Consider the following 72089-nt stretch of genomic DNA (forward strand, 5'->3'; position numbering starts at 1 on the left):
CCGAATAGGCGATAAACCTGGACTAGAGACTTGTGCGGTTAGTCAGGTTGTGGTCTACACCCACGTCGGTTTTCGCTTGAAGTCTGCCGAGCACATGTCGTGTGCAGACGCTAAGTGGTGGAAACATGCGTGACGAAGTACACCCTTGCAGGGTATAAAACTATTTGAATAGCCGCGTCCGCGGTAAAGGACTTCTGGGTTGCCTATAACAGTTCATAGACAAGTGAAAGTGGATACTCTAAAACTCGCAAGATAAGTGTGAGTGCTATGGATGGCCTTCTCGTAGGGATATGGAGCGGATCCATAGTGGTGTATTGAATGGTGAATATGTGGACTCGTGTGCGCCACCTCAAAAGAATTGCTTGCAGTCGTAGTTCAGGTTAGCCAATGAGTCAAAGCTGGCTTGCTGCAGTTAAACTCCACCACCCCCTTATTGATATCGATGCATATGTAGATAGTTCTGATGTAAGTCTTGTTGGGTACATTTGTACTCACGTTTGCCTATTTTATGTTTGCAGAGAGACGTCAGTATCGCTAGTAGTTCTGTGTGGGCTTCGACGTTTAGCTTGATACCTCAGCTACGATCTTGTGCCCTCGGCAGGATCTGGTAGATAGTAAGGCTTCTCAGCCTTTTCCATTTGTAGATGTCTGTACTCAGACATGTTAATCTTTCGTATGTGTTTTGACTTGTATGCTCTGAATGTTGGGTCATGAGACCCATGTTTGTAATATCTCGCTCCTCAGAGCCTAATGAATAAATACTTGAGATGTAGAGTTATGTTGTGATGCCATGTTGTATTTACACATATCGAGCATATTGTGTGTATGATTGAAATGCTTGGTATGTGTGGGATCCGACAATCTAGTTGTTTATCCTTGGCAGCCTCTCTTATGGGGAAATGTAGTCTAGTGCTTCCATGAGCCATAGTAGTCTGCTACAGCCCGGTTCACCGGAGTCCTGTTAGCCCAGCACTACTGCTCAGGACACTTGACTTGCCGACATGTGTTTCACTTCGCTCCGGTATCTGTCCCTTCGGGGAAATGTCACGCGGTGACATCCAGAGTCCTGCCAAGCCTGCTACAGCCAGGGTTCCCGGAGTCCTGTTAGCCCAGTGCTACAACCCGGATTCACACGCTGCCGACCGACATGCTCGATGTGATTCATGTATGCTTGTCCCCATAGGTTAGTGCCGCTCTGGGTTCACGACTAGCCATATCGGCTCGGGTTCTCTGTCATATGGATGCTAGCAACACTATCATATACATGAGCCAAAAGGCGCAAACGGTCCCGGGCCATGGTATGGCGACACCCGTGGGAATACCGTGCGTGAGGCCACAAAGTGATATGAGGTGTTACCGGCTAGATCGATGTGACTTGGAATCGGGGTCCTGACAGGGTGCTAGAGGACTCAGGAGAGTCGTGACTCGTGAGGGTGCGTGTGTGTGAGAGAGAGGGGGGGCACGTATCAATGCAATGCATGTGTCCATAAATCATTATCTGACAAACGTTTGCCACAAGCCTTTTCCTGACGAACGCCGTAAGAACCGTTAGATCGGCATCCGATAGTGTCAGTTTTACCATGTCATTTAACAGAACAGCCACTCCTCCTACACACAAATCTTCCACATGAGTGTTAGCAACTGCCGTATGCTCCCTCCATTACAAAATGCAGTGCATATAGCTTTATTGAAAATTCGAACCTCGCAAACTTTTATCGAGTTTTCGTGTACCAAATTCCACATGTAGAATACCCTGTATATATCATTTCTTTCATCCTCGAGAGGTAACTATAATGATGGGGGAGGAGTCTACAAAGAAATACCATCGTATCACTTGCAGCAATTTCAACCATCCTTTGGTGTGGAGGAATATCATAGGAACTCTATATGATATGATTTTTATATGATTTTTTCCTTTAGAGCCAATCGGTTCATAGGAATAGATTCATATTCTCCACGTTTCAGAGGAAATAAACATGATATCATTTCTATAGCTTTAGAGCCACTTGGTTCATATGAATGGATTCCTATACTCCCATAATTTCAAAGGAAAATAAACATTAGCGTATATTCAATAGAAAAGTTCCTATGATATGCACCAAATTACATCTCTTTTCTAATCCCTCCTCATAGGAATTGAGATACATGTCATCTCTAGATTAAATAGAAAAGTTCCTATGATGTGAACCAAATGGCATCTCTTTTCCAATCCCTACTCATAGGAATTGAGAGACTCCATGTCATCTCTTTCCCTACAACTTGCATGTGTACATCTTCTATTCCTAAATAGCTAGTACAACCCACTAGTAGCTTTTTTCCAAGACATGCAACTATGGCACAAGAACTATATAGTGTGCGAATAACTTTGAAAGATGGTCGCTAGATTAAGCTAATCCGACAGTGCAGAAATGGCAAATCCGAGCACTACTGGCCGTTGGATATAACCAACATTCCACCAGATCTGCCACATGTACAATTTAGAAGACTCCATGGTTGAACAAAAGCATAATGCACAAACCTCAAAACACAAGCACTTCTCCTTTGTTCTAGAATCTTCCGTATCATAATTGATTTTTTTCTAAATGAATTGCCATTATTTGTTTTTTACTTTATGCTTTACAATGCACAACCTCTTAACATTTTTATAAAACTAATTGATTTTCAATGAGATGAACTATAAGAACTAAACGAACATCTACATCATGCATATATCACTCAAAGCTTTACATGCTATAGTGTGTATTTATTCATAATTTGGTTTCGAAATCTCATGCGTTCAATGAATGTGCACCTTACTAGTTTTGAGTAGAGTAGCAAATTTCACGCGGCCCCGGGTATATCAAAATGCAGGGCCCATGCATCATTGCCTTTCGGTCGAACCTACGTCCACAATTTTTTGTACGTACTATATCTCCACTGGTCCCCGAACCCAAAATGTTGTCTCGTTCCCCTAAAACCAAGTGGCCCACAAATATTTAAGGCGTCGCTCAAACTCAATCCCTATCCTGTTTACTACGACATGGCCCCGCAAGCCGTAGTAGTAATCCTACAAACCCTACCGCCACAGGAATCATCGGTTTTCTTCAAGAGGACGAAGGAGAAGTCGATTTCTAGTGGAGGCTGAGGGAGTCCTGGATTAGGGGGTCTCCGGACAGCCGGACTATATCCTTTGGCCAGACTGTTGGACCATGAAGATACGAGATTGAAGACTTCATCTCGTGTCCGGATGCGACTCTACTTGGCGTGGAAGGCAAGCTAGGCAATACGGATATGTATATCTCCTCCTTTGTAACCGACCTTATGTAACCCTAGCCCCCTCTGGTGTCTATATAAACCGGAGGGTCTTAGTCCGTGGGACAACATACAATCATACCATAGGCTAGCTTCTAGATTTTAGCCTCTCCGATCTCGTGGTAGATCAACTCTTGTACTACTCATATTATTAAGAATAATCAAGCAGGACGTAGGGTTTTACCTCCATCAAGAGGGCCCGAACCTAGGTAAAACATCGTGTCCCCTGCCTCCTGTTACCATCCGCCTTAGACGCACAGTTCGGGACCCCCTACCTGAGATCCGCCGGTTTTGACACCGACATTAGTGCTTTTATTGAGAGTTCCTTCGTGTCATCACCATTAGGATTGATGGCTCCTTTGATCATCGATAGCGACGCAGTCCAGGGTGAGACTTTTCTCCCCGGACAGATATTTGTATTTGGCGGCTTCACACTGTGGGCCAACTCGCTTGGCCATCTGTAGCAGATCGAGAGTTACGCCCCTGGCCACCAGGTCAGGTTTGGAAGCTTAAACTACACGGCCGACATCCGCGGAGCCTTGATCTTCGACGGATTCGGCCCCTGCCGAGTGCGCCGCACGGTCACAATGAGCATGATTTAGCTCTGCCATCGGACGGTGTTCAGGAGACCGCACCAGCAACCGCTCCGACCCTCAATTCGGAGCCAATTGCGCCATCCATGGACAGGTGGATAGACCTCGCCACGGAGGCCGTACTCTCAGCGGCGATCGAGCTGAGTATCGACCTTACCCTTCACGGGAGCCGTGACGCCGAACTACCGGATTCTTGCCCAGCCACGGACTCCGAACCGCCTGCGCCCGTGCCTCTCGAATCTGACTAGGCGCCGATCATGGAGTTCACCTCCGCGGATATCTTTCAGCACTCGCCTTTCGGCAACAAGCTGAAATCATTAAGGTCCCTCTCCCTGTCAGGAGAGTCCTAGCCGAACTATGTTCGGCAGGATTGGGATGCGGATGACGAAGAAATTCGCCGCCCACCCACCACCCACTTAGTAGCCACTGTCGACAATTTGACCGACATGCTCGACTTCGACTCCGAAGACATCGATGGTATGGACGACGATGCGGGAGACGAAGAGGAACCACTGCCCACAGGGCACTGGACAGCCACCTCATCATATGATATATACATGGTGGACACACCCAAAGAAGGCAATGGCGACAAGATAGGTGGAGGATGACCCCTCAAAGAAGCAACCCAAGCGCCGACGTCAGCGGCGCCGCTCTAAGTCTCGCCAAAGCAAAAGCAGTGATACCGGCACAGGAGATAATAGCACTCCGGACAGTGCCGAAGACGACAACAATCCCCTCCAGCAAGATTTAGAGCAGGAGGATGGAGAAGCCAGCCCTCCCAAGAGAATGGCAGATGGAGAGGCGGAGAATGATAATTACATGCCTCCCTCCGAAGACGAGGCAAACCTCGACGACGACAAATTTGTCGTGCCAGAGGATCCCGCCGAACAAGAGCACTTCAAGCGCGGGCTTATAGCCACGGCAAATAGCCTTAAGAAAAAGGAGCAGCAGCTTCAAGCTGATCAAGATTTGCTAGCTGACAGATGGACTGAAGCCCTTGAGGCCGAGGAATATGAACTCGAACGCCCCTCCAAGAGTTACCCAAAGCACAGGTTGCTACCCCGACTGGAGGAGGAAGCATTAAAACCTACATCTCCAGCATATGACGTGGCTGATCGGCCACCTCGTGGCCGTGATAGAGAGGCATTTCAGCCAAAAACTTAGCCCGCACCCCGACGACACTCGAATAAAAATGACAAGGCACAAGGAAACACGCTAGACCTATGAGATGTATTGGAGGACAAAGCAAAACACGCAAGATCGATTTACGGATCACGAGGGCGCCTCACTACGCAAGACGATAACCGTCACGCCGGATACAGTAAAAGTAAATCCGGCCGTGCCGAACAGAGCGGACAAGACTCATTCAAGCTGCGTCGCGACATAGCCCACTACAGAGGAGCCGCACACCCCATATGCTTCATAGACAAAGTAATGGATCACCAAATCCCCGAGGGTTTTCAACCCATAGATATTGAATCATATGACTGCACATCCACATGGCCCGCGGTGACGATCTACACACCGTCAAATACCTCCCACTCAAGCTCAAAGGACCAGCTCGGCATTGGCTCAACAGCCTGCCAGTAGAATCCATCAGCTATTGGGAAGATCTGGAAGCCGCATTCCTCGACAACTTCCAGGACACTTATGTGCGACCACAAGATGCCGGTGACTTGAGCCACATAATTCAGCAGCCAGAGGAATCGGCCAGGCAATTCTGGACACGGTTCCTGACAAAGAAAAATCAAATCGTCGACTGTCCGGCTGCAGAGGCCCTAGCAGCTTTTAAGCACAACATCCGCGATGAATGGCTCGCCCGGCACCTTGGCCAGGCAAAACCGAAATCTATGGCAGCCCTCACGACACTCATAACCCGCTTTTGCGCGGGAGAAGACAGCTCGCTGGCTCGTAGCAATAACATATCAAATAACCACGGTACCTCAGATACCAAGGACAACAATGGTAGGTCACGTCGCAACAAACATAAGCGTCGCGTCAACAGCGACAATACCAAAGATACGACAGTCAATGCCGGATTCAGAGGCTCTAAACCCGGTCAGCGGAAAAAGCCATTCAAAAGAAGCACTCCGGGCCCGTCCAGTTTGGACCGTATACTCGATCGCTCGTGCCAAATACATGGCACCCCCGACAAGGTAGCCAACCACACCAACATGGAATGTTGGGTGTTCAAGCTGGCCGGCAAGTTAAACACCAAAAACAAAGACAAGGGGCTACATAGCGATGACGAGGAAGAGCCCCGGTAGCCGAACACCGGAGGACAGAAGAGGTTCCCCCCACAAGTGCGGACGGTGAACATGATATACGCAACCCACATCCCAAGAGGGAGCGAAAGCATGCATTAAGGGACATATATGCGTTGGAGCCAGTTGCCCCAAAGTTCAACACATGGTCCTCCTGTCCGATCACCTTCGATCGCATGGACCACCCCACTAGTATCTGTCATGGCGGATTCACCGCACTGGTCCTGGAACCAATCATCGACGGATTTCACCTCACTCGAGTCCTTATGGACGGTGGCAGCAGCCTGAACCTACTTTATTAGGACATAGTGTGCAAAATGGGTATAGACCCCTCAAGGATCAAACCCAAAAAACGACATTTAAAGGCGTCATACCAGGTGTAGAGGCCCATTGCATAGGCTCAGTCACACTGGAAGTGGTCTTCGGATCCCCGGATAACTTCCGAAGCGAGGAGTTAATCTTCGATATAGTCCTGTTCCGTAGTGGCTATCATGCACTGCTCGAGCGAACCGCATTCGCGAGATTCAACGAAGTACCGCACTATGCATATCTCAAGCTCAAGATGCGAGGATCTCGAGGGGTCATCACAGTCAATGGAAACACAGAGCGCTCTCTCCGCACGGAGGAGCACACTGCAGCCCTCGCAGCAGAAGCGCAAAGCAGCCTCTTAAGGCAATCCACCAGTTCGGCGACTAACGACCCGAACACCCTCAAGCGCGCCCGGAGTAATCGGCAACAAGTCTGCCTGGCACGTTCCGAGCTTGCATAGCAATGCGGCCCCCACCCCAGTACCAGCCAAACAACGGAATCCGTGCCACGCGTACATAATTACGCATTGAAAATACCATGGGCACAGGTGGGGAGGGGGGCAATGACTACGACACGCCCCAAGACGCGGCTCAACCGCACTAGGGGCTTCCCGCTTTGTTATTTTTCTCTCTTTCAGGACTTTAATCTCTGGAAACCCCGTCCGGCAGTATGATTGCCGGACACACGATGCAACAACCAAGGAGGCAGAAAGCTACATCGCACCACGGAACTCCCAGGTGGTGTCTGACAACGAGTGAAATACCTGCTTTAAATACCATTCCTCAGCTTGCCCTTGGAGGGGACATGTCAAATAGTCCTACTTTTTGCTTATCGCACTACTTGTATCATTCTGCTTCGACACACCTTTTTGAATAAACAATGCATAGCACTAGACTATTACCTCATTCTCTATTCTTTCTTTATACATACATATATATATATATATATATATATATATATATATATGTTCATTTATGACATTCAGCACCCATGCACTATGGTACGGACAATACACCAGGGGCTTAAGCGTACCCCATAATACGGCGTGAGGAGTCCGAACACTTTCGACAGTGCGGCACATCGAACTTATATCATTATATGCATCTGCTCCGAATCATGTCTTGGGTCAATAGTAGGGTTTGCCCGGCTCCCATGTTTTGGTACCTTACGTTCCGCTATATCGGCTAAGGTAGCACTGGGAGAACTACTGCGATTGTGCCCCGGTTCATCTGGGCTAAGCACCTTAGTAGAGAAAGCTAAAACTGACTGTCATGATAAGGCGAGAGCTGGTCGCTATTCGAGAGGTCTCTTGTCCCTAAGACTTATGCTGCTTAGAGCGAGGAGTCGGCTTTGTCCGGCTTAAGGCGTGTATAGCACCCCGAATTTGGCCTTTCGAATACTAGGGGCTTCGCCAAAATTTAAAATTGTAGACCTCTATGGCTAAGTGAGAGTGATAAAGCATTATAGTCCGATTGCCTTGTTCGTTGCGCTGAGCACCTCCCTCGAAGGACCCAACAATGGGAACAAGAGTGCTCAGATTCATCCCGAACACCCCAGCACTCGTGGGATGGGGGCAGAAGCCGATTACTAGCTATCTCTCAGATTTAATAAACAGCTGCACAGTAGGTAATATTTTAAATTCAAACAAGCATTGCATAGTGCATATGAACAAGTTTTCATAATACAGGATCACACAAGCGAGTTCATTCAAATATTACATCCTTCGCACACTCGTCCGCCACAAGACAGGCACCCTTCAGGACACCCTCATAATACATCTCAGGGTGGCGATGCTCCTTGCCCTGCAGCGGCCCCTCCTTCACCAGCTTCTCGGCGTCCATCTCGGCCCAGTGCACCTTCACACGGGCAAAGGCCCGGCGTGCACCTTCGATGCAGACGGACCGCTTGATGACCTCCAGCCATGGGCAGGCATCCACAAGCCGCCTCACCAGGACGAAGTAGCTGTTGCGAAGGGAGTCGCCAGGCCACATCCGGACTATAAAGCCCCTCATGGCCTGTTCGGCCGCCTTGTGCAGCTCGACCAGTTGCTTCAGCTGGTCGCTCATAGGCATCAGGTGTTCGGTCCCAGTATACTGAGACCAGAACAACTTTCCGTCGAGCTTCCCTCCTCGGCCTGGTAATACTTCGCGGCATCCGACACGCTGTAGGGCAAATCTGTGAATGCTCCTGGAGAGCTCCGGACTCGGGTAAGTAACAAGTAATTTACTTTCACATGCTTGCTTTGCATATTGAATGCCTTACCCGCCGCTATCTTTCTCATCGCCTCAATTTCCTGGAGGGTCTTTTGGGCTTCGGTCTTGGCATGCTTGGTGCTCTCGAGGGCCGTGGCAAGCTCGGACTCTCGCGTCTTCGAGTCAAGCTCCAAAGTCTCGTGTTTCTTCACGAGAGCCTGGAGTTCTTGCTGCACCTCGCCCACCCGTGACTCTTGTCTCTCCCGCTCGGTGCACTCCTTGGCCGCTTTGTTTTCGGCCTCGGACAACACTTGTGTCAGGGTTGCCACTTCGGTCATGGCCCCTGGCACATTCATGATGATCCTGTCAGTTCGCAACCACATTTTCTTTTTTATATAGACAAGTTATTACTTACCCTTGTTCTCCTCGAGCTGCCTCTTGCAAGGCCGAGCTCTTTCTCAGACCGCTCGAAGTCCTGCTTCAGTGCGGCGACCTCCGCAGACAATGCGGCAGAGGTCAGCAGTGAAGCCTGCATACGCATACATACATACTTATATTAGACTCCTGCAGATGTTATTCGATCCTCTATTTGGCTTTTCTTTGTGAACACCAAACAGAGCATCTGGGGCTATTGTCTATGCGATAACAATTTCCTATATTTTAAATACTTACCTCAAAGCCTGTTAGAAGGCTGGTACAGGCTTCAGTCATTATGATCTTGGTGGACTGAACCTTCTTGATCACCGCACTCATAATAGTGTGGTGCTCTTCGTCGATGGAAGCGCTGCTAAGCGCTCCCAGCAGTTCGTCTGGTGCCTCTAGATGGACAGAGGCCACCGGCATGGACGGCTTGCCCCTCTTGGAAGGGGGCCGCCTGCCCGAGTCCGAAACCACTGGAGGTTCCGGCGTTGTGTCCGACTGCGGGCCGAACTTGGAGCCCCTGGGAGCCTTGCTCCCTTTGCTCCTGGAGTTTAGAAGGTCGCCTTGAGGCGCCTCCGGGACTGTCTCCCCCCGGCTCGGTGCCCCTTGAGACAGCAACTCGGTATTGTCCGTAGGGCAAGGAGAGGTGGCGGTTGGAAGTGTATCATTATCCATGTCCGACGAGTCCAAGGAACCGTCCGACGATGATACATCGATACGGGCTTGGGGTGGACTGCATAATCATATTCGACGTTAGGAGAAGCAGTGCAACAAAAGTATGCTATGAGTTACTCTGGTGTCCGAATACTTAGGACTTCGCCAGGGGCTTGGCCCTGAGCAGCCACTCGTCTTCGACGTCGGCGGTAGTGGTGGAACAGTCCGGAAGGAGAGTCCTTCCCTTCTTGGACCCTTCGGCCTCCCCGGTTGGGGCGGCCTTCCTTTTCTTGTCTCCCCCGGCTGGAAGGGGAGAGTCTTCATCTTCCTTCTCTTCGTTTTCATGGGAGGAGTGTGTCTTGGAGTTATCGGACGATGAGTCCGATACCACCTGGCGCCGGGAATTCTTTCGTGCTCCCTTGGCCTTCTTCTTAGTCTTATCCGGCACCTCATAAGCAGCCGGAGTCCGCATCTCCGTCAGGAGAGCGTCCGCTGGGTCTTCGGGCAGAGGGGCTGGACAGTTAGTCTGCTCCGATGTCTCCACCCGTCCTATCAAAGGCATGGGAGCTTAGACCCCCCACATGGTTAAGCTATGGGAAATAAATACCCTGCCAGATGTACAGAACTTACCGGATTCGCAAGGCGGTTCGGGCTTAGCCCGCAGTCTTCGGTAAGATAAGGAGGGACCTCGACGCCCTTGAACAGCACCTTCCAGACGTCCTTATGCGTCCTGTCAAAGAGCTCATGTAGAGTCTAGTGCTCGGCCGGGTCGAACTCCCATAAGTTGAAAGCCCCTTGTTGACACAGGAGGATCCGACGGAAGAGCATGACCTAGACTATGTTGACAAGCTTAAGTTTCTTGCTTGTCATGTTCCGAATACAGTTCTGGAGTCCGTCCAGCTCCACCGAAGATCCCCAAGATAGGCCCTTCACCTTCCAGGAAGTGAGCCGCGTGGGGACTCCGGAACGAAACTCGGGGGTCGCCACCTAGTTGGTGTCGCACGGCTCGGTGATGTAGAACCACCCCGATTGCCACCCCTTTACAGTCTCCATGAAGGAGCCCTCGAGCCATGTAATGTTGGGCATTTTGCCCACCATGGCTCCGCCGCATTCTGCTTGTTGGCCGCCTACTACCTTCGGCTTGATATTGAAGGTCTTTAGCCATAGGCCGAAGTGGGGCCGGATGCGGAGGAAAGCCTCGCACACGACGATGAACACCGAGATGTTGAGGATGAAATTCGGGGCCAGATCATGAAAGTCCAGCCCATAATAGAACATGAGGCCGCGGACGAATGGATGGAGGGGAAACCCTAGTCCACGGACGAAGTGGGGAGGAAAACCACCCTTTCGTGAGGTTCTAGGGTAGGGATGATCTTCCCCGCGGATGGTAGCCGGTTTGCGATATCTGTGGCTAAGTATCCGGCTCCACGCAGTTTTTTGATGTACCCCTCCATGACGGAGGAGGCCATCCACTTGCCTCCCGCTCCGGACATGTTTGGAGAGAGTTGAGGATAATGATGTGGATTTGGGCGCTGGAGCTCGAGTGCGCGAGAATGGATGAGCAAGGAGGAAGAAGGCGTGGGGTAGAAAAAGGTGAGATCTTGTCCCTTTATAAGGGCGTACTAAACTATGCGCCCCCACTAGCCTGGTAAAACTCGCTTATCCCTCAAGAACCATAATTGATGGCGCGGTTGGGTTACCCACGTCCGTATTGAAGAGAATCCCATAATAAGGGGAACACGATCTCTGCTTTGACACGACATGTCAAGAAACCGCCTCACGTTATGTGCGGGGCTGGTTAAAGAAAAACGGTTCAAATAATTACCGGACCGTGGCGTAATGTCATGCTGCCAAAACGTGTCAGCAGATTAGATTTGTGGAAATATTATTCTCTCTACGGTGGTATGTGGAACTTATTTTGCAGGGTCGGGCACTATCCTTGTATTCAAACACTTCCGTGGTGTATTCGGAGGAGGAACCCGCCTTGCAATGCCGAAGAGAACACTGCGCTGGACTCATCGTCATTAAAGCCTGGTTCAGGGGCTACTGAGGGAGTCCTGGATTAGGGGGTCTCTAGACAGCCAGACTATATCCTTTGGCCAGACTGTTGGACTATGAAGATACGAGATTGAAGACCTTGTCCCGTGTCCGTATGGGACTCTACTTGGAGTGGAAGGCAAGCCTCGCAATATGGATATGTATATCTCCTCCTTTGTAACCGACCTTATGTAACCCTAGCCCTCTCCGGTGTCTATATAAACCAAAGGGTTTTAGTCCGTGGGACAACATACAATCATACCATAGGCTAGCTTCTAGGGTTTAGCCTCTCCTATCTCATGGTAGATCAACTCTTATAATACTCATATTATCAAGAATAATCAAGTAGGACGTAGGGTTTTACCTCCATCAAGAGGGCCCTAACCTGGGTAAAACATCATGTCCCCTGCCTTCTGTTACCGTCCGCCTTAGACGCACACTTCGGGACCCCCTACCGGAGGTCCGCCTGTTTTGACACCGACAGAGGCGCTTTTAAAAAAATGATCTGTAGTGGAGACCCCTACCCTAGGGTGCCCTAGGTAGCTGCCGCACACATCATTGGTTTTCTCTTTTCTTTATGCTCTTGCGCCCTAGAGTGAAATGATGGTTGCTTCGTCCGTCCAGCTTAATGCGGAAAACGTGGGGCTTTGTGATTTGACCCCTCATCGCTCATTTTCTACTACTGCGGCGCTACGACCGGGGTGCCTCCAATGCCAACCGCTGCTCCGAACTGTAATTGGGTGCATCGCACGTGGAACAAGATGGTGGATGAGCTACATGTTGGCCAAAGGGGTCCTGTTAAGTGTGTTGCCATTTCGTGTGCTGAATGACCCTGCTTGAGTTGCTACGCCAACACGACAGGTGCAGCCTACCACTTGGTTTTGCTCCTTGGTGAATCCCAACTATATATTGATCTAAAAAGACACGTACTGAACTACCCTCTCTGTCTCGTTTTTAGGCGTCTCGGTTTATAGGGCGTGCACGTAGTTCTAGGTCATCCATTTGACTAACTAAATATGAGTTACTATGTCACAAAAAGTATATCATTGGATTATTAAGAGGATGTAGTTTCTAAACATATACTGTTCATCACATATATAGCCAGTTATATTATCAACCTAGAACGACGTGCATGCCATGTAAACTGATACCGAGGAAGTATAGTTGTAAAAATGAGGTGATTTTACCGAGCGATCAGATTGGGAGCATGGCCTGTCATGTGGTCCCACGTGTCATGATGTACCAAGGCGATGCGCGTGTCCCTCTTGAGGCAGAAGCAATACTACGTGGTTTGAGATGATGGCGAACCGAAGTGTGAAATAATGGTTGCTTCACCCATCTAGGAAGGTGCAGCATTGTGATTTGACGTCTCATTGCTCATTACTACTACTACTGGGGCGGTACGACTGGGGTGCATCCCCCCTGCTGTTCTGCACTATTATTTGGTGCTTGACACATCGACCCGGTTGCTATATGTCCCACATGTCGGTGACATGAAGTACAAAATTCATGGAAGCAAGCGTCGACAGAGGAGTACAAGACTCGGCTTGGGTTTTTGCTTCTTCGCGCGATCCATCGATACAAACCCGGACTAAAAAAAGGCGAGGGCGGGACTTTTCCCACGTGGCAGGCAGGGGAGTTTGGCATAGTCTGTTCGAGGCAAGGAGGCAGGAAGGGAAACAAGCAAATAAAGGTTGAGTGACTTAGTTTTGGGAAAATCTGATTTTACGGAGTACGTACCCACTAGGGTTTATAGGGCTCATCTAAAAACATTCGTTTTTCCGTTTTATAAGTCTTAATTCTACTACTAGTAGTAGTACCATCACATGTTGGATTTCGAGGTGTGTTAGATCACCCGATGCAAGCAGTGTCAAGAGAAAACTCACCAATGCATGTAGAAGTTCATGGAAATTTAGTGGTCATTCATGCATTTGTTCTAATTAATGCCTCGGTAAACATAAATTCTTGAGAAAAACAAGCGTACTAATTACTTGTGCAAACTGGGAGTACGAAATTAATTCGACCACTCACCGTCTACCTTGGTTGGAGAGATTTGGAAATTGAGCCATAAACTGGAAAGGAGGGAGTAGTAACTTTTGTCTCGATTACTATTTGTGGCCTTGTATAGATGCAAAATGTATTTTTTTATTGTGGCCTTGTATAAGTAAATGGAGGGAACACTAAAGGACATATATATTCCAAACAATATGATAATCCCTCTAACCCAGGTAGTAGGGACGAGGAGCAAACAGAGGGAGTAGTAAAATTTTCTCCTTGTCCTGCAAACCACCGTGCGAGTGGGCGAGGGAGACGACGTACTAAGAAAGCTTCTCCTCGTTCTGCGAGTTGACGGGACACATCAAAAGTACTCCAGTGTATAGAGCCTTGCCTCTAAGGTAGGCCCCACATGGTTTGCCTCTTTTTTAACATAACGCGTCAAGTCGCAATTTGTTTGTTCACCCGTGGTAGACGATCCTCCCTCCACCAAGTGGACAACCAGTACACAGTCAAATTACCATGTGGGCTGCCTTTTCATACATAAATGAGCTCCACTGTGTACCCGCGTGGGTGTGGTTGGGAAAGAGACGGGAGTACGTGTGCCGTGCGTGCACCTCTTCTCTTCGTGCACATCCCCCACCTACGTGGGTGTATGTGAGAGATACAAACCTAGACAAATGGCTTGTGCGGAATAACTACTCTTCGTAAGCCATTGTACGAGTGGACAAAATGGTGAAGGAGGAGATAGGGGAGTGGCGGAGGTGTGCGATTCTTGGCCGGCGTTTGACCTCATTTAAATAGGAGATTAAATAGACTGTGGAAGGGAGGAGGTCGGCCAGCATTGCGTTTCATGCCAGACATGTGTCCAGAGTGGGTTTCTCGGCTTCCACGTGGGGGGGTTTCATGGAGGCGTTTGAATGCGGCAAGGAGGCATGTTCAGCAAGGCGTGCAGCGAGTGGTGCCCTCGACTCTGACGTAGGACACCACACCATTCTTCCACTGACGTGTGGGCTCTTTGGGTACATGGCCTACATGTCAGTGACCCAACGTAGGCAGCGCACAGCAGAGGAACCTTTGGTGGGCTAGGGCGGTCAGAAGCGGGCATTTCATAAACCGATGATTGTTCATTTAGTGTGATGTCATCCTTTTCATGTAGATAAGCCTACTATGTTGATAGCTCGTTCGATACGTTGTGATTCATAAAGACCACTGCAAACATCAATGTTCTGCTTATCATAAATAAGATTGATTAATACCCGTAACAATCCATGTGCTTAATAAAGGGTGCATGCACGTCTAGGTTGAGCGTGTGTGTTGCGTCGTGTGTTGTGTGCATGCAGGCGTGCGAGTGTTGTGTGCATGCAAGGGTATGTTTCAGTGTTGCATGCATGTGTGCGTACGTGCGTGTGTTCGTGAGTGCATGTGTACGTGTCAATGTTGCACGCCTGCATGCGTGCGTGTGTTCGTTATGTGTACGTGTTAGTGTTGCACGCCTTCATGCGTGCGTGTCTTGCGTGCTTGCATGTGTACGTGCGGGGTGAGGCTACACGTCAGTCGACTGACTTTTTCATCTCTGGTCATTAGATTTTCCAGCCGTTGGATACGAAATCAAGGGCCTGCAGTTTATCATCAAACTCCACCCCCCTGAGCTGCCAGCCACCACCGGCCGAACCGCTGGCCCCCGCCGCCTACCGCCGGCCCGCGCCTCCACGCCGCCCCGCCTGCCCCAAAACCACTCCCCACTGTCGGTCCGCCACCGCACCAGCCATCCCTCTAGCCCCCCCCCTGCATCGAGCTTTTTCTCCGGCGATCCCCACCCCACCGCCCAGTCAACGCGTCCCCACCACCGGCGACTGCCAACCAGAGGTCTCACGACTTCGAGTACCCACCGACCAGTAATTTATCACCATTTCCGTCCTTCATATACGCGCTGACGGGTGGGCCCTATGGTAATGTGCGCTGCTGAATGTGGACTGTTTGACTAGTCAATTGATCGTGTCATCAACAAATTACGGAGCTGTATGGTGAGCCAATGACCGTATGATCACCCTAAAATGTATTTTATTATCACAGTACAGACTCAAACTACCATTTCTTTCTTTCATATACAGGCTGACAGGTGGGCCCCACGATTACGTGCCCCGATGGTGCAACACTAGTTGCGCCACATGGAACGTTTGACTGGTCAATTGATTGTGTCATCAACAAAATACGGAGTTGTACAGGTGAGCCAGTGACCATATAATCGTGACATGTACTTTTTTAACACGGTACAGATGCAAGGGCTCATATATACGTGCAAGCACTCACCGCTATAAGCGCACACACGCAGACCCTACCCCTATGAGCTCTTAGAGAGAGTGAGCCAGCATATGATCTTGAGATTTTACGAAGTCACCATAGGTGCCTCGTAGTCGAGTGGAACGTCTCCTCCCACTGAACGCACATCGCCAGAAAATACTGAAATTAACCCAGGATAAATGCGAGCACCTAGACTTTAACCCGGGTGGGCTCGAGAAACCATTGTCCTCCTAACCATCCAACCACATGTTGGTTAGCACGACAAAATGTATGTGGTGACCGTGATGAGCTTATTATGATGTCCAGTGACCATATTGTGCTTTCGCTTCAAATACAATGACCGTAAGTCTCGTCAACAAAATACGGAGCACGCATCAAATGCAAAGTCCGTTAGTGTCATCAAGAAAATACAGAGACGTATCGTGAGTTAGATACCGTATGAGCACCACAAGAATGTATACGGTGACAGTAATGAGCATATCCTGAAGTCCAGTGACCGTATAGTGCTTCAGCTTGAAATACAGTGACCGTCACGCGTGAATGTGTCGTGAGCATGCATACTTTTAGAGGGCCAAGAGATAGTTTGTGTGCATACGTGAAAGTGGTGTAGAAAGAGGGGGTGTCCGGTGTAGACAAGGAGAGATATGCCCTTCATTTCTCTTTCCTGTGACTAATATTTTAGGAGAATATATAAACATTCACAATGCAGAACAAATATTTTTGGATGCACCATGCAATTAGCTTTCATGTATAACATTGTACTATTGTATGTGCTTATTTTCTTAGTGGCCGATTGCGTGTGTGGTGTGGTGGGCACATCATTTCTAGTTGTGGTGAGTCAACATGAGGACTCATGGGTCGGTTCCATCCTATGCCACATAGGTTGGACCGAGACGCGTTATGCGAAGACCCATGTGGAGGACTCGGCGTACAACACTAAGCTAGCTACCAGAGTCACGGACGACTCTGTCCCCACTGGTGATAAGCCGACTATATATGATTTATAACCCTAGGCCCCCAGTATGCTATAGAGCTTGGGGGCTAGTTCATCGATAGTATACACACGCACAATGCCTGGTATTCACATGTACTTTGTACACACCCCTATCACTAATATACAGTACCAGGAGTAGGCTTTTTCCTCAACTGCAAGGGTCTGAACTAGGGTAAAACTTTGCCTCGTATTACCATCTAGCCTAACAGTCAGGGATATCCTACCGAATGATATGATGGAATCATATCTGCCAACTACTAAGACTAGCCACATGGGTAGTAATATAGACTAGTAACATGCCCATGTTACTAGTCTATGTTACAACCTCTATAGTGGGAAGTAACATATGGGTGGTAACATAAAGCACTTCATTTGTTAGGTTATAGACACATCTTGCCTTCATATGTGTGATGTTACTCATACTAGTAGTAACTAGCTATGTTACCACTTTCATCTCTTTCTTCATTTATTACATGCCACATCATCTATTTAACCTAGATATGTGTGAGTAGTCAGAAAGAGAGAGCGAGAGAGAGAGATAGAGAGAGCATGTGCGTGAGACTCCCCGACACCCCGAGAGAGATTGTGAGCATGTGTGAAAGAGAAATGCCAATGCATGTAAAGTGTGTGCACTTATGCAGTAGATAGAGAGAGATATAGCGCGTTTGTGAGAACGGGCTGAGGCATAGTGCATCTACGTGTAAAAGGCGGTTCTATGAATTAAATTAAAATATAAATGGCATTATTATTTTTGGATGAGATCATGAATTTTGCAAATTGCGTATGGACGAAAATCGGTCTATCAGACACCCATACTCTATTGTATTCTATCATGTGCATTTGTTTATTTCATATTATAGATCCATAGAGTGAGAGCGGTTTGAAATACAGGCAATGGATGCTTTTGCAATTCATATATAAACATTAATTAGTGCACTCCATGTTGTTAGTGTGAAGCACTTTATACATTTTTCACTTGCATGGATACATTCCAAATTGCTAGCTACGAAATAGAATACATATCGAATTCAACATAAAGGGGGTATCAAAGATTCAAATTCATAGGAAGTGCATTCATCTATTTGAACCCGAGATAATGGCATTTGTAAATCAGATGTAAAAGGGGCATCAATCTTTGTTGTGCGTTTGAACATGCTATATATATTCATACGCATGTCTAACTTTTTTTTTGCAACCAAGGAGATTATATCTGGAACCATGCATGAACTAAGGTAAGTTGCATATTTTTTAATATATACTCGTGTATAATGTATATTCAAATGTACCCCCTCCATTCCAAAATAATCGTAGCTTTAGGATTTTTAAAAGTAAATATTTGTGAAGTTTGACAAATCCTAAAAGTTCAATTCAAGAGAACTGAAAATGTTAAGGCTTCTGCTCCCAAATATTGAACGAAGCGCAAAATAGGCCTCTGGTCACCCGAAACCGTGCGAGAGTAATGTTTGGCGGTAGAAAATTATTGTCCTGACTCTTGCCCGTGTAGCCTATCGGCCCGATGTCCAAAGGTCTAAACCGGGGTAGGTTTGTAACTTCACCAAGACGCCAGTCTCAACCGCCTCCGAGAAGCATTCATACGCCGTGGGTGCCTAAACACCCATGCCTCAGCCGAAATCCATCCTGCCCACATTTGGGACACCTGAGATTACTATCCTACTCCCAACCCACAATATGTCCGAAATTTTAGATGGGGCAAAGTTTTTAACTTTCCCCAAATTTCAAACAAGCGCGTCGCAAACCAAAACATCGTTCCCCCTTAGTTCCCCGCCTCCCTCCGTTTCCCCATTCATACTCCATGGTCGCCAAAATGCCCTCTCCACCAGTCGCGAAACCCTAGCCTCCTCCGTCCTCTACCCCATAGCACCCAATCCACCACCGCCCTCCTCCATCACGCCGGAGCCGGTACCCTGACGTCGTCGTCCAACGCAACTGCAACCACAACGCTCTCAAGGACTTAGCAGATGAAGCCGGGGTAGAGCTGCCTCCACGACGCCGACGCCGACGTGCGCCATACCAGAACCACTCTGACCACGCCGTCTTGTGCCTCACTGCTGCTGCTCCACTATCGCAACCGTCCACCACACCGGAGTTGTTCCCACTATGCCATCGTTTGCCGCCTCAGATCTTGTTCCCCGCAACCGACAGATGGCCACCACACCACACTCAACAACTTGGAAATGGGTTCGTCCAAGGCTCCACCGTCCTCCACAACTTCTCATTTCCAGCGAACCACAAGAAGATCGTTGGAAAAATAGAAGGAGGACATAGCACTGCTAGTAGAAAGAGGTACTCCTCTTCCCTTATTCGTGCAAACCTTATGTCTCGGCTCACACCGTATTCATCCCACGAAAGAAACTAGTTGAGCGCTTCTTACTGCATCTTCTTCGTGATACTAAATGCACAAGGTTTCCTCCCTTTACTGTTTCACCTTTGCTAGAGGTCAGTAGCCCGCCTGGATTTCAATTCAGGGTCAGTCGAACCGCAATTAAAAGAAGCAGCACCCGCTTAGGTGCGCGGAGCACCTAGTTCGCCTTTTGCCGGGGAAGCGGCGCATCGGTGTCTATCATAGGGGTGTGGGGCGCAGGAGCTACTTGCGCTTGATCTGGAGGTCGGCAGGGCCTGAATGGATGGCCGGGGGCGGTGCCAAGCACGGCGGTGCGGTGAGGTCGGGGGAAGGGCGCAGGCAGGGTACTGGGCCGGTGGTCGCTGGCGTTTCGAGGAAGATCGTCAACACTGACTGGCTGGAGGTAGATGAAGGCGATCTGCCCATTCTTTATACATCAGATGGTGCAGAAAAAATGTACTGACCTATTTGTTTTCCGCCGACTGTTATTTTCATAGAATCCTGTAGTAATTTAGTGTGCCATGCATGTTGTAGAGCTATCATATGTCTCCCGTCATTTATTTCTCACCGACCTGCTATCTACTACATTTACACTGTACTAATTGTGCACACACTTCACCCATACTCACACTATTGTTTTTTCTGCATGAGTATTTCAGACTCTGACGCAGTGTTGATGAATGCAGAAAAGAAAAGATAGAAGTCGCTCTAGTGTAATTCGAAGATAAACACTAAGCATTCCAGTGCTCTAAAGGGTGCAGTATCAGCAGTTGGAGACAGTAAACGTAGCTGTGCAGTTGATGATCTCAATTGCCACACACAACCATCCCAGGTGCTTGCTTTAACTTCGCCCTATCAAATGTGGTTGCATGTTGCATATGGTGTCTAGCTTGTATTGCTTCCAATTTGGTTAAATTGCATCTACTTACTTTACACATTATACCTTTGATAATGACAAGCCTTCCTGTTTTTGATACATACTACATATGTCTATTAACCATGTTCATACATCAAACTAATGCTCTTTTGTATCCCTCGTCAATCACTTATGATGAGACAGTCACCCCAGTGGGTTACTGTGAGACGTCGTACTCGTTTAAAGAGTGTAGTTTCATCCTCCCCACATGATTCTCAAGAAACAACAAGGCTAAATGAAGATAGTCAACGTAGCTCTCTAGTTGATGACCGCAATTCCCCCACACTACCATCATAGGTGCTTGCTCTAACTTCGCAGTGTGATATCTGGTTGCATGTTGCATACAATGTCTAGCTTGTAATGCTTCTAATTAGGGTAAATTGCATCTTCTTAGTTTACACATTATACCTATGAATATGACATACCTTCCTATTTTTGGTACACGCTACATCTATGTGTTAACCTTGTTCTTACATGAAACTACCTCTCTTCTGTATCCTGCATCAATCACTTATGATGAGTCACCTTTATTCATTGCATATTGCACATTATTTCTAGCCTCTTGCCATGTATTGCTTCTAATTTGGTCAAATACATTTGTTAGGGCACCCTTTTAATTTGGCAGAGTGATATTGGTTCATCTTTCATATGGTTTCTAGCTTGCATTGATTCTACCAAGTTCAAGCATCTTGTGCTTAGTTTACACTTTATACATCATGCATGTCAATATGTCACGCTGTCCTGTTTTTCATACATATTCCATCCTCCTATCATGTGTCTTCCTTACATGAAAGTAGTGTTCATCAATATCATGCGTCAATGAGTCCTAAAGAGCAAATTTTATTCCTTTTTCTTGTGGGTTTGACTTGACAAGGAAAAATCAAGAAAGAGGAAGGAAAAGAGTAAGGAAGGTGATGATGGTGGTCCTCTGCTGCAACATAAACGGAGCATCTGTATCGATTCTCCTTGTACTGGTAGTGCATTACAAGGTCCAAGTCTCTGCTCCCCTACTCCACCATCCAAGGTGATTGCTCTAACTTGGCAGTGTGATGTCTGGTTGCATGTTGCATATGGTGTCTAGCTTGTATTGCTCCTAATTAGTGTAAACTACATCTGCTTAGCTTACACATGATACGTGTGAATATGACATGCTTTCCTATTTTTGGTACATACTATATATCTATCTATTACACCATGTTCTTACATGAAACTACTCTTCTTGTGTATCCTGCATCAGTCACTTATGATGGGACACCTTTAAGTTGGCATTGTGATATTGTTTTGCGTCTTGAATATGATTTCTAGCATGTATTGCTTCTAGTTTGATGAACGCCACCTATGACGAGATAGTTTTAACTTCGCGGAGTGATATTGATTGCACCTTTCATATGGTGTCTAGTTTGTAGTGCTTCTAATTTCTCGAAGTGACTTCTGCTTAGTTACCACATCATAGGTGTGAATATGTCAAGCCGTCCATTTTTTCGTACATATTCCATCCTCGTATCATGACTTTGCCTTTCATTAGAGTAGTGTTCGTCAGTATCATGCATGAATGAGTTCTGAAGAGCGAATTATATTCCTTTTTCTTGTCGGTTTGACCTCATAATGCAAAATCCATAAAGCTGAAGGAAATTGGCAAGGCATTGGATGATGGTGGTCTTTCCGAGCAACTGAAACAGAGGTTCTCTATAGATTCTACTTTGCCATCCTCCCAACAAGATTCGCAAGACAACGCAAGGCTAGACAGTCAACGTAGTTGTGTAGATGATGAGCACAACTCCCCTACTCCACCATCATAGGTGCTTGCTCTAACTTGGCACTATTATATGTGGTTGCATGTTGCGTATGATGTCTAGCTTGTACTCCCTCTGTTTCTTTTAGGTATGCATATAAGGTTTAGTCAGAGTCAAGCTTTGTAGAGTTTGACTAACTTTATATTAAAAAATATAAGCATTCACAATATGAAATCAATATTATCAGATGCACCATGAAACGTATGTTAATACTATATAGTTTTAGTATTGTAGATGTTCGTATTTTTTTATATAAATTTGGTCAAACTTTGTGCAGTTTGACTTTGACCAAATCTTATATGCAGAGTAAAAAGAAATGGAGGGAGTATTGCTTCTAACTTTGTTGAATTGCATCTGCTTACTTTACACATAATGCCTGTGAATATGACATATGTTCTCATTTGTTGAACATACTATATCCGATCACACGATGTTCTTACATCAGACGACTGTTCTTGCATATCCCGCATCAGTCACTTATGATAAGGCACCTTTAAGTCACCACTGTGATATTGGTTGTGTCTGGCATATGATTTCTAGCATGTACTGCTTCTAATTTGTTGAAACGCCATACAGTTTGAACTTGGCAGAGTGATATTGGTTGCATCTTTCATATGGTGTCTAGCTTGCAGTGCTTCTAATTTTATTCCTTTTTCTTATCGGTTTGACTTCACAATGCAAAATCATTACAGCTGAAGGAAATTAGTCCGGCAGTGCACGATGGTGGTCCTTCGGAGCAACTCAAACAGGGGATCTCTACAGATTCTATTCTGCCATCCTCCTAATAAGATTCACAAGACAACACAAGGCTGGACAGTCAATGTAGCTGTGTAGATGATGTGCACATCTCCCCTACTCCACCATCACATGTGCTTGCTCTAACTTGGCACTATTATATGTGGTTGCATGTTGCGTATGATGTCTAGCTTGTATTGCTTCTAACTTTGTTGAATTGCATCTACTTACTTTACACATAATGTGTGTGCTATGACACGTGTTCCTGTTTCTGGAACATACATGTGCATGATGAGCACATCTCCCCTACTCCACCATCACAGGTGATTGCTCTAACTTGGAACTGTTATATGTGGTTGCGTTTTCCGTATGATGTCTCGTTCGTATTGCTTATGATTATGGTGAATTGCATCTACGTAGCTTACAACTTGTACCTGCAACGATCACTTACACATAAGACAAATTTAACTTGGAACTGTGATGTAGGTTGCATCTTGCATTGTCTTCTAGCTTGTACTGCTTCTAATTTCTTGAAATGGCACTTACAACGAGACACTTTTTACCTAATAGAGTGATATTGGTTGCATGTTCATATGGTGCCTAGCTTTCATTTCTTCTAATTTTATTGAAATGCCTTTCGCTTACTGTTTTTTCATACATATTCCATCCTCCATCATACGTGTGAATATGAAACACTGTCTTTTTTGTATATATTCCATCCTCTTGTCCTGCGCTTGCCTTACATCAAAGTAGTGTTCGTCGGTATCATGCATCAACCAGTTATGTAGAGCTAATTTTATTCACCTTCTTGTGGTTTTGACATCATAAGGCAATATCAGAAAATAGGAAGGAAAAGAATAAGTTAGGGGATGTTGGTGGTCCTCCGCACCGACGCAAACAGAGACTCTCTAGATTTTCCACTGCTACTGCTAATGAAGTTGAAGTCCCAAGTCTACATGATGAGTTCATCTCCCGTACTCCAACATCGTAGGTGCTTGCTCTAAGTTGACACTGTGATGATTGGTTTCATGTTGCATATGCTGTCTAGCCTCTATTTCTGCTATTTTGATTAAATTGTACATGCTAAGTTTATACGTTATATATGTGCATATGACATGGCATTCTGTGTCTAGAATACACTACATCTATCTATCATACCATGTTCTTACATCAAAGTACTGCTGTTGTGTATCCCGCATCAGTCACTCATGATTGGATGCTTTAAACATGGCAGTTTGATAGTGGTTGCATCTTGCATTGATTTCTACGTTGTACTGCTTCTAATTTTTCGAATTGCCACTTATGACAAGACACTTTTAACTTGGGAGAGTAATATTGGTTGCATCTTTCATATGGTGTCTAGCTTGCATTACTTCTATTTTCTTTAAAATCCTTCTGCTTAGTTTACACATCGTAGTTGTGAATATGTCATGTCATCCTGTTTTTCTTACATATTCCATCCTCATATGGTTGTCTTACATCAAAGTATTGCTTGTCTGTATAATGCATCAATGAGTTCTGAAGAGCGATTTTATTCTTTTGTGTTGTGGGTACGACTTGACATGGCAAAGTCAAAAAATATCAAGGAAAATAATATAGTAGGGAGTGGTGTTACTCGTCGGGAGAAACGGAAAAGGATTTTTCGTCCAGATTCTTCTTGTACTTATAGTGCAATAGATGGTCCAAGTTCACCAGCTAAATCTACAAACACAGTATCACCTGCTCCACCAGCTGCAGCATTCGCTTCAACTGTACCAGCATCTCAACGAGTTACTCGTCTGTTTGCTCCGGATCTGGCCAGTTCCCAAGATGCCTTCACACCTAACACTACTTCCGAAGCACTACTTACACAACAGGACTTGGCAAGATCAGATGAACCTGATGAGCATCAACACCAAGACAGTACCTGACCAAGTCAAGTTGCAGTTGCATGCTCCTTTATATGTACTCTCACAGTTTGATGTACACTAAAAGTTTCCATATTCGTTGTTGAACTAGCACCACGGCGCAAGCGGAAAAAGACATCAGGGATAACGCTTGACAGATTAACAAAATCTAAAGGAGGAAGAATGGAGATCCATTTTGAGGCAGGTTTAAAAAGGCCACGTGATGCTACAGAGTCAGCCAAGTTAGTATCAGAGGCAGCCATTGTCGTTAGGTGTAATGCACGTATCCTCCCAACGTGGATCCAGTACAGGAATGAGAAATACAATACCCAGTTTAACACCTTCCTTGACCATTTATCCTTAAGTAATGTTATTCATCACAATTAGTAATATTGTCTTGCTCTGTCCCATACTTTCTAGCTTCCTCCTAATAAGACACATTCTTTTTTCAACAGATGAGGTTCAAGTTGGATCTGAAATATGATGCAACTAAACAAGCATGCACTCATGTTTTCCAGTCTGCTCGGCGACAATATCGGTACCACCTTAGAAAATCTCACTTTTAAGGCAAGGCTAACAATGAAATCGCCCAAACATCTCCAGTGGAATATATTACAGATGAAGACCGGACAACCCTCGTAAACACTGGTCTGATCCAAAATATCAGGTAGGCTATATGTATTTGATCATACCACATATTGAACTTGTATTTATGTATGTGCCTTACAAGTGTATCTTCTTCTAGGCTAACTATTTGAAGAACAATACCAACCGTTCTAAAGTGAAATTCCAACAAACAACATGATCTCGTAGCTATATTGCACATTGCGAGGCTCTTGTAAATAGCTGCTACTTCCTTCTTTTTCTGTGCCATATTATCGTATCTATATTGACTTGTTCCAAATACAGAGGAAAGCCTGTGCGTACCAAAAAGAACCTGAACCGAATGCAGTGCAAATCTTCAAGGATTGCCACACCAGCAAGATGAAGGGCATGATCACACCAGTTCAAGCCGCTATTTTAAGTCCTTACTCCTCCTGCCTTTGAACTTATTGGTACTATGAGGTGTTCATTTAACTACTTGGTTTGCAGCCAATGTCAGTTACTCTGGTCACTTTTATACACAGTTGTCTTAATGTATCATTTCATCTTAGATGGTTTAAAAGAGATGATCTATAATCTAGTTGTTATGTTCACATGGGGAAATAGACAATACAGTGGTCACTTTTATACAGTGCACACAATGATAAAATAGCCTGTTTATTTTATATATGTTTGTCCATTATATGAATGGTGTCATACTATGTTCATCCTACTTTAAACCATGTTTCTTTATCCTTAGATGTCAACGAATGTGGGGAAATAGACAATACAGTGGGCATGCTACATGGACATATGTTCCGAAAGTGATTTTATTATGTAGTTGGCACTAAAATACATGCTAATGTATTATAGTAGTTCACAAAAATAAGTTATGTATAAATGTGTAACCTACTTTGTTTGTTTTTGTCTCATTAGTAACTTATCTGGTACACTAATCTACATGTTCAAACTTTCAGGAAGCTATGGAACAAATCATTAAACAACCACAACCAACTGAAGGTGACGAGGCTACCACAGGCACAATGTCACCTCTTGCTGTAGTGTGTCAGTATCTCTCCACTAATAGTGCAAAAAGCACCTTCCTATATAATTCTGGGTTGGTTGTCAAGGTAACCTTGTCCAAATCGCCTACTGAACAAAATTTTCCTACTAGACAGAGTGATATATCTGTGCTCCAGACACAAGTCCAATCCCTAATGGGCGTTGTTTTAGAAACAAGAATAGTGGTTGACAAATGTCATCAAGATATGAATGGTTTTGAAACCAGACTATCAGACATTCGCTTTGTTGTTCAAGAGCAATGGCGGAAAAATGTGAATATCGTGCTGCTCCATCAGATTCTACAGCCTGAAACATTAGCACTCATGTCAAATGATCTGTGCTTCTATACATCTGATGGTTCTTTTATCTGCAAGGATAGTAAACTTCATGCCAATAGGCCTTTTGTTGTATGGTTGGAATTTATTTTGTTGTGATACAACATTTATGATGCTACCAAAGGCTGTAGTAGTTACGACGCTATTTTTGTATAGTATAGGTTTATCTTAGTAATATATTGGGACGAAAGTTTCGTAGGAGCCCAACATGACAACATTCCCACGGCCCATTCCAATTGGGCTGAAAATGATTATGGGCCGAAATTTTCATGTAGCCCACTAAAAATATCTGGGCCTAAATCAGCATAAGCTTTCATATTTTTCTGGTAGGCCTGTGCCCATAGTGGGCCTTTAACAGGCCTAAACATAATTTGGGCCCTCAGTAACAATAGGCCGTTTACAGGTGTAAATATCTCGAGCCCATAAAAAACATGGGCCTTTAATAGACCGAAAGTGAGATTGGGCCCTGATTGTGCCAAATAACCCACTGGTCTTAGCAGGCCGAAATGGTGGCCCATTTATGTGCAGATCTTTCATAGACCAAATTTCGGACGGGCCGTAAATGCGCCGACCTAATACACAGGCCTTTATCAGGCCGGAAGTTCGCTCGGGCTAGATTATCGTCATTTTTATATGGGACGTTAATGGACCCGATGTGACGTTGGGCCACATATGGCCCATAGATTTCGTCCAACGTTAACAGGCCGAAAATAACAACAGGCCGAAAGTGGCCCAAAGCTATAGTGGGCCTCTAACAGGCCGAATGTAAGACATGGCCGAATATGACCCAAATCCTTCACGGTCGTTTATGGGCTGAAAGTTTCAATGGCCTCTAAGTGGGCCCAAATGAAGCAAGACCTTTAACACGCCAGAAATACACCGGGCCATAATTCGGCCCATATACTTAGCGGACTGTTAACGGGCCAGAAGTGACCATTGGCCGCGATGATGACAAGTTTAGGACAGGCCGTTGACGGGCCGATTTGACACTAGCCATACGGGGCTTAACTAAGAATGTTGGGCCTTTAGCTGGGCCGGCCCATTATGGTCTGCAAAATCTTGTGGGCCTTTAGTTGTCCGTCCCATTATGGTCTGCAAAATCTTGTGGGCCTTTAGCTGGGCCAGCCCATTATGGTCCGCTAAATCTTGTGGGCCTTTAGTTGGGCCGCCCCATTTAAACTTTATGGGCTACTTTTGGGCCTGTCCACGTGTCAACATATCATAGGCCCATCTCGACTATTGGATGAGTGACACCTGTGCCAACGCAGAGCTGACGCGTGGTTCCGTCGGCTAATGAGAATTTTACACGTGGAAAATCGTCATTGGTCGTGGTTGTTAGCATGTTATCGGATCCATAACCGGACCAGCTTAACAGTGTCCCGTTACGGTGGATGCCACGTGTCGATCACCCTTAACGAAAGCACTTCTATGACACGCGATTTATCATCATGGAAGTGGACACTTCCGTGATGATAATTTTGGTAATGTCATGGAACACCTCTACGACAGCACAGGTATGACTATCTTCATTCTGTCATAAATTTGTCATGGATGTACATGCATGACAGATAATGTGACCTACTGTGACAAACATGTATCATCACGGAAGTGTATTTTTTTGTAGTGTTTCTCCTTATCACGCCTCTCATACTCAGCTTTCTGCTTCTCTGCAAGTAGCTCAACCTGCCAGCTATTCTGGAGGTCGTGGCCCTTGGTGCGATGGATCTTGTAGTACTGCTTGTCGGAGCCTCCTGGCTTGTCGGCAGCCGCCAAGGCCCGCCAGGCGGCGCACCCGGCAACTTCCTTGCCGGGGTCATCAACATTGGCCTTCTTGGCGGCGCCGGGGGTGCCGGATCCCTCGAAGGCAAGCACGATCTTGCCCTTATGCTTCCTATTGCGGCGTCGGCCCTTCTTTGGCGGGGCGACGACATCTTCGTCTATGGAGTCGGTTTCCGCGCCGGCATCTTCGCCGGGGTACTTCCTCCCTTCTTCAGCCCGAGAACATCTATCGGCCAGAACATAAAGGTTGGCTACATCCTTAACCTTGGTCATTGCCAGCTCCTCACGCATCTTGCGGTTGCGAACATTCTGATGGAATGCACTGATGACGGTGACAGGATGAACATCTGCGAGGTTGTACTACACACGACTGAACCTTTGTATGTACTTGTGCAGGGTTTCGCCGTCCTTCTGGGGGTGACATGCAAATCACTTGCCTGGCAAGGAGCTTGGAGGCCTCCGGTAAAGGCGCCAACAAACTTGTGGCACAGATCCGACCAAGAAGAAATGGAATCCACTGGTAGGTGCATCAACCATGACATGACGTTGGGCTTAAGTGCCAACGGGAAGTAGTTCGCAAGCACCTTGTCGCCATTAGCCCCGGCAGCTTGCATCATGATAGTGTAGATGATGAGGAACTCCGACGGATAAGTCTTGCCATTGTACTCTTCTACGACCTCGGGCTTGAATGTGCGGTGGGTGGGCCACTGGAACTACCGCAGCTCATGGGTAAAGGCTGGACAACCCACCTCATAAGGTAGGTCACCAAAACCCCCCGGCACTGGGCGGTCCATAGTGGGCCCCACACGCCTATCTGACCGATGGCGCGCTTCCCGTTGCCGCTCGATAGTGGCCGAGCATCCTCCTGAGCTCGCTCTAGAAGAACTTGACGTTGGTCACAACGGGCTCGCGGGTCAGAAGACGCTGTGGAAACATTGTCGCGGGTGTTGGCCCGACGAGCTGGCGGCTGCAGTTGCGGGCGTGGGGGAGGGGAGTGCACCATGGTCGCAGTGTCTATGGTCCTTCCACCGCCAGCGTGCACCGGCTCGACAGAGCACCGGCCGAGGGTCCCGTTGGTCGTGGTTCATCTTTATTGGCGAAGCTGATGAGGCTCTGAATGGTTGCTCTCCACTCGTCGAGCTTCTCCGCAGCAGGAGGGAAGTCGAGGAGCAGTTGCACGCGCGCCAAAGCTTCCGCTGGCGTGGGTGGCGGCGAAAGCTGCATGGACCGTGACACACTCCGACTTCTACCCACGTTAGAAGGAGCTCTATCCTCGGTCTCGCGGTAGCACGCCATTTCCGCCAGCGTCTGGGCGCATGCTGGCCTGGTGCATCTTGAGAGTGACGCAAAGGGCTCTTCTCGCGGCGGTGCCCGGGGGCACCGACATCGTGACATTGCTCGCCATGTGTGGCCTGGGAAGACCGCGGCGTGAGCGCCGGCTGGGTCGTCTTGGAGGTCGCTGCGTCGCCCGTGTGCAGCACGGCCCCACCCCTGGACCCAGTGGCGTGTGGCTCGTCGTCTTGGGCACGAACGACGCTGCTCGCCTGGTTCTGATTGCTCGAATGTCATGGATGCTCACGGACCATGCCTCCGCCACCATCCGTGATCACCCTGTCGCCCGTTCGTGCTGGTATAGGCGATTTGGATTCAGATAAACCGATCGATGTGATAACCTTCTTCTTGGGATCCATCACAATGAAGGAGTCAATGCGTTGACTTCAAAACCGGTTTTTCACAGCCTCAGCACCCCTACCTGGCGCACGAAAGATGTCAGGGAAACGACACCTATTGGATCCCGGGGAATCCCTTATACGATTGGCGGGGCATGGAGCTGCGCAAAGAGTAGGTCTAGAAGATCAGCGCGAGGAGATTTTTACCCAGGTTCGGGCTGCAAACAATGCGCAAACCCCTAGTCCTTCTTTTTTGTATATTTGGTGTTCTTGAGCTCTTGAACTTGTGGTGCATGCCCAGTCCAAAAAGTCTAAATCCTTCCACAGTACGCCTCGGGCCTCCTTTTATATGTCAAGGGGGTCGCCACAGTGGCACACAGGAGGTGCAAAGTATCTACAGTGCCCAAGTTTATCACCTGGCACCGTAGGACGAACACATTTAATACGTTGCCTACGTGCCCTCTTGCTTTATCGAGGACGACAACGAAGCTCGTCCCGTCTGTCGCCGCCTCGCCTTGCTTCGACGCGCGTCCAAGCTAATGAGGCATGCAGCGCCATGCTGGCTGGCTGGCTGCTGTGCTGGTGTGGTGACAGGGCCTTCACGAAGCTCTGCATGCCACCACACAAGTGCTTGACTAGTTGGCCTAGAAGCTGCATGCTGCCACGCAGGCGCTCGCCTAGCTGGTGGGCTGGTTGTCGCGTCGGGACGGCCGCGGGCTAGTGAAATGTTGGTGGGTGCAGGCCTAGCTGTGGCCCCGTAGATGCCCTGGCAAGGGTCTTACTGAGGTCTCGCGAGCGTCCCCGGCAAGGATCTTGTCAGGGCTCTTTGGTCGTCCCCGGCAAGGATCTTGCAGGGGGTCTTCGTCTACTGGTTCTTATCTATAGTCGCAGGCCCTTGGTTTCCACAAAGATATGCATGCCACCCGAGTCTTGGTATCGACATTGCCGATGGTGTCAGAACTCTCAGGCTCAAGGGTGGCGGCCTTTGCTGGTGTGGGAGAAGTCGCCCCGGCAAGGCTCTTACCGGGGCTACGTAGGTCGTCCCGGCAAGGGCCTTGCCGGGGGAAGTCTACCTTGTCCTTTTGCTCTTCACGCCTCTGGCTTGAGTACTGCCTTGGCAGCCTCGCACCTTTTCTCCCTCTGCCCCGCCAAGCATGGCCACAGATGTGGCTACGAATGCCTGTGCACACGTAAAGGGGTACAGAAAGGCCCCTACTTTTGTACACGGACAACAAGTTTGATCAATGATAAGTTCAATCACTCTTTATAGCATCATTATATATCATAACAGTAGTTCATATCATAAAGCTTCTCATGATCAAGTAGCAAGCTATTCACATGTTAAAGCATAGATCATAAACTTTCTTGAAAACTAACAAACTATGTTCTCAGTCATCAAACAATTGCATTTCATCTTATTTTCAGGAAGGGTCTATGTAAGAGGTTTGATTTAGCAAATCCCACATACTCAACTATCATATAGTCTTCCATGATTGCTACCATCCAAAGCATATTTTTAGAACAAATAGCGTCCATCGAATATAGAGAAAGATACGGGCTTAATGTTTTTCCTCCCAACTTATTTATCATATAGCTAATTGTCAACAATAATAATTCATGATCAAATATATTTGAATGGACATATATGCTTAGATCTTTGTCCATCACATGATACTAGCCGACTAAAGGGTAGGTTGGAATGAGAAGGAATACTACTGACACTTGCATAAATGTAAAAGATAGGCCCTTCGCAGAGGGAAGCAGGGATTTGCAGAGGTGCTAGAGCTCGAAGCTTTTGAAACAGAGATGAAAATAATTTTGAGAGGTATGCTTTCGTTGTCAACATGACAACCAAGAGTTTCCAATATCTTGCATACTAGATACATTATAGGCGGTTCCCAAACAGAAAGGTAAATATTTTACTCCCCCTCCACCAACAATCACATTCCACGGCTGGTCCGAAACAATGGGTACCGTCCAACTATCAACATTCCTGGGGGAGTTTTGTTTAATTTATTTGCGATTTTGTTTTTAATATTTTGATCATAGGACTGGGCATCCCAATTACCAGCCATTTTCTCATGAATAATGAGCGAAGTCCACTCATCATGAGAATAATCCACCTAGCATGGATGATGTTGTTAGCCCCTAGTCACTACATGAGCGATTGGGGCATACAAAATAGATTATTACTCGAAGGTTTAGAGTTTGGCACATGCAAATTTACTTCGAACGGCAGGTAAATACCGCATATAGGTAGATATGGTGGACACTCATGGAAGAAACTTGGTTCAAGGATTTTGGATGCACAAGCAGTATTCCTGCTTAGTACAAAAATTTAGGCTAGCAAAAGATTCTAAATAGCAAGCACCAGATGTTGGAGGATCCATAACAATATAACTTCTATACAAATATACCCAATCACAACTCATTAAGTTGTCTTCCTTGTCCAACTTCAACTAATTTGATCAAGTTTGAAAAATAATTAATGGGGCTCACAATCATTGAATAAGATCAATAAACTTGAAAACTTCACAACACAAAACTTAACAGAAAACTCGTAAGCTCCGTTAGTATAATAAAGCAAATCACCACTTAGTTACTGTCAAGAAAATATTCATAATTTTTCTCACATGATGCCTACTGTACCATACCATTTCTACAATTTATATTAAGCAATATAAGCAATAGAAACTATAAACCAAGCAAACTATGCATCGAAAACAGAATCTGTCAAAAATAGGACACTTTGTAGTAATCTATAACTCTAGAATACTTCTGTAATTCTAACAATTCTTAAAACTTAGGACAACCTGAGAAATTTTTTTATTGATCTTATTCAAAAAGAATTAGTATTTTATCACGCTTTTGTTAAAAATGAGAATTTTGTTTCCTGAGTGCAAAAGTTTCTGTTTTTCAGCAAGATCAAATCAACTATCACCGTAAGCCATCACAAAGGTCTTACTTGGCACTTTATTGAAACAAAACATATAAAACATGATTACTACAGTATCCTAATCATGTGAACACACAAAAACATTATGTATAAGTGTTGGGTTTTCTCCCAACAAGCGCTTTTCCTTAATGCCTTTCTAGCGAGGCATGATGATTTCAACGATGCTCACATAAAAGGTAAGAATTGAAACATAATGGAAGCATCATGAAGCATGACTAGTGTGGCACCCTGGCTCAGAGAAACCGAATGCCCCATATTCCATCTTAGAGATCAAGGAGAAGTCTCTGGAATACGGCACTGATTAACATAGAACACATCAGCTTTATTACAAGAATAATAATACAAGTGTCTGATGTTACAAAGAAGCACATCAACACAGCGACACTACGCCTACGATACTACACTTGCTCTATGCTAGCAGCAGAACAACATGAAGCAGCGGGATACTTCTAGCAGCGGAACAACGACGAAGGTGCTGAACTCCATTCTGTAGGGACTCTGGCTGGGACACGATCTAGCTCACACGAATGGACACCTCGACAAACAATCAAGCAATCACGGCATCACCTGCAATCTGGCATGACACGCCAGGTCAGTACATTGAATGTACTTGCAAGCTCACAACAACCATAAACATCAAGGCAAGACAATCACATAGCATTTAACAAGTTAATTAAATTAACAACTATTATTACGAAGCAACAACTAAGCATGGTATGAAACTACTATCATACTGATAAGCCAACATCTCAAATCTCCATAACCATATCACTCTTGGCTAACTGGCCAAGTAATAGACCATCTCGATCACCTCATGATCAAAACCAAAAGGTGATCACTCACGGATCACAAACGGAACATCCACATGATCACCTCGTGACAACATCACAAACAGAATGATCATCCTCCTGATCATCCCAACATCATCAGCATCCTACCAAACTATTATTACTCAAAGTACATAAACATATAAATCACCTGTAAGTCATTCTGTCATGTGAGTGTTGATCGAACGGTGTGACCTAGTATGAACTTGTGCCCATTGACCGAGGACAAGACTATCGATAGGTTAGACACACATACTCTGCAGAGGTAGCACACTTTACCCACACCACAAAACCCATGGTCTCACACTCCCATTCGGGTGGACCAAGGGCATTCCGAAAAAACCGATCTACTGCCATGACACTTTCCTGCCACTCCGACCAACACCCCTTTTGGGTTCAGTCCTGGGTGGCCCCGTCCCTACCAAAGGCACCAACGGCCTCCGTCGTGGCAAAACAAAATGGTCCCAAACGGTGACAAAAAGGCACCTAAAAACAACTACGGGCACACAAAGTTATGTCTGCTTACCGGGCCATGGTACCGCACGCCCATAACCTTCCCTCGTTGGAGGCACCGGCGAGAGGCATGACAATAGACTGCATTAGCGCCTTCCCATAAAAGACAAATTTGGTTGCACTGGAAAAATCCCGGTTCGGTGGCACCTGACCAACTTAATGACGAAATTTATCCCCAAAATATAACAGTAATGACTGATACTGCGATATCATCTATCAACCTATAATCCAAGTCATAGCATACCCGAAAAATAATCCAAGCATCATAACATCATACCAAGATACTCCGAGGATATTGTAACACTACTATCATGATGAATACAAGAACGATAAGACTACTACTCAAATATCAAGAACTAACTATCCAACTATGATCCACATGCAAGCATCATCTCCAACATCATGATGGAAATAACACTAGCCACTAATAATCCAAAGGCAACATGATATCCAAAGTAATACTCCAAAATAATACCAGATACCATCATGAAAATAATCATAATAGCCAATAAGAATCCAAAGGCACATGTCATCCACATAATCATCAAAACATAAGTCCTAGAACTTCAGGCAATATCATGGCAACATCTAGATCAAAACCATACTCCGAGAAATGCCATGAACAATTCATACATAACTAATGCAATATTTTAAACAAGTTTAAATAAATAAACCATGTCTCTGCATTGCAATCATGCAAATGGAGGGTGTGGCTTGTTTGGGGTGGAGAAAATCACCGGGAAGAAGTGCGAGAAGCTCGTAGAAAGAATCACCGGAAGACGTTCTCTCTCGGAGGGGACTGATTAAGTGCAAGGAAAAAATGGTCATTTTCAGAATGTTAGAACATGGTGAAAGTGATTCCAACAGAACGGGCTCGACGAAACGAAGAAGTGGGCTTTGGAATCAACTCATTTGGAGTTGTGGTTGAAAAGATATTGTTGTTTTTCTGCCAGGGACCTATCTATAAGAAAATCCTCACAAACAAGCCCTTAGCGGGAAAAACAGAAAGCACACTTCCTGGAAATATGCCTTCACTGAAGTGGAAACGTATTTCTGTCTGAAGTAGAAGGGGTATACGCTTTAGATAAGCGAAGACGTAATCCAGTGGATTACGCCTCCACTTATCTAGTGTGGCAAAGGCAGGGCCGGTGGCTATCTCACTGACGCACGGGACCCACAGGGCCCACGGCCAGCTGGCTGGGAGGGGTGCCATCTAGTCCTTCTCCCCACGTCTGCCCGACGGAGCAGAGCAGGAGCTCGTTGCGGACGCTTGTCCGGTTAACTCCCACCACCTCCGGTGGAGCTCGGACCACCGGAGTGGCCAGCGCGAGGAGCCGCACCCGCCTGAGGGATCTGCCCACGCCGGAGAACAGCGGAGCAGACGGAACAAGGAGCCGCGATGGAGGAGAGCTTCAGCTGCCGGCGAGTTCATGGTAAACAACTAGGGAGTAGGAGAAGATGTGTTGGGGTGGTTCCAGGGTGAGGATGGAGGTCTCTGGTGGTGGTGGAAGTGAGGGCGGAGCTCCGTATCGCTCAAATTTGAGCAGCGGCCGTCGGCGGACACGACAGCCATGGGAGTCGAGAAGAGGCTTCAGGAGCGATTGGAGGGACTGGGCGGGGCTTGTGGAGGTGCGAGAGACGTGTGGTGAGGTCGAACGGCTCGGGGGAGGGCTATATATAGCCGGGGCGAGAGGCACGGGCTTAGGTGCCGTCGGGCACGTCCGGCCGAGGCTCTGACAAGCTCATCGAGCACGAGAGGGTGCGGGAACACTGTCAGGACCCTGATTCCAAGTCACGTCGATCTAGCCGGTAACACCTCATATCACGTTCCGGCCTCATGCACGGTATTCCCACGGGTGTAGCCTTACCCTGGCCCGGGACCGTTTGCGCCTTTTGGCTCATGTATATGATTGTGTCGCTAGCATCCATATGACAGAGAACCCGGGCCGACATGGCTAGTCGTGAACCCAAAGCGGCACTAACCTATGGGGACAGGCATACATGATTCACATCGAGCGTGTCGGTCAGCAACGTGTGAATCCGGGCTGTAGCACTGGGCTAACAGGACTCGGGGGAACCCGGGCTGTAGCGGGCTAGGCAGGACTCCGGATGTCACCGAGTGACATTTCCCCGAAGGGACAGACACAGGAACGAAGTGAAACACATGTCGGCCAGTCAAGTGTCCTGAGCAGTAGTGCTGGGCTAGCAGGACTCCGGTGAACCGGGCTTTAGCGGACTACTATGGCTCGAGGAAGCACTAGACTACATTTCCCCATAAGAGAGGCTGCCAAGGATAAACAACTAGATTGTCAGATCCCACACATAGCAATACATATCACACGTACGCATAACATGCAAGTATGTGATGTACAACATGGCATCACAACATAACGCAAACTCATATAGATAAAGGCTCAGAAGAGCCACATAGCATTAATACAAACAGGGGTCACATGACCCATCATTCAGAGCATACAAGCAACGGAAGCATTACATGTCTGAGTACAGACAACTACAAAATAAAAAGGCCGAGAAGCCTGACTATCTACAAGTCCCTCCCAAGGGTACAAGATCGTAGCTGAGGTAACCAGCTACTCGTCGAAGTCCAAGCGGTACTACTAGTGAGACAGATGTCTCACCTGCAAAACATAAATAAAGCAAACGTGAGTAGAAAGGTACTTAGCAAGACTTACATCAGATCCTATCATACATGCATTTGTATCAAGAAGGTAATGTGGGGTTTAGTTGCAGCAAGCCAGCTTTGACTCAGTGGCTATCCTGTTCTACGACAACGAGAAACTTCTTTGAGATGAGGCAGCGCACACGAGTCCACTAATCACCACATCAATACACTACTATGGATTCATCCCCGTCTCCTTACGAGAAGGCCATCCATAGCACTCATACTTGTCTTGAGCATTTTACTGTATCCACTTTAAGTTGTCTATGTACCACGTAAGCATCTAAGAAGTCCATATCCGAGGACATGGCTATTCAAATAGATCATGATAACCCTGTAGGGGTGTACTTCTTCACACACGCTCTCACCACTTATCACCATATACATGTCATGTATCTTGGCAACCTTCAAGCGGAAGCCTGGCGACGGTGTCGGCCACGACCTGACTAACCAAACAAGACACTAGTCCAGGTTTATCGCCTATTCGGGTTCCAACCGCAAGGAGATCCGGTCGGGGTTTCGCTCACGGCCCCAAACAATGTGTGCATGGTTCCTGAGCCCACCATCCGGGGGAAACTCGGTACACCGGGCCACGTGTGCCTAGTCTGTCCCAAGTCCACCCTGCCAGGTGCCACTCTGTAGAAAAATAGCACTACCTATAAACACCAGAAACTATTTGCAACTCCTGGACAGAGATCAAGTTGGCTAATAAGTCGAGAGGGGTCGAGTTACCGGAACCCAATGTGTGGTAGTAGCTAGTTCTTGGACAACATACAGAGAACTCAGTTCTTAGGGACGGTTCCAGTGAGACAACCCACCATGTACTCCTACATGGCCTCTCACCGCTACCTTTACCAAATCGTGTTCACACGCTTAAGTCTCAACATCAGAACATAGCACTGTACTCTAATTCATTCCCAATGAATCAGACCTGACATACTCTAAGCAATAGCAGGCATGGCATGGCAAGAACACAACATGGCTCAAGCAACACCAACACATGCTAGTGGGTTTTAACTATTTACTATGGCAATGATAGGTCATGCAGAGGAATGGGTTCAACTACCGCAGCATAAAGTAGCAGTTGAATCGTTGTTGTCCTAATGCAATAAATGAGAGCAGGAGCGAGAGAGTAGGATTGTATCGGAATGAACAAGGGGGGTTGCTTGCCTGGTAGATCAACAGGGGGGCACTGCTCCTCAGACAGGTACTCTCGAACACTCTCCGGAGCAGGACCTATCGAGAAGGAACGGTGTCGAAAATCAAACACAAGCATATGCAACAATATGATGCATGAACATTACATGAGTATGTGATGTTGTTTGATCTAATGCAACTAGCATTTATTTGGTTGAAGTCAATTTGAACCAAGGGCTCAAATGCAACTCCAAATTAAGCTCTCGAATATTCCATTTATATGTTTCCTGATATACAGTATGTATAAGTTGGTTTGTCATGCATGAAAATGGTACAGATAGATAGATTGAATTTCTCCGCTCATTTTTCATATATAAATTATTTCAATCTGAGCTACGGTTGAATTTCTATGAATTTTTGAAGTTTAAATCATTTTCTGGAATTTCCTGTTTTAAAATAATTCCAGAAAAAGAATAACTGCATCAGCATGACGTCATCACTACGTCAGCGAGTCAACGTGGCTGTCCAGGTCAAATCTGACGTGTGGGGGCCACACGTCAGTGCCATAGTTAATTAACAGAGTTAATTAATTTTTAAACTAATCCTAAATTAAAATTAGCAGAGCCAGGCCCCACATGTCATTGACCCTGGGTGGTCAAACACCAGGTCAACTGGGGGGGTTAGACCCGGTCAACCCCACCGGCCTTTAGCCGCCGGCGAGGCCGAACGCGGCGAAGGGCTCGGGATCACCGTTTTGGCGACCTAAAGGATGGCGGAGACCACCGGGGTGTAGCCCGTGCTCGTCCGCACCGATTGGAGCAAGTGGGAGAGGCGGGGGCGGCCGGAGCTCGCCAGAGCGAAGCTCGGGGCGGAGACTGGAGTTCGGCTTCGAGCGGAATCGGGCTGCGGGGCACAGGGAGGCCACCCGAGGGGCTCCGCGGCACCCTCGTGGCACCAGGAGCACGATGGGGTTCTTGGTTTGGGCGGAGGCGGGCCAAAACGACAGCGGCGACATGGACGGCGGCGAGGAGCTACGGCCGCGGTGGGGAAACGGTGCTAGAGCGCGCGTTAGCAAGGGGGAGAAGGGGGGTTCGCTAGAAGAGCTCACGGCGATTCGTTGGGCGTGCTCAGCGGTTCGGGGGAGGGGTTGGAGCGGCCGCACGGTCGCCGGCGATCTCGGACAGCCGAGGTTGAAGACGAGGTTGGTGAAGCCGTTGTGGGGCTTCCGGCAATGCGTGGCTTGGTGAAGAGCTTCAGCACGAGCAGATGGAGCTCATGGGCATGGAGAGGAGGCGAGTTAGTGGTTCTGGGAACGGCAATGGCGCACGGCGGCGACGGCAGCGTTTTGGCCGCGGGGAGAGAGAGCGATCCAGGGGAGGAGGGAGAGCGAAAGGGGTATGGGGCGGCGCGTGGCGTCATCTAGGGAGGCCAGAGCGTTGAGGGGGAGGGCATGCAGGCAGGCTGGTGGTGTGGCGCCCATGCGCGCGGGGCGGCAAGCGCATGCCCCTGTCCTCCTGGCACGAGGAAGGGGACGACTGGCAGTGCTAGTCGGCTGGACCGGCCTGTTGCCCACTGGGCCAGGCCAGGCTACACAGTGACAGGCTGCACAGGGGGGTAAGTGCAGGTAAGCGGTTTTCCACTTCTTTTCTTTTCTATTTTCAACATTTGTTTTGATTTAATAAAAATACTAAATCAATTTATTTTCTTCTGAAATTTATTGTAGGAGCTAGTTGAAGTATTCCAGAGCCCCTCACATAAAAATCAAAATTGTTAGACATATATAAATAAATATATCTTATATATATCCAATGCAAATAATTATTGCATTAATTCCAAATGGCCAAAATAAATATTTATGAGTTCCTAAAAATATTGGTTTGATTTTTACCTCTGACCAATATTTTCAGAGAGCAACATGAACATTTTCTTGGACCTTTTTGGAGCAATTTTTATCTGGGTTATTTCCAGAAATGATTTCTGAGGGTTTCACAATCCCCATTTCAAATTTAAATGGAATTTGAACATGATGCACAACTGACTAGCTGGTCTAGGTCATACCAGAACTAGAGATGTGACAAACACGACGAGGGAGAAGCGGACGCGCTAGAGAGGGCCACGGAGACAAGCAGAGCTCGGGGACAAGAGGAGGAAGAAACCATGGTGCGAACAAGGATGGTCGGCTATAGGTTTCTCGTGGGCGCGCGGTGACGAGCGCAGACGGATGGCTTACGGAGGGGGGAATGGCTCCAGGAGGATGGCGATGACGTGGTAAAATTGTTAGACATGTTCATGGGTGCGAAGACGATGAGAGGGAGAGGGGCCGGAGCTAGAAGACACCCTGGGTGCGGCCAACGGCGGCAGAGCACGCGCACTGTTATGCCATTAACGCGGTCACCAACTAGTCTGTAGCGGGGGAGATGGGCTGGAACGTGTTGTCTAGTGTGTAGTCCATCCAGGGGAGGTTGCAACTGAGGTGGTAGATCAATGAAAAGTGCTCTGGTTAAATTGTAATCTACCTCTGAAGTTTACTACACTAAACTTGAACGTGTACTGTTGATCCGCAGTAACTTGGTTGGGTCCAAAAGGTTTGTCTAGGGTGATTAGCATAGGAAGGACTATAATTCTAGAGGTTTTGGAGCATAATGGAGCATAAACTAATATAGTTGATTTGTAACTCACATTATGGTCCAGAAACTAGATCAAGAAGGTGCACTCACCTGGAGTGTCAAACTGAGATGAAATTTGGAAAGGCTTAGTGATATGGTCATAGGAAGTTGCTTAAAAAATTTCATACCAATTGGACAAGCCAAAGTGGTACTTGCTTCACAAACATCTCCTCTGGACAGAAACTTGCAAAACTTCTACAGGAATATTTGCTTTATGAATTGGTCCCAAATTTGGTGGAGAGAGGATTTATGGGTAGGAGAATGCTCTAGTAAATTTTCAGACAAAATGAAGCAATATAAAATGTACTTGCTTCACAACCTGAAAATATTTCCAGAAACAAAGATTTGGTGTTGTGCTCACATAGTTGATTAGATAAGGCTTACAATTGTAGGAGTGTGCTAATATGAGTTCATGAAGGAGCGTGCAAAATTTCAACTCATTTGCATAATCCTAGCTAGCACTTCCTTCACAAAGCCTTCTGTCTGGCAAAAACTTTGAAAAATCACAGAGGAACTTTGGCAAGGAAAATAAAGTTGAATTTTGTCACAGGACAATTATTTGGACAGGAAAAGATGTCCAAAAAGTTTTGGGTCAAATGGGCAGAGATGAATAGCACTTGCTTCGCAATGTGCCATTTAGGACAGAATAGGAAATGAATTTATTGAGCATGATGAGAAATATAGACAATGAAATATTTTGCCATATTTGAGGAAGATATGACCCAAAAAAATTATAAGAATTATTTGGGGATTTTGGGATGGGCATAATTATAGGTTGCTTCACAACTTAGGGCAGATAAGGTTATTCCTTTAATAGAAAAAAGAATTTTACCGAGGACAAGAAATTAGGGTTTGGTCAAGGAGTTAAGTGACATGATCTTGGGTTGGATTTTAGGATGATGAGCCACTTGGGAGGGGGAATGAGGATGATTTCCCAGGTGGCAAGGCCACAGAACCACTCCAAAAAGAAAAATAGAGCAAAAACCAACAAATCAAAAGAAAAAGAAAGGGGCCAAAAACCAGGCTATTACAACTCTTACCCCCTTAAAGAAATCTCGTCCTCGAGATTCAGTTGCTCAGGGAACAAGTATGACTTGAGGACACCGTTTCCAGCTCGGGTATCGTTTTTCCTTTAGTTATTGTTCCCCCAAGAATTTCATATGATCAACTTACCTTACACTGGAGTGGTTTGCTTCACCTTTCCCAAATTCTGTCAGGTTTTTGCTCCTATACCAATTCCTTTTGTTGACGTTGATTTTTCCATATCTGCGGTGATATCCAATGGATCTGATCATAAATTTCCTTTTGTCATGAAAACCTTAATACTTCTCTCATGGGGTTGCGTAATATAAGTGCAGGCCTTCTGGCTTCAATAAATGCTGAGAATTAATCATGGCCATCTTCTTCCGTGATCTGACTGCTCATAGGTGTTACTGATTTTGATTTATTTCTTTGGCTCGAGCGTGAGATATGTACCAAAGATCTGACTGCCTTTTGTCAGGAGCAATGTAACGGGGTATGGAGTTATAGATGTGCCATACCTCAAATATTTATATCTTGAGACTGGCCCGACAGGGGCTGACGGACAAATGCTTTTCCTGACAGACTGACCGCGTACATGATTCCGCTGGTGATTATACCTGACCTGAGCTGATGGTTCTTCTTTTGATTTTCTCATTTTGTCGATATGCCCAATTGGATTTTTCCATGCTAACCATTCCAAGTGGGTCAGCGGGATATGAAATCCTTGTAAATCAGATTAGGCCACTGAGAGTATGCCTTTGTGGATCCATATGGAATTATGTCCTCCAACTAATTTGGGCATCTGGACCCTCATGGTCCTGCAAAAATCATCATACCTCTGCTATCAGTCTCACCCTTTAACGGTCATGATTTTCTTTGGCAAGATACCTTACTGAAATAACTTGGCCACACCTGTCCTTGATTCTTCGTATGACCATGGATGTCATTAGTGCATTATTTTTGACATTATTCCATGTGCCTATTTTCTGACCTGGGTCTGCACACATATGACATATACCCGGGGTTTGTAGTTTTACGGAGCTCATTGTTGAGTCCAATTATACTAGAAGGTGACAAGGTTTTAGGACATCTCCTTGTCAGTTGCAGGAATAATGACCTTGATGACCATTGTCAAGGTTGCTAATTCTGTGATGTCATCCCCAGATCTTGTCGATCCTTGTAATTCATGAGATGTATCTCTGCTTATTTTCCTTTGCCTGACTCGGGAGGTTGTGGGATCCTTACTTTCCTTAGGTATATCTGCTGGATCCTTGCCGCATCTCGTATGAGTGACTGATGTGACTAGGGATGCATGCTCACCCTATATCAGAATCATATGCAACCAAACACTTGATTTCTGAAGAAGAAACATGCCCTGATGGATTTGGGCTTCCGACAAAAATGTTGTGAGTCTGGTTGTTGAGCGGTACTGCCATACATTGGCAACTCATCATATAACCTCTGAGGACGGTGTAATAATATGATACTGACGTAGACTGAATGGCTTACGAGAGAAGCCATCCGAGTACCTTGCTGAGAAAGACTTGTTAACTTCTGCTCAAATCTTTTGTCTGGGTATCGTGCAGAAGAAGGCTCTATAGCCTACACACGAAGCTTGGCTGATTATTGTGCTGGAGAAGCCTAAGTTCCCTACTTGAGAAGCTTCTCCTCCGGTTTGCTTGTCGAGAAAAATTCATTTTTGTCTGTCAGAAGCTTTTACTGAAGTATATTGCTGAGAAAGACCGGGTATCTTGGACCAGAAATTGTTCACATATCATGCTGAGGAAAATTGAGGAGCCTTGCATCATAAATTTCTTCCAATAACGTGTGGAAGAATACTGAGTTTCTTACATCCAAAGCTTCATACTAATATGTAGACTGAAATCTACACACAAGCCCATACTATTCTGTGGCTGAATATTTGCATGAGAAAATTTGTTTGACTGTCTTCCTTGAGCATATCACATTCTGACTTTATTTCAGATGATAATACATTTCAAGCATCATGCATTGCTGAGCCAAAAAAAATTATATGATCCATACCTTTGACTGAAAATATATCGTTGAGCATGTACCTGACTTGTCTTGCTGCTGACTTTATCATTACTGTTGTGAGGATTTTGTATTGATGTAGACTTGAGTTATCAGTACTGTTGTGAGGAGTGCACACTAATGCAAAATTTGATTATCAGCCTCAAGATCAGATATTCCCCATTTCACTACAGTCGGCTGATAATTCAATTCTGTTTAGTTGAGTTTCCCAATATTTGAACTCCTTATTACTTCTTCGAGTCTGGTGTCAGTTGACGAGAAACTATTTATAGGGGAAAAATAATGTAACACCGGGGCCCAAAAGGAAGAACCAAAAGAAAACTCAACTAAACAAAAGCACAAAACAATAATCACTACACACTCAAACAAAGTCACATAGTACTGCTAGTCACACAATATGCATGCCTACTTAACCACACAAATCTCGCGGGATCTCCGATTCTACGATCTAGCATGCTGTGACGGTGTGCACAAGGACGAATAAACATGTGGAAGAATTGGTGTAAACAGCACTACACCATGTGCTAGCTTAGCCAGGTAGCAACCTGGACTAGCTCAGAAGCGAGGACACACTCGGTAATCATGTAGTGGGACATGAAGGTCGCAACCACGTTATTATCAAGCGGACAGAAAATATCCGTACTCGTCCAAGAAATAAGGATAGCAGGGAAACTGAGTCTGCTGGCATTGCCCTTTCTTGATGATTAAGACCATTAAGGGTTGCCAACATGACAAGAAAAAGGACGATCCGGGGTAGAAGCATGACTACCACCAAAACAAAATGGGGATGGAGGAAGGAATTCGGCACGATAACTGAGCACCATTTTTTGCAATTAGTGTCGGGATCACTTGGCGTCACTCTGCTGGGACAGAAATGACACCAAACACCGAAGAACAAGCAAGAAAATAAAAACTAGAGAAATGCAAAGGCTGAGCTACAGTGGATCCGAATCGATGCCATCTACACTCACCAGATAAACCTTCAGCAACAAAAATAAGGCTATATGCATGCTATGCAACAAACAAATGCAAAAAAAACAAGCCACACTATATAATACCGATTTCTACCGGTTTCTAATGCTTGCGCTGACTAGGGCGTCCTACAGCCAGACCTGCTCTGATACCAAGTGTTGTGGCACCCCGGCTCAGGGAAACTGGAACGCCCCGTATTCCAGCCCAGAGATCAAGGAGAAGTCTCTGGAATACGACACTCCTTGACATAGAACAAATCAGCTTTATTACAAGAATAATATTAGAAGGGTCTGATGTTACAAAGAAGCACATCAACACGGCGACACTACGCCTGTGATACTAGACTTGCTCTATGCTAGTAGTGGAACAACTCGAAGCAGCGGAATACTTCTAGCAGCGGAACAACGACAAAGGTGGTGAACTCCACTCTGCAGGGACTCTAGCTGGGACACGATCTAGCTCGCACAAACTTACACCTCGACAAACAATCAAGCAATCTTGGCATCACCTTCAATCTAGCATGACACGCCAGGTCAGTACATTGAATGTACTTGCAAGCTCACAACAACCATAAACATTAAGGCAAGACAATCACATAGCATTTAACTGGTTAATTAATTAACAACTATTATTATGAAGCAACTACTAAGCATGGTATGAAACTACTATCATACTGATAAGCCAACATCTCAAATCTCCATAACCATATCACTCTTGGCTAATCGGCCAAGTAATATAACATCTCGATCACCTCATGATCAAAACCAAATGGTGATCACTCACGGATCACAAACGGAACATCCACATGATAACCTCGTGACCACATCACAAACGGAATGATCATCCTCCAGATCATCCCAACATCATCAACATCCTACCAAACTGTTACTGCTCAAAGTACATCAACATATAAATCACCGATAAGTCATTCCTTCATGTGAGTGTTGACCGAACGTTGTGACCTAGTACGAACTTGTGGCCATTAACCAAGGACGTGACTATCGATATATTAAACACACACACTCTGCAGAGGTAGCACACTTTACCCACACCATGGAACCCATGGCCTCCCATTCCCATTCGGGTGGACCAATGGCATTCTGACAAAACCGATCTACTGCCATGACACTCTCCCGGCCACTCCGACCAACACCCCTTTTGGGTTCAGTCCTGGGTGGCCCCGTGCCTACCAAAGGCACCAACGGCCACCGTCGTGGCAAAACAAAACGGTCCCAAATGGGGACAAAAAGGCGCCTAACAACAACTACGGGCACACAAAGTTATGTTTGCTTTCCGGGCCAGGGTACCGCATGCCCATAACCTTCCCTCGTTGGAGGCACCGGCGAGAGGCATGACAATAGACTTCATTAGGGCCTTCCCATAAAAGGCAAATTTTGTTGCACTTGAAAAAGCCCGGTTCAATGGCACCTGACCAACTTAATGACGGAATTTATCCCCAAAATATAATAGTAATGACTGATACTCTGATATCATCTATCAAGCTATAATCCAAGTCATAGCATACCCAACAAATAATCCAAGCATCATAACATCATACCAAGATACTCCAAGGATATTGCAACACTACTATATATCATGATGAATCCAAGAATGATAAGACTACTAATCAAATATCAAGATGTAACTATCCAACTATGATCCAGACGCAAGCATCATCTCCAACATCATACTCCAAAATATAATATCATCTAGCATCATGATGGAAATAACACTAGCCACTAATAATCCAAAGGCAACATGATATCCAAAATAATACTCCAAAATAATACCATATACCATCATGAAAATAATCATAATAGCCACTAAGAATCCAAAGGCACATGTCATCCACATAATCATCAAAACATAAGAACTAGAACTTCAGGCAACATCTAGATCAAAACCATACTCTGAGAAATGCCATGAACAATTCATACATAGGTAATGCAATATTTTAAACAAGTTTAAATAAATAAACCATGTCTCTGCATTGCAATCATGCAAATGGAGGGTGTGGCTTGCCTGGGGTGGAAGAAATCACTGGGAAGAAGTGCGAGAAGCTCGCGGAAAGAATCACCAGAAAACGTTCTCTATCGGAGGGGACTGATTAAGTGCAAGGGAAAATGGCCATTTTCAGAATGTTATAACATGTTGAAAGTGATTCCAACAGAACGGGCTCGACGAAATGAAGAAGTGGGCTTTGGAATCACCTCATTTTGAGTTGTGGTTGAAAAGATATAGCTATTTTTCTGCCAGGGTCCTATCTATAAGAAAATGCTCACAAATAGGCCATTTGCCAGAAAAACAAAAAGCGCACTTCCTGGAAATACGCCTTCACTGAAGTGGAAACATATTTCTGTCTCAAGTAGAAGGGGTATACGCTTTCGATAAGCAAAGACGTAATCCAATGGATTACGCCTCCACTTATACAGCGTGGCAAAGGCGGGGCCGGTGGCTGGCTCACTGACGCGCGGGACCTGCAGGGCCCACGGCCAGCTGGGAAGGAGGGGGCGCCTTCTCTTCCTTTTCCTCATGGAGCAGAGCAGGAGCTCGTCGTCGACGCTCATCTGGTCGACTCCGACCACCTCCGGTGGAGCTCAGACCACCGAAGTGGCCAGCACGAGGAGCCGCACCCGCCTGAGGGATCTGCCCATGCTGGAGAACCTCGGAGCAGACGGAACAAGGAACCGTGGCGGAGGAGAGCTTCGGCCGCCGGCGAGTTCATGGCAAACAACCACGGGAGGAGGAGAAGATGTGTTGGGGTGGCTCCGAGGTGAGGATGGAGGTCTCTGGTGGTGGTGGAAATGAGGGCGGAGCTCCGTCTCGCTCGGATTTGAGCGGAGACCATCGGCGGGCATGGCGGCCATGGGAGTCGAGGAGAGGCTTCGGGAGCAATTGGAGGGACTAGGCGTGGCTAGTGGACGTGCATGAGACGTGTGGTGAGGTCGAACGGCTCGGGGGAGGGCTATATATAGTCGGGGTGAGAGGCATGGGCTCGGGTGCCACCGGGCACGTCCAGCCGAGGCTCTAACGAGCTCATCGACCACGGGAGGGTGCGGGAACACGAGGAGGGAGAAGCGGACGCACTACAGGGGCTCACAGAGACGAGCAGAGCTCGGGGACAAGAGGAGGAAGAAACCATGGCGCGAACAGGGACGGTCGGCTACATGTTTCTCGTGGGCGCGCGGCGACGAGCGCAGACGGAGGGATTACGGAGGGGGGAATGGCTCTAGGAGGACGGCGGCGACGCGGTAAAACTGTTAGACATGTTCATGGGCGCGAAGACGATGAGAGGAGAGGGGCCGGAGCTAGAAGACACCCCGGGCTTGGCCAACGGCGGCAGAGCGCGGGCACTGCTATGCCATTAGCGTGGTCACCGCGTGCACTGGCATGTAGTTGGGGCGATGGGCTGGAACATGTTGTCTAGTGCGTAGTCCATCCAGGGGAGGTTGCAACTGAGGTGGTAGATCAGTGAAAAGTGCTCTGGTTAAATGGTAATCTACCTCTGAAGTTTACTGCAGCAAACTTGAATGTGTACTGTTGATCCGCAGTAACTTGGTTGGGTCCAAAAGGTTTTGTCTGGGGTGATTAGCTTAGGAAGGACTATAATCCTGGAGGTTTTGGAGCATAACGGAGCACAAACTAATATAGTTACTTTGTAACTCACATTATGGTCCAGAAACTAGATCAGGAAGGTGCACTCACCTGGAGTGTCAAACTAAGATTAAATTTGGCAAGGCTTAGTGATATGGTCATAGTAAGATGCTGTAAAAATTTCATACCAATTGGACAGGCCAAAGTGGTACTTGCTTCACAAACATCTCCTCTGGACAGAAACTTGCAAAAATTCTAGAGGAGAATGCTCTGGTAAATTGTGAGACAAAATGAAGCAATATAAAATGTACTTGCTTCACAACCTGAAAATATTGCCAGAATCAAAGATTTGGTCCCGTGCTCACATAGTTGATTAGATAAGGCTAAAATTTTGAGGAGTGTGCCAATATGAGTTCATGAAGGAGTGTGCAAAATTTCAACTCATTTGGAAAATCCTAGCTAGCACTTCATTCACAAAGCCTTCTGTCTGGCAAAAACTTTGAAAAATCACTGAGGAAGTTTTTCTAAGCAAATAAGTTGAATTTTATCACAGTACAATTATTTGGACAGGAAAAGATGTCCAAAAAGTTTGGGGTCAAATGGGCAGAGATAAATAGCACTTGCTTCATAATGTGCCATTTAGGACAGAATAGGAAATGAATTTATTGAGCATGATGAGAAATATGGCCAATGAAATATTTTGCCATATTTGAGGAAGATATGACCCAAACAATTTATAATAATTAGTTGGGGATTTTTGGATGGGCAGAATTATAGGTTGCTTTACAACCTAGGGCAGATAAGGTTATTCCTTTAATAGAAAAAGGAATTTTCCCGAGGACAAGAAATTAGGTTTTGGTCCAGGAGTGATGTGACATGATCTTGGGATGGATTTGAGGATGATGAGCCACTTGGGAGGGGGAATTAGGATGATTTCCCAGGTGGCAAGGCCGGAGAACCACTCCAAAAAGAAAAACAGAGCGAAAACCAACTAATCAAAAGAAAAAGAAAAGGGCCAAAAACCAGGTTGTTACAACTAGCACATTTAAGTCTAACCCACTTCCTATGCCTAGGGATTGTGTGAGAAAATAAGTTATGGGAACAAGAATCAACTACCATAGGAAGGTAAAACAAGCAAAAGTTGAAGATTTTAAGCACATAGAGAGGAAATAACTTGATATTATTGCAATTACTGCAAGCATATACTCCCCCTCATGATAATTTTTTGTAGCATAATGAATGAATTAAACAATATAACCATCACATAAAGCAATATTTTCATGATCTACAAGCATAGAAATTTTACTACTCTCCACATAAGCAAAATTCTTCTCATTCATAGTAGTGGGAGCAAACTCAATAAAATAACTATCATGTGAGGCATAATCCAATAGAAAATTAAATTCATGATGACAAGCTTCATGGTTATCATTATTCTTTATAGCATACATGCCATCACAATAATCATCAGAAAAAGGAGGCATGCTTTCATCATAATAAATTCGCTCATCAAAACTTGGGGGACAAAAAAATATCATCTTCATAAAACATAGCATCCCCAAGCTTGTGGCTTTGCATATCATTAGCTTCATGGATATTCAAAGGATTCATACTAACAACATTGCAATCATGCGTATCATTCAAATATTTAGTGCCAAACATTTTAACGCATTCTTCTTCTAACACTTTGGCACAATTATCGGAATCCTTATTTTCAAGAAAGACATTAAAAACATGAAGCATATGAGGCAACCTCAATTCCATTTTTTGTAGTTTCTTTTTATAGACTAAACTAGTGATAACACAAGAAACTAAAAGATTCTATTGCAAGATTTAAAGATATACCTTCAAGCACTAATCTCCCCTGCAATGGTGCCAAAAAATAGCTTGATGTCTACTATGTAACCTTCTTCTTGTAGACTCGTGTTGGGCCTCCAAGCGCAGAGTTTTGTAGGACAGTAGCAAATTTCCCTCAAGTGGATGACCTAAGGTTTATCAATCCGTGGGAGGCGTAGGATGAATATGGTCTCTCTCAAACAACCCTGCAACCAAATAACAAAGAGTCTCTTGTGTCCTCAACACACCCAATACAATGGTAAATTGTATAGGTGCACTAGTTCGGCGAAGAGATGGTGATACAAGTGCAATATGGATGGTAGATATAGGTTTTTGTAATCTAAAAATATAAGAACAACAAGGTAACTAGTCACAAAAGTTCGCGAAAACGGTATTGCAATGTTTGGAAACAAGGCCTAGGGTTAATACTTTCACCAGTGCAAGTTCTCTCAACAATGATAACATAATTAGATCATATAACAATCCCTCAACGTGCAACAAAGACTCACTCCAAAGTCACTAATAGCGGAGAACAAACGAAGAGATTATTGTAGGGTACGAAACCACCTGAAAGTTATTCTTTTTGATCAATCTATTGGGCTATTCCTATAAGTGTCACAAACAGCCCTAGGGTTCATACTAAAATAATACCTTTGGACACACATCAACCAAAACCCTAATGTCACCTAGATACTCCAATGTCACCACAAGTATCTGTTGATTTGATTATACGATATGCATCACACAAGCCATCTCCTAGTTGCTCCGGTAACTTTTGGATCTTCTCCACGCATTGGATTCGGTTTTCTCTCCTCTCTCTTTGGACCCATTTCTCTATGGGTTTGGATGGTGGTGCAACCCTGGATCTGGATTTTTCTCGTGGTGTGGCTTTCGCCGATGAGCTTTTTAGATCTTCTGGTCTTTCGATCCATCCTTTGGAGGGATCCCGTCCTTTTGTTCTTGTAGTCTCTTTCAGTCGGCATGATTTCCGGCTTGATGAAGATTCTGTGGCTGCGGCGCTTGAGGCAGCCCTAGGGGGTTCAGCAATTGATCTCATGGTGACATATGTCAAGGACAAGGTCTTTTCGTTTGTGGTGTCCTGCAAGGAGGTTGGTTTTCATATTGTTGATTCACGTTCCTACGCTTGCCCTCAGTTTAAATGTTATTTTCATCTTTGGGGCAATGGTGGCCCAAATTGGTGGCGTGAGTTCTTGATCTGGAAAAAGGAGTGTGATGCTGAATGGATTCTTGTTAGTCCTTCTAAGAAGCGAGCTGCTCTGGGTTTGTTGGCAATGCATAAGCCACCTGTCAAGTCTGCGATCAGATCTGCTAATCCTACTCGTAAAAAGCTTTGTTTCGCCACATTCCAGAATTATGATGTGTGCAAGGGATATCGCTATCCGGCTACTCGGAATTGTCTTGAGTTGGCTTCTTTGTCTGGCTATGATCTTCCCCCAAAGGAACGCGTTGTGATTCACCCCCCGCCGCCGGTGGAGCTACAGTGGACGGTTGCCTCGCCGTTGATCACTTTTGGTAATGTCGTTCCTATCCGATCGCTTTCCCCGGAACCCCTACCTCCATCTCCGGCGTGTTCTTCGGGCGGATTTGCTAATGATTCCAATGAAGCCATGTTGGGCCCCTCCGCCATGTTGGGCTCTTCGGATTCGGTGGTCACTGGTCCTTCGCCCAACTGTCTTCCCAAGCCAGGTTTTTCTCCGTTATGTGGCAGCCCAAGTGCTGCGGAGCCCAATCCTTCTACAATTGGGCCTTCTAGCCCCACAACGTTACTGATCCCGTCCACGCAAGAGGCTCAGGATGCTTTCGAGGCCATGGTCAATGACATGGTGGACCAAGTGCTGACGTGTTCTCGTTGTTCTCTGGGGGGCCACTTGTCTGTCAGCTGCCCCTCCACCGTTGGATGTTTAGCATGTGGTGATCCTCATCATTCAAGAAAAGACTGCAACTATATTGCGATTGAAAAAGGTTTATGTTGGAAACGGAAGCGTCCTCCTATTTCGGATACGCCGGACTCTCCTTGCTTGGGGAAGCGCGCGCTGCCGCCACCTCTGCAGGCTTGCCCTATCACATCGCCATTAACTTGCCCGCAGTCTTGCACTCCACGCACCCCATCTACTCTGCCTCCTCCAACGCCCCCGCTTCCTTCATCGCCGCCTCCCATGGCTAAATTTGCTCTGGACCCGCAGCGATATGTGCCGGTGGGTCATCACATCATTGACAGAGGTGTTCATCACCTTCCTCGTACCTTCGTCTCGCCTCCATCGCCCATTGTTCATTCGCATGAGAGCTTCATGATTGCTGAGGTGATGCCGACGTCACCCTTGCATCAGATGGGTCAGGTACGTGAGCAGGTGGTGGAGCTTATCAACCACATGGGTTTTCATGTCCGCTCTGCTCAACCATGGATTTCTGGAGTGGGTCTGTTTGAGGTCAGGGATGCTGGTGAGCGTTTTGCTTTGATTCAACTACCCCCTCAAGATCTTGGTCAGGATACATTTGTTCGCTTTATGAAGCATGACCACGGAGAGGGTTTTCGGGGGGTTCAAGGCTTTCGTGAAGGATGTTTGATGTTCTTAGGTGTCCCCCTAGATCTCCGTAATACTGAGAATTTGAGGGCTGTTGTTAATACCTTTGGACAGTTCCATCATTGGATTAGTGATGATCCATATCTCGTCTGATCTATTGTGTTTGCCTCCTTCCCTGAGGATATTCTGGTTCCCAGGGACGCGGTGTTCTCTGATTATGCTGCTTGGGGTCGTGCTAAGGTTTCTTGGACAGCGCCTTGTTATATTTTAGGAGCCAATTTTGCTGAGCAAATGCCACAAGACGAAGATCCCATGCCTCTTGACGGCAATCCTCACCCCATGCCTGGTCACTTAATCCATGAAGATAATATCTTTGCTCTTCCGCCTTACCTTGCTCTTGGGTGGAACGATGTGCCGCCTCCTCCGCCTCCCATGGATGATAATCAGGGTGCTGGTTGGGGTTGGCACGCCAATCAGCAGGATGACCAGGTGGACCTAGTGCAAGTGGAGCTTGCTCCTGATCAGGAGTCTATGGTCATTAACCAGCAGGAGTTCTCGGGCTCTGTTAGCTAGTCGGTAGGGGAAGTTCAGGCTGATCCTATGTTACAAAATGTGGCGATTGTACAAGATCCAGCTGTGATTGTGCAAGTTCCGGACGATATTGGAGATAATGCTTTGGATGCTCAGCTTGATATTGTACCAGTGGAGCCAGTTCTTGGCCAGGCTGATCTTCAGATTGGTATTCAGCATGCTGTGGATGTGGATGAAAATGTCATTCAGATAGATGCGCCACCTGTTGATCCTGATGCCTTGGCTATTGTGCCGTTCCAGCCTTCAGATCTTGTTGTTGGTAGAGTGCAGGTTGTTTATGGCCCACCATTACCTCCTGAAATGGCCTGGAGACGTACTTTTGATACTCTGTTGGGGCGCTGCACTACTCTTCAGGTTCCAAAGCCGGTCATGCAGTCTCCTTTTGGGCAACTGGTCCTTTCCAAGAGATCGTGGTCTATGGCTTTTGAGAACATCCATTGGGTTTCTGACATTATCATTGATGATTCGTTTAGCATGGTTGCCCCTCTGTCTGCTTTCTCACCTCCTAGGGGAATTGCTCGTGATCTTTTTCCTGACAACCAGATGGAGTTGGAGCAGGACACAGGCCTGCAGTTTTCATCTGCTTCTGATGGGCAGTTCTCCTTTTTTGCTCCTTCTCTGAAGAAGAAGAAGGCCCCCAAGCGCAGTTGTACTCCTGTTGTGGACTCTGAACTGCGTCGCTGCACCCGTAGTTCTGCAAAAAGAGATGGTTTCAAGCCAGTGTTTCAAGCCTTGCCTATGGTTGAACCTAAGAAAAAGAAGCCCCGCTCCAAGCCACTGACGGATGATGGTCCTGCTAGTCGCATGCCCTCGGTGCCACCTCCAACACCTATTCGTCATATTCAGCAAATTGGAGCGGATCTGGGGATCTCTGCTGATAAACTCTCTGTGGATGCACTTATGGCGGATCCTTCTTCTGCCAAGGACAAGTCATCCCATGATTAGTCCGTGCTGTTCAACCGGGGTGTGGTCCACCCATAACTGGACTAGTTATCGTAGGATTTATTTCCATAATTTGTCTTCGGGACTTGTATGCATTCGTTGTCCTTGCAAACTTCTTTTGTTTGGCATTGCTGCATGTCTGAAATGCTCTATGTGCTGCCTGCTATGTGGGTATGCTGTTAAACTTGTAACCTCTATGCTCAATGGATATTCGGTCTACTAGAAGTTGGCGGGTTATGTGTTGGAATGTTCGGGGCTTAAATTCTGATGATTGTCAGCTTGCTGTTCGTAATAAAGTGGATGAAAGTCAGGCTTCTGTTACCTGTCTGCAAGAAACGAAAATGGAGTATATGGACTCCAGAACTGTCAGGAAATTTTGCCCTTCTCGTTTTGACTCTTTTGCTTATAGCCCTTCTATTGGGGCTTCGGGCGGAATTGTTGTGTTATGGAACTCCTCTATCCTTACAGGGAGATTAATTGAGGTCAAGCAGTTTGGCGTAATTGTGCACTTTACGTCCAAACATAACAATGAACAATGGACGCTTGTTACGGTCTATGGGCCATGTCGTGGCCAGGCAAGGGATGATTTTGTGGGCTGGCTTTATAACCTTTCCATCCCTGACTCTGAAAATTGGCTTATTTTGGGAGACTTTAATTTTATTCGATCAACTGAGAACAGGAACTTACCTTGTGGCGATGCTAATGATATCTTCATTTTTAATGAGATTATTGGCCATCTTGGCTTGCTTGAGTTGCCTATAAAAGGGAGATCCTTCACTTGGTCGAATATGCAGGATAATCCTCTACTAGAGCAGCTTGATTGGTTTTTCACTTCCTCAAACTGGATCACTTGTTACCCCTCCACCCAGGTGTTGCCTCTGGCTAGGACTGCTTCAGATCATGTGCCTTGTGTGGTATCCATCAACACTTCCATCCCTAAATGCAACATCTTCCGCTTTGAAAATTATTGGGTGGAGCTGCAGGGTTTTATGGACTGTGTGTCTGCCTCATGGTCTTCTGCTTCTAGCAAAACCAACATCTTAGCCAAGATTGCTGGCAAATTTAAGTCCTTGAGGAGGGATCTTAAGAGTTGGCACATGAATGTTTCCGAAATGAAATTATTAATTGCTAAATGTAATAGGGTGGTTCTCATTTTGGATTGTTTGGAGGAATTGAGGCCACTTTATAGGCATGAGTTCAACTTTCGTACTCTGGTCAAGTTGCACTTGGAGCATCTGCCGCACCTTCAGTTTCTGTATTGGAAGAAGAGGTGCACTATAAGATCTATTAAAGTTGGTGAGGAGAACACTAAATTCTTTCATGCCATGGCTTCTGAAAGGTTTAGGCATAACTCCATTGCTTCTCTGCGTTTGGATGATGGTACAGTTGTCTCTGATCATGAGCAAATGGCTGCTGCTCTTTGGCAAAATTTCAAGAATAGGATGGGTACTAGTCATGGTATTGACATGTGTTTTGATCTTTCTTCCATCATGCATAGAGTTCAGGGTCTTGACTCCCTCACTAAGACGTTCTCCAAGGAGGAGATGGATAATACTGTTAAAAGCATGCCCATTGATAAGTCTCCTGGGCCTGATGGCTTTAATGGGCTATTTTTTAAGAAGTGTTGGTCAATAATTAGTAAGGATTTCTATGAGTTGGCTTCTGCTTTTCATGAGGGGTCTGTGAATCTGGAGAATATCAATTATTCTTATATCACCCTGGTCCCTAAGAAGAGATCCCCTGAGTCTGTTAATGATTTTAGGCCTATCTCTCTTTCTGGTATGGGGGTGAAGTTTCTTTCTAAGATGGCTGCTAACAGGCTGCAGCAAGATATCACAAGATGTTTGCATAAAAACCAATATGGTTTTATCAAATCCAGAACCATTCAAGACTGTGTTGCTTGGACTTTTGAATATTTGCACCAATGTCATCAGTAAAAGAGACCCATTGTCATTCTAAAGCTGGATTTTGAGAAAGCTTTTGATTCTATTGAATATGAGGCCATTCTCCAAATTTTGAGGCACAAGGGTTTTAATGATAAGTGGATCTCCTGGGTTAAACAGTTTTTGGCTTCTGGAACTTCCTCTATTCTGCTTAACGGAGTTCCTGGGAAACAATTTGCTTGTAAAAAAGGAGTTAGGCAGGGTGACCCTCTTTCTCCACTCCTATTTGCCATTGCTGCAGATCTATTGCAATCAGTGGTAAATGATATGCATCAGAAAGGACTGTTACAGCTCCCTATTCCATGCCATGATAAGGAATACCCAATTATCCAGTATGCTGATGACACACTCATTATTATGCCTGCTGAGGAAGCTCAATTGCTCTCCTTGAAGAAAATGCTACTTCTCTTCTCTAAGTCCACTGGCTGCATGTTAACTATCATAAGTCTTCCATTCTTCCTATCAATGTGGATTCTGTGGAGATTGCCAGACTTGCTGCTGTATTTGGTTGTGTGGTTGGCACCCTTCCTTTTACTTATCTTGGGCTTCCTGTGGGAATTACAAAACCTAAGATATTGGACTTAATGCCACTGGTGGATAGTATGGAAAGGAAGCTTTCTGTTAGCTCTTCCTTCCTTGCTCATGGTGGGCGCCTGCAGTACCTGATCTCTGCCCTTTCTTCTGTGCCAATTTTTTTCCTGTGTAGTCTGGATTTGCCTCCTGGTATTTTAAAGCAGCTTGAACGAATTCAGAGGCAATGTCTTTGGAGGAAGTATGGACAAGATTCTGGTAAGTCCTTGGCTGCTTGGGGTTTGGTTTGTAGACCAAAGAACAAAGGAGGCTTGGGTATTTTGAATCTGAAGCTGCAGAATGAGGCTCTGCTCCTTAAACATGCTAGTAAATTCTACAATAAAGTTGATGTGCCCTGGGTTCAGCTCATCTGGAACACTTACTATCATGATAGGGTTCCTCATGCTACCATCATTTGTGGCTCTTTCTGGTGGCGAGATATCTGCAAGTTAATGGATAAATTCAGGATGGTCAGTGCAGTACATGTTAATAAGGGGGACACTATCCTGTTTTGGTCTGATTCTTGGTCTTTGGGGGACACTAATACTCCTCTTGAGCAGAGGTTTGCTAGGCTTTTTTCATTTGCCATTGATCCCCTAATTTCTGCTGCTGAGGTTTTTGATTTGACTGAGCTCACCTCCTTATTCCGTTTACCACTCTCTGAGAGAGCCTTTGGAGAGTTACAGACTTTACAAAATCTGCTGCTGCTCTCAAACCATGATCCTCAGCTTAATGATACATGGGTGTGGAAGGAGGATGGCAAGGGATATTCTGCCAAGAAATACTATTCTTTCTTGCATAAACACATTGTGCCCAACCCACTCTTGTCCTGGGTGTGGGCTAGCTGCTGCACTATGAGAATTAAGTTCTTTGCTTGGATGCTGATTATGGATAGGCTGAACACTCAGGATATGCTGGAGAGAAGGCACTGGAATGTATCTGATTCTAACTTATGTGTTCTATGTCCAATACAAGCCAAAGAGGATAGAGATCATCTATTCTTTCAATGTAATTTCAGTTGTAGGGTCTGGAATTATCCTCAAATCAACTGGATGGCTGGAGATGATATGATTGCCATTGCTTATCATGCTAGAAGCGACTTTGCTAAGCCTTTCTTCTCTGAAGTGGTTTTCCTAGCATGCTGGAACATCTGGAATGTTAGGAATGACAGGGTTTTTAGGAATATCCCACCATCTTTTCGTAGATGGAGGTCTTCTTTTATTCTAGACATTTCCCTCCTGGTTCATAGAATTAAGCCTAAGTTCAAGGAGGATTTGCTTAGATGGATTTCCTTTTTGCCTCCTTGAGGTGAGTTTCATGTTTTCTTTCTTTTTCTTTTTGGGTCTGTTAGACCTTGTAAATTGTGTACATTTGTAACCTTTTCTTGTAGAGCAATAAAATTACTGTGGGGTCTATACCCTACAGTTTCAGGTCAAAAAAAATCTCAGATTCATCTATTCAAACCAATACAAAGAACTTCAAAGAGTGTCCCAAAGTTTCTACCAGAGAGTCAAGCCGAAAACATGTGTCAACCCCTATGCATAAGTTCACATGGTCACAGAACCCGCAAGTTGATCACCAAACATACATCAAGTAGATTGATATGTCTCCAATGTATCTATAATTTTTGATTGTCCCATGCTGTTATATTATCAATCTTGGATGTTCTATAATCATTCTATAGTCATTTATATCATTTTTTGGTACTAACCTATTGACATAGTGCCAAGTGCCAGTTGCTGTTTTTTGCATGTTCTTTACATCACAAAAAATCACCACCAAACGGAGTCCAAATGCCACGAAACTTTATGGAGATTTTTATGGACCAGAAGACACCTAATGGGCCAAGGTTGCGCCTGGGGGTGCTCCAAGAAGAGCACCACCCACCAGGGCGCACCCTGGTGGGTTGTGCCCACCTCGGGTGCCCCCAGACCGCCTCTTTGCTCTAAATACCCCAATATTCCGTAAACCCTAGGGGAGTCAACAAAAATCAATTCCAGCCGCCACAGAGTCCAGAACCACCAGATCCAATCTAGACACCATCACGGATGGGGCTCACCACCTCCATTGGTGTCTCTCCGATGATGCATGAGTAGTTCTTTGTAGACCTTCGGGTCCGTAGTTAGTAGCTAGATGGCTTCCTCTCTCTCGTTTGATTCTCAATACAATGGTCTCTTGGAGATCCATATGATGTAACTCTTTTTGCGGTGTGTTTGTTGGGATCAGATGAACTTTGAGTTTATGATAAGATCTATCTTTTTATATCCATGAAAGTATTTGAGTCTCTTTGACCTATTTTATGAATGATTGCTTATAGCCTCGTATTTCTTCTATGATATCTGGGTCTTGTTTGGCCAACTTGATCTATTTATCTTGCAATGGGAAGAGGTGCTTTGTAGTGGGTTCAATCTTACGGTGTTTGATCCCAGTGACAGAAGGGGAACCAACACGTATGTATCGTTGCTACTAAGGATAAAACGATGGGGTATATCTCTACATAGATAGATCTTGTCTACATCATGTCATCATTCTTATTGCATTACTCTGTTTCTCCATGAACTTAATACACTAGATGCATACTAGATAGCGGTCGATGTGTGGAGTAATAGTAGTAGATGTAGGCAGGAGTCGTTCTACTAATCCTGGACGTGATGCCTATGTAATGATCATTGCCTGGATATCATCATGATTATTTTAAGTTCTATCAATTGCCCAATAGTAATTTGTTTGCCCACCGTTCGCTATTTTTGGTGAGAGAAGACACTAGTGAATCCTATGGCCACCGGGTCTCTTTCTCATATTATTTGCCTTTGCAATTTATTTTCCTTTGCTTTTTATTTTCAGATATATTAAACCAAAAATACAAAAATACCTTGCTGCAATTTATTTTATTTGACATTTGATCTATCAATATTTACAACTTTCTCCCGTCAACGCAGGAATTTCTAGCACTGTTACCCAAAAGGGATTAGCAACCCCTTTAACACGTCGGGTTGCGAGTATTTGTTATTTGTGTGCAAGGGCTGTTTATGTTGTGTTGCCTGGTTCTCCTACTGGTTCGATAACCTTGGTTTCATATCTGAGGGAAATAACTACCGCCGTTCTGCCGCATCATCCCTTCCTCGTTGGGGAAATACCAACGTAGCTTCAAGCGGCATCAAAAGGAATTTCTGGCGCCATTGCCGGGGAGGATCTTCAACATATACCAGGTTCCTAATCCCAAATCTCATCTCCTCGCAATTTACATTATTTGCCATTTGCCTCTCATTTTCCTCTCTCCCACTTCACACAAATTTGCCGTTTTTATTTGCCCCTCTTTTCCGTTTGCCATTTTCTTGCCAGATCTGTTTTTTGAGTGCAATCTTGTTGTGTAGTCATCATGACTCAAGAGAACACCAAGTTCTGTGATTTCTCAAATACCAACAACAATGATTTTATTGGCACTCTGCTTGCTCCTCCCACCACTAGTGCGGAGACTTGTGATATTAATACTGCTTTGCTGAATCTTGTTATGAAACATCAATTTTCCGGTACTCCTAATGAGGATGATGTGTCCCATCTTAATACCTTTGTGGAATTAAGCGATATGCAAAAGAAAAAAGATGTGGACAATGATGTTGTGAAGATGAAATTATTTCCGTTTTCTTTCCGTGATTCTGCAAAAAAATTGGTTCTCTTCTTTGCCTCGCAATAGTATCGATTCTTGGAGTAAGTGCAAATATGCTTTTATCACTAAGTATTTTCCGCCCGCAAAAATTATTTCCCTTATGAGGGAGTCCTGGATTAGGGGGTATCCGGACAGACGGATTATATCCTTTGGTCGGACTGTTGGACTATGAAGATACAAGATTGAATACTTCGTCCCGTGTCCGGATGGGACTCTACTTGGCGTGGAAGGCAAGCTAGGCAATACGGATATGCATATCTCCTCCTTTGTAACCGACCTTGTGTAACCCTAGCCCCCTCCGGTGTCTATATAAACCGGAAGGTTTTAGTCCGTAGGACAACATACAATCATACCATAGGCTAGCTTCTAGGGTTTAGCCTCTTCGATCTCGTGGTAGATCAACTCTTGTACTACTCGTATTATCAAGAATAATCAAGCAGGACGTAGGGTTTTACCTCCATCAAGAGGGCCTGAGCCTGGGTAAAACATCATGTCCCCTGCCTGCTGTTACCATCCGCCTTAGATGCACAGTTCGGTACCCCCTACCCGAGATCCGCCGGTTTTGACACCGACATTGGTGCTTTCATTGAGAGTTCCACTTTGTCTTCACCATAAGGAAGGATGCCTCTTCTCGTTGTTAGAAACAACATTACCGCCGAAGGAGCCCTAGCTGTTGGCCAAACTCTCCGGCTTGGCAGTTTCATCATGACCGCCTGTTCGGCCGCTGCACCGACGATGACTTCTCGTGTCATCGAAAATAGCCTCCACGTCGGCTCGGAATTCACCGAGTAGATGGATCCAATGGAGCTCTCTTCCCTAAATGAGCTCTTGGATCGTATCACCGCCTTCGGAGTCGCTACAGACTATGATCAGATTGGGCTTAAACCCGATCAAAGGGAGATTAACTCTCCACCGGTCACCCATCATATTGCGGTGGTGGAGGAACAATGCAGCGATTCTTCCTCTATCTTGAGGACTAACTATGTCCAGATTCCTGAGCTCTCCGAGCCGGATACCCGTTTACGGGAGGACATCACCCAAGCCCTGAACTTAGAGTCAGGCAGCGGGCCAGACTCATCGGGTAATACTCCGGAATCCGAACTTCCAAGATTGGAAACTCCTCGGTCCCTGGGTCTCAGATCGGGTAGGGGTTCGGACTTAAATCCACCCACCCACCCAGAGATAAACGATCTTTCCCACATCAGGCAAGAGCCCCATGAAACAATACATCATTATTAGGCCAGATTCCTGCTTGTGATGAACAAGGTTAAGGACTGTCGCGAGGAAGACACAATCTCATTTTTCTGCAATAATTGCACGGACAAGGGAATCCTTAATGCCTTAAGTTTCCGCGACATATCATGCTTCGCTGACTTGGCGTCTACAGTACGAAAGTACTGTGCGATGGAAAGCGTCTGGAAAACCGAAACGAAATTTTGGGATAATCTGACTCGGAATATACACCCAGTCCAAAGTAAAAGGGTGCAGTATCATAAGACACCCGAGTTAGTTACAAAGAAACAAAAACCCTCTACAAGGCATGGAACCATATTGGAGGGATGGCTTAACGGACCCTGCAAGATTCATAGTACAGCGGATACCATACCAACACACAGCCTTAGAGCATGTTGGATACTCCGGCAGGTGGCCAAAAGTGGTGAGGATCTTCTCATCCCAAAACCACAGAGCACCATGCCGTGGATAACAATACGGTATTAACAGTGTTTGAAACCTTCGCATTAAATAATAGGCGCAAGCGAACACTCCGCGGCCTCGCCGAAATTTGCCACGTGGCAGCAATGAATCCATGGAGTGACACGACTATTAGCTTCAATGCCAGTGATGAACCTAAATTCCGAATAGCCCGAGCACCAACTACACTGGTCCTCAGTCCAATTGTGGACGGTTTCGACTCACCAAAGTACTCATGGACGACGGCAGTGGATTAAACCTCATCTATGAGGAAACTCTTCAAAAAATGGAAATAGACTGGAACCACATTGAGCAAAGCACCACAACCTTCAGAGGAATCATCCCCAGTTAGGAAGCACGCTGTGCTAGGAAAATCACACTAGATGTGGTATTCGGCACGCCGGAGAACTATAGGTCCGAAGAAATTACATTCCAAGTGGCCCCGTTCAGTAGTGGATACCACACCCTTTTAGGACGGAAGGCGTTCACGATCTTCCAAGCCATACCCCATTATGGGTACATGAAGCTCAAAATGCCCGGGCCCAATGGAATCATCACTCTCGCTAGTGATCCAGGCACAACACTCCGCGCCGAAAACAAAACAGCCGCATTGGCCCACGAGGCATATTCCGAAGCCCTTTCGGCCGAGGAATTTACTGCGCTATGCTCCAAAGTGGACAGGGATGATGTGATACTTGACAAGAGATCCAAGTCCACCTCTTTTAAACCAGCGGATGAAATAGTCAAATTCCAAGTCAACCCAACGGACCCTACAAAAATAGCCTCCATCGGGGCACAGTTAAACCCCGCCGTGGACGCCACAGTACGAGAGTTCCTGTGCGAGAATTGGGACATATTCGCCTGGCACCCCTCAGACATGCCAGGAATCCCACGCAGGCTGGCCGAGCACAGCCTCAATTTCCTAAAGGGATTCAAGCCGGTCAAGCAGGCTCTTCGGCGTTTCTCTGAACCTAAGAGACAAGCTATGGGAGAGGAACTAGCCAAGTTATTGGATGCCGGATTCATTAGAGAAATAAAACACCGAGACTAGATAGCAAACCTGGTGATTGTACCAAAGAAGGACAAATCCTGGCGCCTATGTGTCGATTTCAAGGACCTCAACAAGGCCTGACCAAAGGATCCCTTCCCCCTCCCCCGCATCGATCAAATTATCGATGCTACCGCAGGACACGAGTCATTGTGTTTCCTCGACGCATACTCCAGCTACCACCAAATCAAGATGGCGGAGTCCAACCAAGCCGCAATGGCATTTATCACACCATACAGCCCCTTCTGTTTCAACACAATGGCTTTTGGGCTCAAAAACGTCAGCGCAACATATCAGCGCATGATTTAGACATGTCTGGAGAAACAGATCGGCAAAACAGTAGAGGCATACGTAGATGATGCGGTCGTCAAAACCAAACACGTCGACTCTCTAATAGACGACTTGAGGCTCACATTCGACAACCTCCGAACATACGACATCAAGCTCAATCCGGAAAAATGCGTTTTCGGTGTACCAGCCGGAAAGCTCCTGGGCTTCATTATCTCGAGTAGAGGAATTGAAGCTAATCCGGCCAAAATCAGAGCTTTGTCATAGTTGGCTACCCCAACAGACCTCAAACAAATCCAGAAATTAACTGGTTGTGTGGCGGCTCTAAGCCACTTTATCTCCCGCTTAGGAGAAAAGGCATTACCCCTTTATCGCCTCCTTCGGCGCACCGAACACTTCGAGTGGACGGACGCTGCCACAGCCGGATTGGAAGAAATAAAAGCCATACTGGCAACCAACCCAATCCTGGTCGTGCCAAACATCGGCGAACCAATGCTGTTATACATTGCGGCAACTCATCAGGTTGTAAGCGCAGTGCTCGTCGTCGAACGAGAAGCGGACGGACATAAATTCCCTCTTCAAAAGTCGGTATATTATGTATCCACTGTCCTCACTCCATGCAAATCATGGTACCCACATTATCAAAAGATAGCCTATGCGGTATTCGTGGCATCCCGGAAGCTGCGACACTACTTTCAAGAGTGTTCGATTACAGTAGCCTTGGAAGTGCCACTTAATGATATTATAAACAACCGCGACGCCACGGGCCGGATTGCAAAATGGGCCATTGAGCTCCTCCTGTTTGACATAACATACAAACCTCGGCCAGCCATTAAATCGCAAGTATTGGCTGACTTTGTCGCCGAATGGACGGAAGCCGAAACTCCCTAAAGAGTACGGCGCATACTCCAATTGGATCATGCACTTCGACGGCTCCAAAATGCTGGCTGGTCTGGGGGCTGGCATCATCCTGACGTCCCCAACCGGAGATACCATTCAATACGTACTGCAGATACTGTATACAGACTCCAACAACGCAACCGAATACAAAGCCCTGTTGCATGGTCTTCGGATGGCAGTCTCCATGGGCATTCAACGCCTGGAGGTGCATGGGGACTCGAACCTCGCAATATCCCAAATAAATGGAGACTTTGATGCCAAGGATCCGAAGATGGCGGCCTATCGAAACGCCATCCTAAAGATGTCAGCTCGGTTCGAGGGGCTCGAATTTCACCATGTGGCTCGTGAAAACAATCAGGCGGCGGATATCCTCGCCCGCATTGGCGCAAAACGCGATGTGGTCCCCCAACATCTTTTTCGAGAGGTTGTTTAAGCCATCCGTGGTATGGGAAGGGCACACCGGTAACAATAGTCCGGACCCGGCCAAAATGCCTGATACCGAACACTCTGACATAATCGGAGGCTCTGCCACCGAAATAACACCTTCAACCCACGTAATAATGGCCATCATCGCCCCGTGGACAGAACCATTCCTGGCCTACCTAACTAGGCAGGAACTTCCCGGGGACCAAAATGAGGCACGCTGCATAGTGTGGCGATCTAAAGCCTACAGGGTCCATGAGGGAGAACTGTATAAAAAAAGCACTACCGGAGTCCTTCAAAGGTGCATCTCTGAAGAGGAAGGGTGGAAGCTTTTGGCAGAAATTCACGCCGGACTCAGCGGCCACCATGCCGTAGCCCGGGCCCTTGTAAGCAAGGCTTCCGTACATGTTTTTATTGGCCGATGGCCTAGGCAGACGCATAGGACTTGGTCCAACGCTGCATCGGTTGCCAGGTTTTTGCAAACCAAAGCCATATGCCACCCACCACCCTGCAAACAATCCCCATTACCTGGCCCTTCGCGGTCCGGGGGCTTGACATGGTTGGACCCCTTAAAGGGGGAACCCACAAGAAAAAATACTTACTGGTCATGGTGGATAAATTCACCAAATGGATAGAAGCCAAAGCTGTTAAAACAGCCGAATCCGGACCAGTGATAGACTTCATATCCGGGGTTGTACACCGTTATGGCGTCCCCCACAGCATCATCACTGACAATGGCACGAACTTCACGACCGACGAGGTAAAAATCTGGTGCAGCAACATGGGCATCAAGCTCGATTATGCATCCGTCTATCACCCACAAACCAACGGCCAAGTTGAGCGAGCAAATGGTCTTATCATGAGCGGCATCAAACCCAAATTAGTGCAGTCCTTAAAGGAGTCTAACACGCACTGGGTAGAGCAGCTCGACTCCGTACTCTGGGGGCTGCGGACCACGCCGAATGATACTACCGGATACACACCCTTCTTTATGGTGTACGGCGCAGAGGCAGTTCTGCCCTGCCACATAATTCATCACTCACCTCAAGTGTGCATGTACGAAGAAAGAGAAGCCGAGCTCGATCGGTAGGACAGTCTGGACACTGTGGAGGAGGAGCGCGATGTGGCAAAAGCCCGTTCCGCATTCTATCAGCAACAGGCTCGCAGATACCAAAGCAGAGAAGTACGGACCAAAACTTATAATGTTGGCGAGTTAATTCTACGCCCGCCAGAGAAGAAAAAGACCAAGCTCGAGCCCAAATGGGAAGGTCCCTTCATTATTGACCAAGTTCTGACCGGTGGAGCGTACCGTCTGTGGGATGCATCCAATAATCGACTTGAGCCGAACCCATGGAACGTAGCGAGGCTCCAAAGATTCTACGCCTAGCACCGGACTCTATGTTCGTCTCCTTCCTCTGTCCATTTTTTGCATATACATTATCTGTCTTTTTTCTCTTTCTTTCTTTTTATTCTTTCTCAAGGCCTTCAAGGGCCAACTTCTGCCTTGCTTGCACACTATAGACGCGCTAACCGCGCTCATTACACCTGGGGGCTTCTTACAGAGAAGCTTAATTGTCTATCTGGGCTTCATGCCCTGCACATGTGTTATTCTTCCGCATGTACCTTTTCTTCGCCATTATATGCATCGATATGACTTAAGTTTTGGCCAAGCTGGGCTGCCTGGCTCTTGTATTTATGCCCTACGTTCCTGTTAATTCGGCTAGGGCATAATGGGAGCACCTCTGCGATTGTTACTGTCGGGTCAGCCGGATGTGTACCTCAGACTGGGTGAAGCCGAAAGCTAGCATTCTTAAGGGAATATTTGGTCGGCGAACAAAAGATGATTTTTATTTATTTTCCATATATGCCCCTAGATGTTTTTGCCTGCGTTTCCGCTCGTAGTCCGGACATGCACTTTAGGGCATGCGTACCTTGGGAAAGGAACCCCTAACGGAACTATTCTCCCTGGAAGATGTTTCTTACTACCCATGTAACATAACATAACTAGTTGGGCACTTGTCTGTTCAAGCACTAATGACCCCTACGCTTGGTTTCCACGCATACCCCAGTTCTTATATAACTGAGCGGGTATTCGGACACACTCCGGACTATCGGGTCCCGAGGTTGAAGCTAAAAGGTCCGCCATGACAAATGATCTACAATCCGGCTAGAAGGCATTATACATGTCACTTTAATTACATAGTCATGTAGACTGACTAAATTCCTCTTCTATACCATCCAACAGGCTGTCTAGCCTACAATCCTGTTGGGAATACTTCGCGGCTAATTATACTTGCCCATACACTAAGCTAACGGGGATCTCTTTCCCATCGGGCCCCACAGGTCCGACCTCGGCCATGTGGTTGGGGTCAGTCTTGGTATACCATGCCTTCACCATGGCCCAGGCTTCCCTGGCACCTTGACGGCAGGCCGATATCTTCCATAATCGGAACCACCGCCGTGCTCCCTTGAGCTTCTCCGCAAGCTCTCCAATGCCTTCTAGCAGGGAGATGGATGGCCACAAGACCTGGGCAACACCTTGCATCACCTGCCGAACTCGTTCGTGTAGTTGTGAGAGCTTGGATAAAAGATCACCCGCAGACCCGGGCATCTCCTCCGTGGGACGACCCGTCAGCATACCTGCAGACATAACTCTGTTAGCCGGCTTCTCCGTCGACCCCTTTTTAGTGGTTCGTTCAAGCACTTACTGAAAATGCCACGTCGAAGCCACTTATTCTCCTTCTAAAAGTCTGCAAGCTGGGCTCGAACATCTTTTAGTTCCACGCTCAGCTTGGTATTGGCATCTTGGAGATTGTTTTTCTCCCGCCTGACCTCAGTCAGCACGCGTTCGCTAGCCTTTAGCTGACGTACAACATGCTGGTCCTCCGGATTCTCTCTGGATTCATCTGCAATATCTATTGTTAGATCTGCAGCCATGCCGCATGCTATATGGTACCTATCATTCTTTGAAACAACTGTTACCAGCCGGGGACTTTTTAGGTTCCTTCAATGCGGCAACAGCGGCCCGAAGTTGGTTCTTGCATTCCTCCAGCTCCTGTGACAGTCGAGTATTCTTCTCTGTAAGAACCTGCACAATAGATGATCCTTAAAATAGTTCTGCTAACTATTTCAAGTCTTAGGGGTTACTGATACATATAATCGTCAGATTTTCTTACCCGTACATCCCTTACATACTGGTCCGTGGCTCTGGCTAGACCATTTTGAGCAGCACGGAGGTACGTGTCTCCAGAATTGAAGGCATCAAATGCCTCTTGTGAGAAGCAAGTGTCACGGAGTACGGCCCGGCGACACCTATGATTCATGGCGCTCTCCACCTCTGAATTTGTAGCGGATAGTCTATCCGCATCCTCTGTAGGGGGAGTATCCGGTGTTCGCCCCATGTCGGCTTCCGCCTCTGTGTCCGGCCCTGGAGCCCGACTGGTGGAAGCATGATCGGCAGCCTCACCGGACATATTCCGGCGAGCGTTTTTTCTGTTAAAGAAACACGGACATCATTACATTTTGAGAGAGACGACAACCACAGAGCGGGGTTTTTTCATACCTATACGCCGGCGTCTCCGTCGTGGCCGCCTTCCTTTTTGGCCTACGCGGCCTCGGTGCCTCTTGTTGGCGAGTTGCTGCGGGTTCGGCACGGCGTCCCGAATGCCTTCCCTGTAAAACACCATATGTATATGGTAGGTGAAGTATCTAAAAGGGGATCCTAGTTTTTGGAGTTGGGATTTTGGTTTTTCTTACAAGCGACGCAGGGAGCAGTCCAGGATAGTCGGCCGTAATGGCCACCATGGCGCTGTCACAACTCAATTCATAGAACTGCCGGTCTATCAGCTCCACGAATATGTCCGGATCTTCTTTGAGTCTGGGACCGAGGGCCCGGTCTGGGTCATCTGGTTGTGGGGACTAGCTGTTGACCTCCCTTATGGTTTTTTGCAGTTCCTACCATAAAATGACAAGGTGAGTACCCACGACAAAGAATGTGGGAAGAATGGGAGTGAGGAGATATAACTCACCCAGCTTGGAGGGTTGTACATGGAGAATCCATCCCGTGGCTTGATGTGGATGAAATCCTCTTCCTCTCCCTTGAACAACTCGAACAGGATTTTTGCTAAAGCAGCATCATTGTTCGGGCCCTTATGCCCGCAACGGGTGGCATCGTCTTCTCCGTTAAAACACCACAGGGGGTGCCCTCAATATTGAAGTGGTTGCACTCACCGCATTATGCATATTTACATAACCTCGATTATTGTCAATCCTGATTGAGCCAGCGCTTTAATCCGGTTCATCAGGTAAAGGACTTCTTCGTTGTCTTCCTCCTAGGGGCTCCGTGGGCGCCAGCTTCGGTGTTTCTTCATAGGAGCGTTGTTGAACTCGGGAAGACCCTGCCGAACAGGGTCCGGAAGGGGGACGTCCTCCATATAAAACCACTCCGAAGACCAGTCCTCGGACGTCTTCTTCGGAGTATCGGACAGGTATCCGGTTTCGGCGATGCCCATATTTTGGCTTCGCCCACTTGATAAAGTGACCCCTCTTGTGTGGGGGGGACAAGGCAAAATAACCTTTTCCACAGCTTGAAATGAGCCTCGCAGCCCAGGAATAACTCGTAGAGGGCAACATAGCCGGCGATGTGTAATATGGAAGCAGGGGGAAATTATGCAGTTGGAGGCCGTAAAACTCCAGGTGCCCGCGGAGGAACGGATGAATTGGAAATCCGAGTCCCCTTAATAAGTAAGGAACAAGGCATACCCTCTCCCCCGTAGAGGGGCTGGGGAAGCTCTGCTTGCTCCCCGCCATTGTAGGTGGCGAGCTTGGCTCAGACGGGAACCATATACGCTGGAGGGAGAAATCCCTTAGTATGCAGTTCGACTAATCAACTGTGTGGGACAGAACACCTCTCCCAATCACCGAGCTTAGGGCTACGGGGGCGGGAGGAGGAGCTGCGGAGGTCAGCCATGCTGGAGTGGATTTTTCCGAAGCGCGCTCTGATGGATTCTCACTTGGGGAGGAGGATATGGATTGGATCTAAGAATCCCCATCCCTTTAATAGACAATTTATTTATCTGGCTAGGGGGGGCAAATGTAAAAATGCCCTGGCTATTCGTATTCATTCGACGCGTGGAAGATAGCCCTTATTGGGCGCAGAAGCCAGAGGTCCAACATTTATGGGGCTGGACACTGCTTAACAAATGTTCGGAATTTGGAGAAGAACCCGCCTTGCAATGCCGAAGACAATACTACGCAGCGGACTCATCGTCATTGAAGCCTGGTTCGGGGGCTACTGAGGGAGTCCTGGATTAGGGGGTATCCGGACTGCCGGATTATATCCTTTGGTCGGACTATTAGACTATGAAGATACAAGATTGAAGACTTCGTCCCGTGTCCGGATGGGACTCTACTTGGCGTGGAAGGCAAGCTAGGCAATACGGATATGTATATCTCCTCCTTTGTAACCGACCTTGTGTAACCCTCGCCCCCTTCGGTGTCTATATAAACTGGAGGGTTTTAGTCCGTAGGACAACATACAATCATACCATAGGCTAGCTTCTAGGGTTTAGCCTCTTTGATCTCGTGGTAGATCAACTCTTGTACTACTTGTATTATCAATAATAATCAAGCAGGACATAGGGTTTTACCTCCATCAAGAGGGCCCGAACCTGGGTAAAACATTGTGTCCCCTGCCTCCCGTTACCATCCGCCTTAGACACACAGTTCAGGACCCCCTACCCGAGATCTGCCGGTTTTGACACTGACACCTTAGAAACCAGATCATGAATTTCGAGCAACTTGAACATGAGCATGTTGCACAATCTTGGGAAAGGATAAAATGATGCTAAGGAGTTGCCCAACTCATGGGCTTAATCTTTGGATGATCATACAAGAAAATTATCTGGGGTTGAATTTGTTTCTCGTAATCTTTTAGATTTTGCCGCGGGTGCTACTTTTATGCAAATTACTTTGGGTGAAGCCACCAAGTTGCTTGATAATATCATCGTAAATTATTCAGAATGGCATACCGAAAGAGCTCCTACTAGTAAAAAGGTTAATTCAGTTGAAGAAATTTCTTCTTTGAGTGAAAAAGTTCATGCTCTTATGAAATTGGTTTCTAGTATAAGTGCTCCTATTGATTTTAATTATATTCCTTTGTCTACTTTGATAGAGCAAAATAGTGATGTTGTAGATGTGAACAACAATGCTTATAGAGGTAATTTTAATCCTAGGCCTCTTCCTAGTAATTCCTCTAATAATTATGGTAATTCCTATGGAAATACTCCTTATAATAACAATAGGAACACCTCTGATCTTGATAATAATATTAAAGAATTTATTAGCATGCAAAAAGTTTTCAACACTTCCATAGAAGAAAAGTTGAATAAGATTGATGATCTGTCTAGAAGTGTTGATAGAATTTCTCATGATGTGGAAAACCTCAAGATGAAATTTTTTTGTGCCTAAGCTTGATGAATCAATTAAAGCTCTCTATGTTTGTATGGATGAAAGTAAGAAAAGAACCGCTATGCTTAGAGCTAAAAGATAACTTTAGAAAAGCGTTTCTAGTGATTATTTTCGCAAAAGTGATGAAGGTCTTAAAATGATTGATGTTTCTTCTATTGATTCCTTGTTGTAAAGTTAATATTGATGAAAAAGGGACTGGAGAAGAGTCAATTTTAGTTAGAAGGCGTCGCGATGATTCGGAGGGTGAAAATCTTGTTGAGAAAAATAATAAAAGTGGGTTTGAAGAGGTCAAAGCTTTAGCTAGCGGTGTGCCCACTCTTTTGGATTACAAAGACTTTAATTATGATAGTTGCTCTTTGATTGATTGTATTTTTTTGTTGCAATCCATGATAAATTCACCCCATGCTTATGAAAAAAATAAAGCTTCTACTAAACATATTGTTGATGATATGATGAAAGATCTTGAAGAAAAAATGGAATTATAAGTTTCAATTCCTAGAAAATTGCATGATGAATGGGAACCTACATACTATCAAAGTCAAGATTAAAAATTATGAGTATTTTTCTTTATGTGACTTGGGTGCT

This window comes from Triticum dicoccoides, chromosome 5A (assembly GCF_002162155.2).
Source record: "Triticum dicoccoides isolate Atlit2015 ecotype Zavitan chromosome 5A, WEW_v2.0, whole genome shotgun sequence".
Taxonomy (NCBI): Eukaryota; Viridiplantae; Streptophyta; class Magnoliopsida; order Poales; family Poaceae; genus Triticum; species Triticum dicoccoides.